The sequence below is a fragment of the Panthera pardus genome, unplaced genomic scaffold (assembly GCF_024362965.1).
Source record: "Panthera pardus isolate Hobbes unplaced genomic scaffold, ASM2436296v1 HiC_scaffold_2, whole genome shotgun sequence".
Classification (NCBI taxonomy): domain Eukaryota; kingdom Metazoa; phylum Chordata; class Mammalia; order Carnivora; family Felidae; genus Panthera; species Panthera pardus.
The window spans coordinates 102,330,365-102,399,528 of NW_026526765.1; the positions used below are offsets into that span (position 1 = coordinate 102,330,365).

The window sequence follows — 69,164 nt, forward strand, 5'->3', positions numbered from 1 at the left end:
TGTCTACAAAGACTAATAGATAAATAAAAATGGAGTCTCCACTTATCAAAGACTGGGCAAGCTGTAATACCTCAGACCAAAACTTGATCAGGGCCATATAGAGAAAACATCTTTGGCTGGAGGATGAAATGGGCTTCATTCTTCCTGGTCCTTCTTCCCTGAACCTCAGTTCCCTTCCCTGGCTTGCCCAGCTGGATGAAGTCCCAACAGAAAGAACTGGGAGGGTTGCCAGGGACTATGGATGGTAGGTGTAAGAAATTCATGTGGGCAGGAATGGAGTAGAGTTTGAAGACAGGAAAAGAAAGTTTTGGGTCTGAACCATGTTTTATGGCACAGGTATATATAGTCAGTTCAATGTCCCAATCAGATTGGCAGCAAAGGAAGATCATCTAAAGGAAAGGATGGGGGTTGACCCCAAGTATTCTCTCCACTTGTTGGAAGGAAGAGATGGAGTAGAAGTTTATTCCCCTGTGAGTGGAAGCCAAAATTTAAGGGGTCGGAAGAGAGGCGGGAGGAGGGAGGAAGAGAAACAGTGGGAGAGAGAGATTAGGAGAGAGACTGGGAAACAGATTGGGAGAGAATAAGAATGGTTTCCCTCCTAACAAAAAGTGGGTAATTTTTTTAAGGCCAATTTGTGTGATTCCCTTGTTCGGTCAAATTCCTTCTTGCACACCAAAGCATCAGACTGCTCCACTCTCCTTGCCACAGCCTCACCTGTGGTAGGCTGACCATTTGGAGACTTCTGGTACTGGCTCCATCAACACTCCAAGGGCTCTACATTTAGGTGTCCAAAGGAAGTAAATGAGATTGGTTCTTGTGTCTCCCACCTCTGTGTCTCCAGCACCTAATCTACAGAGTGTATATTAGATAATCAATAAAGTATGATCTGAATGAAGAACCAAGGGAAGAGAATTATTCTCATCTCAGCCTAGGAAAATTATGTTCTCTGGAGCTTGGACATTATTTTCCCTGTGGAAGATGTACCTTCTTTGCAGGTGACAGTTGGGCCAACTATATAAAAGTAGCCTGAGAATCGTGTCTCCTTGGGACCCTGCATGCCTGCCTTAACCCAGCCTTTGACACCAGGGTATTCATGAGCCTGGGAATGGCAGCAAGAGCAGAATCCCAACCTTTAATGCCATCCTATCCCTAGTCCAATGCCCTCCTCCTCCTTCTCTGAAGCCTTCTCTGACTCCTCCAGGGATCAGTGAACTTTGAACACCTGAAAATTTTCATCTGCTCTGACCATTTTATTTTACCTATGACCTGTTGATATTAGTAGGTTGTACCTATGTTTTGTTTTCATGTTTCCAGATTTTCTCTCTATATCTACAGTTAATACTTCTTGGTACCTACCAAAATGTATAATACATGGAAGATATTTAACAAATATTAGTTGAATAATAACAAGAAGAAGAATGGTAACTTTTGAGAGTTTACTGTGTACAGGCACAAGTACATTTGTTATATTACTTAATTCTGAAAACAAGGCAATTGCTACTACCCTCATTTTGGGTGAGAAAATGGAGTAAAATAATTTAGCTTGTCTAAATCCATACAGTCAGGATGAAAATAAGCATTAAAGCCACAGCTGTCTGACTCCAGAGCTTACACTCCTAACCATTCCACAAATAGAAAGAAAGATTTCCTGCTCGAGATATTCTTACGTGGTTTCCTCTAAGTACAGGTAGAAATCAGTTCTTTCAGTTTCGTAAGTCAGAGGGAGATGGGAAGCCCACACTGACTGGCAAATATGGAGAGAACCTCTGGTCTTAATTTGCCATAAACCTAATCCAGCATCCGGACAACTCAAAAATTGGCCTAAGCCATAACAACCCACATTTCCCAATCTAGCAGTCAAGGGAAATTATTTTTAAAGTCCCAAATCGTTATAATCAAATGAACTAGCATCTACTAGAAAGTATAAGACAAAATATTGTTGGAAAATATAAATATACACATATACCTTGTGCTATCACTGAGTTAACAAGTGCTTCTGCGTTCAAAAGAACCACAGTTTTGGGGCACTGGGGTGGCTCAGTCGGTTGAGCGTCCGACTTCGGCTCAGGTCATGATCTCACAGTTTGTGGGTTCGAGCCCCGCATCAGGCTCTGTGATGACTGCTTGCTCAGAGCCTGGAGCCTGCTTCAGATTCTGTCTCCTTCTCTCTCTGCCCCTCTCCCACTGACACTTTGTCTCAGTCTGTTTCTCAAAAATAAATAAATGTAAAAAAAAAAGAAAAAAAAAAAAGAACGATAGTTTTATCTCCCTTCACATCTATGGTTAGCCTGTTTCCTGCCCTGTCCTTCAGGTGGCCAACAGCCCCCAGAATTCACTGGCTGGGAGGCCAGAGACTGAAGCAGCTGCTGCCCACATCTCTGCTGCGGGGGCGAGCACACGCTCATGGTGATGGATCCGTGGATCCCCCACAGTGGGCAGGGAGGGCCAGCTCCCAGCTGCATTTCAGAAGAGTAATAAAATCCAGATGGGGAATAACAGTTTCCAGGTGAGCGAGCTGCCCGATCACTCCACAGCAGGAATGGGTGAAACAAATGACCTCACCCCTGGCCATCTCCGTGGGCCTGGTTACAGACAGTAAGGCGAGTCTGTGACAATGGAAGCCGGCCTCTTTCCCACTCTGGAGGCTCCTTCTGGGAGAAATGCAGACCCATATGTACCCTAAAATGAACATGTGCACTAAGACTCACGTTCACTTCGTATTCACCTCGTCCAAAATTGACCAGGCCCTTAACGATGTGTGATACCCTGCAGGTCACAGGAGGAGCTCCTTGATTCACACAGGCCTGCCTGTGACAGGCCTTCCAAACAGATCCCTAGCAAAATCAAATTAGCCTGATACACATCATACATATGGCTAGAAACATCTATTCAGAAAAATCTCAGCATAAAAATAAAATGGATTCTTTTTAAACAAGGCAATAGGGGAAAATTGTTTTGGTTTTCGGACAGTAATCTTTTTAAAGAGCAAAATCTTCATCTGTATACTAACATATAATGGACTCAACCAGTGTGGGCCTGATGACTCATCCAGTCCAGTGGGACAGGAGGCAGGACATGAAGTTCCCAATTCTACTTTAGAGGAAGTGAATTCTGATCTGCAGAAAAATTCAGTTGTGATTCCATCACCAAGCAAAACCTAATTAGAAGATTTTCATTATCTCCTTGCATGCCTGAAGCTGGGGAGAGTGCCAAGTTAATATATATTTTTTTCCTTTAGGTGTAGCTTTTGGTAGCATTTATGTCATTACAGCACCTTTCATTTCAGAACTCAAAAAGTTGCTCAATTTTTTACTAGTTACAGGAGAGCTGCTATTGATGATGACAGAGAATCAGAACCTTTGTAAAAAAGCAAAACAAAACAAAAAACCTAAAACCCAATTTCTCAAATACAAAACCTAGTACACAGTTTCAATGGCATACCTAAGTCATATGCCATGACTTCCTCACTGAAAACCCTGAGTGTTTCAGGTTCTCAAACTCCATTATGTCCAGAATGCTCTCTGTCCCCTCCCTCCTCACCTTCCACTGTAAGCGCCTTGTCACCCGGTTAACACTTATTCATTCTTCGGATCTCAATTTAAGTAGCTCCTTCCCACCTTCATACAAATGGGTACCTATTTTTCATAGCACTCCCGAAAATTTTTTAAAAACACATTGATTTTTGTGTTTATTTGACCAACATCTGTGTCCTGCATGGACGAGAAGCTCTTTGAGGGCTGGAACTGATCTGTTCTTGCCCATCACGGCATCCCAAATGCCCAGGAGAGCACCAGATGTAATGGGCTCATTTAGTAGTGGTGCACAGATGGATGGAGGCACAGACAGACGGATGGAGGCACAGACAGATCTGCTCGCCATGCACCATACAATTTGGCACAGCAGCACTAAAGATGCAGTGTGATGCTCCTCAAAACTTATGCACCATTTTCTCACCTTCATGCAAAAGTGAAAATAATGATTTCAAAATAAGAGTCAGAGTCATCTCCCTCAACACCTACTGGTGGCTCACCACTTTGTCACCACTGCCCTGAAAAAGCCCTTTGTAAAAGGGAAAGATCGTTTTTTCTCCAAACATGAACACGTGGTGTTTATACACATAGAATAACACTCCACTAGCAAATTATAGAAATTCATTGGCTAAGTTTTCAGTTCGTCAGCGATATCTACAACCATAAGCCTTGGCCACGGAGCAGCTGAGCCACACCAAGATATGACAGAATCACCCACAGGACTTCTCAAGTGAGGAAAAATCTCTGAGACTGCACTGTGCCTCAAGAATATTAAGTATGTCCTTACCTCTGATCTTAATGGCTTCAATATCCAAAGACCTCTAATGACAACAGCAATCAGCCAAGTAAGGAAGGTCGCTACAGAGAATTCCCAGGAAGGATTTGTAATAGAAGCATCAATGGGAAACATGTATGAGCTTCTGTCTTCCCCCTCTGAGGTAGACTTTCCTACGCCAGATACTGGGCCGGCCTCGTCCCTGACAACCAGGTAAAAGAAGTAAGGTGAAAAGAAAGTAAGAAGTAGGTAAAATTTGAGCTAGATCATCTCCCACCTCTTTCCAGCAACCCTCCCCTCTCACCTTTTTACATTCTCTGTATACCCTTCTGCGGGGAAATACGTTCTACTTGCATAAATGGTTAGAAAAAGCGTCCGATGTTAGCTAGCGAGATACTGCAATGGGATCACGAGTAACTTGTTAAATCACCTGCAGGAAATTACCCTCTGCCTGGCGCCAATGTGCCTTGATCGCAAACTCCTCTTGCCTCCCAAGCCCTTTGCTTCTTACACACACAAGTTAATGATTACTGTCTGATTGTTTTTCTCCACATTCACGTGTGTAAGATCTTGTTTTCCTCACATTCACCACATGGGTAATATCCTGTGAGCTCAATAAATATGGAGACGAAAGCTCTGTTTGGGGCTGCTCTTGCCTCCTCTGGGATATTAGTCCCCTTTTGTATTCAATTTGTGTCTGCTTTCTTGCTGGACAAGGGAGAACTCCAGACTCCTGGTCTGAGACACTCTCCCTCTCTGACCTTAGGGCTCAGTGACCCTGCCCCATGGTAAAAATCTCTTCCCACCCCATTCACCCTCCCACCTAACCTGCTCCCCTGGCCACTAACTAAAGCTTACTCTCCCCGTCTCCATCACTGTCCAGGCCCCTAGGCCTCATCCTCTTTTATCCTTTCCTGAAACACTCAAGTGGTCCCTAGGAAACCAAGCCTTGACCACATATTAAGAATTAGCAGCAGGTGAAGTGACACCCATAACTGTATTTTCATTATGAGCAATATCACCCCCAAAGGGTAATGTTGCTAATGCTGCCACATCAAGCGTCAGTTTGAGATAGTAATGTACCACCCTCAATTAGAATAAGCTGAGACCCAATTTTCCTATACTTAAGATGACTTCACCAATCCCAGAGATCATTCTCTCTGGTGTAACAAAGGACCCAAGAGGCTGGAATTACATCATTGTTTTACTTCTGAAGTTTCCAAGACTCTTTCTGAAGCTGTAGGATACCCTGAGAAGATCTACCACTGAAAAATAAAAACAAAAAACCTGCCCATGTCCTCAGCAACTCCCTCCATTCCCCCTGCCACTGAGATGGATCAGCTCCAACTGTTGAAGAGCATAACGGGGGCTTCTCATTTTTATCACCTTAATATACTTCTGAACTGAAAGGGTACAACACAGCAAAAAAGAGAATTGGCAGTCAGCATTATGCCTTCTGGAAAACAGAAGTCACTGATGCTATTTTGCGTGGGTGTGGTTCTTTCATCTGCTTCTGACATCTCTGAAGCTGAAGTCCATTTCAGACAACAGAGAAGAGGGTTCGTGCAAGGTCAGACGAATGGTTCCTCTCTGAGCCCGCCAGTGGTGATTAGACATTCATTCCCAACTGTATCGGTGAGAGAGACATCTGAGAGTACTTCATTCTTCTCCCCCTCCCTGTCTGCTGCCTGTCCAGACTCCATCCAGACTGTCATCTACAGTAACCTCCTGGCTGATGCCCTGCCACCAAGCTGGGGTCTCTCCCATCAATCCTACTCACTCATGACCAACATGATCTATCTAAATACAGCAAAGGCATCAACACGATGGAGGGTCTGAGTAGATGTCTATTTGTTGGATGAGAGAATAAATGTGAATGGATAAAATCTTATACCAAACCCTCAGTGCTTTGGTAATCTGGAGAACGTCTCTGTCGACCTGTTGGAAGAAGGAGTTAGCATTTTGAACCAGCATAACAGCACCATGTTTTTAATTACCAAAATAGTATGCAAAACAGATACTCCTCCAGGATAGGGTGACGTTCAGAGAAACCATGCAACAGGAATAGTGTCAGGCCTGAGGTAGGGGGTATGAGATGGGGTGAAGGCATCCGTTGTATATATTACATGGGCATTTTTTTAAATAATGTAAATAGGCAAGGAATTCTTCTGGTTCGACTGTTTTTCAAAAAATGAAAAAGGTCTACCTTGAAAAGTCCTCTCACCACCCCTGTCTTCTATCTGGCTGTTTCCTGCCATCCAGGTAGCTACTGTTCTTGTTTTCTTGTGAATTCCTAGAGTTTCTTTATGCAGATGCCAATAATATATATTATCCCCACCACAATGTTTTTAAGCAAAAAGTAGCATGCTATAAACACTGCACTGCTCGTCCATTTTTATTTTTGCACAGCATTTTGTTGTGTGGATAGCCTATGATTTACCAGTCCTCTACTGCTGAACATTTGTGTCGCTTCCAGTCCTTTGTTACCACAGACGGTGCTGCAGTGAATAAGCTTGTACAAAATTCATTTGGCATCTGTGCAAGTATATCTGCAGGATGAATTCACAGAAGTGGAATTACTGTGTCCTTTTTTTGAAGCTACAAGCTTAACCGTTTGCTTCATGATCATCAAAACATCCACGGGTCAAAATGACTACATCAAAAGAACCACACTGATGTTGATACAAGACTGGAAAACCATTTTCATGGCATTGGCCAATGTGGGAAAAGAAGCTGATCAACTTTCAGCTACTACCAATCCCTTTCTTAAATGTTACAGACGTCTATTGGTTTTTGACCACTTGGAATCAAAACCCTTAAAAATGACCTGAGTACTAAACTTTAATAGGGCACCTTCTATTTACATTTCCCAGAAATAGATACGACCTTAGGCAAAAAATCTACATTGAATCATAGCAAAGTGCTTCGTGATTCTTGTTGATTACCAGAGACCTGGCAAGAAGAAGATAAGTGATGTTTGGAGGAAAAAGTATACAGGTAAACACATCAGGCGTAGGCCCAGAGTATGAGACTATGTGTGTACCACATGCAAACATGCTCACAAACAGGCATTGGTGTTGGATGTGCTCTGTAATAACCAGCTTGTTTGTGTGTGTTAGAAAAATCAAGGCAAGTATATAAAAGGAATATCCAATAAATGGAGAGACAGATGTTATTAGATAAAAAGATAAAATAATGTAACCGGCAATTCAGCCCAATCTCACTCCTGACATCCTGATCCATAATATCCAACTTCCTACTCATCATCTTCATTTGAATGCCTCAAGTTTCCCGTGTCTAAAATTGAACTACCTGGGAATGCAAGCTGGTGCAGCCACTCTGGAAAACAGTATGGAGGTTCCTCAAAAAATTAAAAGTAGAACTACCCTACGACCCAGCAATTGCACTACTAGATATTGATCCAAGGAATACAGGTGTGCTGTTTCGAAGGGACACATGCACCCCCATGTTTATAGCATCACTATCAACAATAGCCAAAGTATGGAAAGAGCCCAAATGTCTGTCGATGGATGAATGGATAAAGAAGATGGGGTATATATACATACATGTACACACACACACACACACACACACACACACACACAATATGGAGTATTACTCAGAAATCAAAAAGAATGAAATCTTTCCATTTGCAACTACATGGGTGGAACTACAGGCTATTATGCTACATGAAGTTAGTCACTCAGAGAAAGACAAAAATCATATGACTTCACTCATATGAAGACTTTAAGAGACAAAACAGATGAACATAAAGGAAGGGAAACAAAAATATAAAAACAGGGAGGGGGACAAAACACAAGAGACTCATAAATATGGAAAACAAACCGTGTGTTACTGGAGGGGTTGTGGGAGGGGGGATGGGCTTAATGGGTAAGGGTTACTAAGGAATCTACTTCTGAAATCATTGTTGCACTATATGCTAATTTGGATGTAAATTTTAAAAAATAAAAAATAAAATTAAAAAGGGAAAAAATAAAATTAAAAGAAAATAAAATTAAAAGAAAAGAAAAGAAAAGAAAAGAAAAGAAAAGAAAATTGAACTACCGGTATGCCGCTCAAGAATCTCCTCTACCTATAGTAGTCCCCATCACAGTCAAAGGCAAAGCCATTCTTGCAACTGCTCAAGAGAAAACACTTGGAGCCACCTTTTAACTCTTCTTTTTCTTCTACAGCCAATATCTAGTACATCAAAAACCATGCTGGCTCAGAGATTACCCAGAATCCTAACATTTCTCACCATCCCTAGTGCTACCAGTCTGGTCCAAGCCATTACCATCTCCTCTCACCTGGATGGCTGTGTGAGCCCCCTACCTGGCCTCACTGGTTATACCCCTGCCCCCCACAGTCTATTTTTCACACAGAGAGTAATCCTTTGAAAATATAAAGCTAGGTTATCTGACACCCCCGATCAAACCCTTCCAGTGGCTCCCCATCTCACTCGTGACCTGGTCTCCATTATCTCTCTAATCTCACCATGAGCTCTTCTCTCCCTCACCCACGCTCTTCCAGGCACCGGGACCACTGCACAGGCCACTGCCTCTGCCTAAAACATCTTCCCCATCGATGTCCCAAAGACCTACTCCTTCACCTCCTGCAAATCTCTGTTCCACTGTCACTTCTCAGTGAGGCCTATCCCAACCACTCTTTCAAATTAGAAAGCTACCCCTGCCCCAGCCGCCATTCCCTCTCCTCCTCTCCCTCTCCTGTTTTTCCAATAGTACTTATCGCCTTCCAACTTACCAGTTGTGCACTGTGCTCAGTTGTTAAATTCACTATCTCTGTCTCCCCTGCTGGAGTGTGAGCTCTGCAAGGGAGCTCTTTTTGTCTGTTTCACTCACTGCTCTTTGCCAAGCACCTAAACCATGTCTGCCACATAGCAGATATTTCAAAAATATTTGTAGAACGCAGGATGCTTGGGTGGCTCCGTCAGTTGAGCGGCCGACTCTTGATTTCAGCTCAGGTCATGAACTCACAGTTTGTGGATTCAAGCCCCGCTATCAGCATAGAGCCTGCCTCGGATCCTCAGGCTCCCTCTCTCTGCCCCTCCCCCATTTGTGCTCTCTTTCTCTCTCAAAAACAAATAAATGTTTAAAAAAATATTTGTGGGGGCACCTGGGTGGCTCAGTCAGTTAAGCATCTGACTTCAGCTCTGGTCATGATCTTGCGGTCCATGAGTTCGAGCCCGGCATTGGGCTCTGTGCTGACAGATCCAAGCCTGGAGCCTGCTTCAGACTCTGTGTCTCCCGCTCTCTCTGTCCCTTCCCCACTCATGCTCTGTCTCTCTCTCTCTCTCTCAAAATAATAAATAGACATTAAAAAAATTAAAAAAATATATATTTGTAGAACAAATGAAGGAGTTTCTTCCATGTAAATTTCTTTAAATTAGACTGTACCATTTTAATAATTAAAAAGTTGGGGCAAATGTAGGATTCAGTATTTCTCGCACCAATCAACTCTTAAATAGAATTAAATAGAATTAATTCTTAATTGTACTTAAGAATTAAGAATTCTTAACTTAAATAGAATTAAGAATTAAATAGAATCTGAACTTAAATAGAATTAAATCCATGAGTCTCCTAACTTGATGTTACTACCCTTAAAGTTGATCTCCAGTTCCAGATTCACCAGCTATCCTGGTATCAAAAGTTGTTCAGCTGATTCTTTTCACCCACTGGTGACTTCTCTCCAGCACTAGCCACACGTATTCTCTTCACTCTAATACTGTTAGAGTGATAACAAAGACAGCCTTGTTTAGTCTTTCGAATTCTCCTGAACAAGATACCTGTGAGGTCTCCTCAAAACACTTCATATGTCTTACTTTGTGACAAATACGGAAAAATCGTTTTTTATAGACAGTGAGAATTCGTGCTTTCCTCTACCACCAGATTCCCTGCCAGCTAGATTTTACCTCTTACATAGACAGCACCTGTGCTATGAGCTAATTTCCAGGCAGTCGGATTCGGACATTTAAATTTTTTGTTTGCTTTCATCTCCAGTAGGTCCAGTGGGTTCTCAGTTCACAGACTGCTTTGGATTCATCCTGTTTTCAGTTATAGACAAAGCGTTTCAGAGTAAACACCTGCTGCTATGAACCTTCAGGCAAGCGGTTTGGGTGGAGGAACCATCCCAGACCCATGATCTCTGTCAGCCACCGTAAACAAGTATGTAATCTAAGTAACAGATAATATGATTGTAAATGAGAGGCAGGGTGGTGTAGTGCCAAACACACAGGTTTTGAAGTAAAACCACAATGACTTGAGTCCTTTTTATTTTTTTTCCAAGTAGGCTTCGTACCCAGCATGGAGCCCGACATGGGACTTGAACTCACAACTCTGAGATTGAGACCTGAGCTGAGATCAAGAGTCAGACACTTAACCGACTGAGCCACACAGGCACCCTGAGTCCTTTCTTTGCCACCTGCCTATGACCTTGGGCAAGTTACAGTGCCTCAAATGGAAGTCAGAATGGTCGGATTAAGAAGAGAATATCTGTCAGAGGATTGTTTTGAGGATTAAATGAATCATGCCCACGACAAAATAAATTTCTAATAAATGGCATTTTAAAGTACCACGCAGGGGCTCCTGGGTGGCACAGTCAGTGAAGTGTCCAGCTTCGGCTCAGGTCATGATCTCGCAGTTTGTGAGTTCGAGTCCTGTGTCAGGCTCTCTGTTGACAGCTCAGAACCTGGAGTCTGCTTTGGATTCTATGTCTCCCTCTCTCTCTCTGCCCCTCCCCTGCTTGTGCTCTGTCTCTCTCTCTCAAAAATGAATAAATGTTAAAAAAAAATTTTTAATGAAAAATAAAGTACCATGCAAGTTCTGCTACAGAACAAACTCCCTAGTTGTCCACCTTCGAACCAGATCAGTATTGCTGAGCCCCTTTCATTTAGAAAGTTTGGGAGAACCTCTAATTTGGGCAGGATTTGCCAAGCATTTCCTGGTCTCTTTGTCCATGTTACAAAATTACCTGCACACAGAGACACACTCTACCTGAATTCGTGAGCATTCAGTAGAGAACCAAATAACCAGAAAAGCACAGATCATTTTCCACTGAAGGAATACCCATTCTCTGGTCTGTGAACAATGGCAAAGTTAGCATTTTCAGCTGGAATCTGGGAGTGAGAAGAAATCAGACATCCTAGGATCGAAATTTCCATGCCCACCTCAGTCCCACATTTCTACAAACCCAAATATTATTTTCTTCACTGTTGATCCTTGATAAGACTCACCAGTCAAAGCATGCAAAGGCAATTAAGACTTGAGGCATATCCCATTTTCCATTTTAGTCAATGATATCAGTGCCAAGCAACGTCTTGAAAAGTCAGCGTTTCCAGTACTCTATGCCCAAATTTTCCAGACCGCGAGCTGGAAAGTGATGGGAACCCCATGCGATCCTAAAACCACACAATCTACTTGGATTACTAGCATTTAACCCAGTGATATCACCTGGATGGAAGAAAATCGTATTCGTTGCAAAACTGATTTATGTTCTAAATGAATTAAAAGAGAATTTGTTTCCTCTACCATTCTTGCCCTCCAAGAATGCATCTCAGTAAGATAAAGTGGATTGCAAGGCTGATGTTTTGAGCGCTCTGCCAAAATCCAAGAGCCTGGGAGGGGACCTACAGGCACAAAGAAGCAATTCTACTTAGAAATATCACACTGCGGGTTGCCAATTAAAAACCTTTGTCAAGATGCAGTCAGGCAAGGAAGATGTCATGTGTTATGAGAAGATTTAGAGGCACCTGTGCCCCTGTGGGTAGATTTCTTCCATCAGCTGGGGCATGGGGTGGTATCCAGGCATCTGCTTGTGAAGTGAGGGAGGGCATTCCTGCCAATAATTCTGGGACTCAAAGAGAGAGGGTGGAGAGGATGAAAAACCGCAGGATGAAAGTCAGATTATCATCCTACTACTAATTCTATTATGAAACTATCAGTTCTCTGGGCCTCAGTTTATCTTCTGCATAGGGATTTGAGCTGGAGGACCTCCCAGGTCTATAATCCCAGCCACAGGAAATGGAAGACTGCTCCCTTCCACAAAGGCTCTTTGTTGTGGAATTTTGAGACCCCATGCAAACACAATCTTTAGAAATTAGCATTTTATTGATTTTGACATATGCTGTCATTGACACTTCTGCTTTATGTGTTTTAATTAAATGCTATTATTTGCCACTGTGTCCTGAGGCCATGTGTTGGGAGTGGGTGAGATTTCATAAATCAGACCTGTAGTTCTGTGTTGGCAGTCCATTGACTCTTCTCCTGATATCATCGTAATTATTTCCCTTCGATCAATAGAAAAGCTTTGAGGTCCACTTTATAGCTGAGAGCAGGCTTCTTTCCATTTATCTCCCACCTTGTTCAAAATGCACAAAGCCCTCGTCCAGAAGTCACCCTCTCTGATACAAAAATGAACATTCTGCTTTGCTGTCAATGTTGCTGCTATCATTAGATGCCTCCATCTCACTCCGAGCCACCTCCACTTGGGGACTGTGAGCCCATTTTACTCTGTGCCATGTGGTCCTGATCTGGGGCTGTGGTTTCTGTCTTGTTCCTCTCTCTGCTTCCATTTTGGTTTCCCCTTTGGGAAAACCAAACCCTACACACTGTGCTCCAGGCTCTGGATCACCATTAATTTGAAAATTCTTCCAGATCCTTATGTCATCAGGGATGTCATCGTTTATCACCCTCTCCACACTCTGCATATCTACCTTGCACAAAGTTAGTGCTCAGTGCATGTCGCTTGAACTTAATCAAGAGAAGAGAGTAAGGAATTCACATTTCTCCCAAGTTGAGTCATCCTAGACCCAACTGAGATTCACTTCAGAGCCTGTACTTCATCTAGGACCTTGGCTTGAGGGGAAGAGGCTATGGGTTGTTTACTTTGAAGAGAATCACTGTTATGTGCTAAATCCAAACAAGATGAATGCTCTAAAAAATCCCATTATATATAGTGAATTCCTAGAATACTTTGGGGGATAGGTGATGGAGGGGTGGGGGAGAATGTCTGTCAATCATTTTCCTCATGCTCAAAAAACCGCTCTTGAATCTATATCTGCACAGCAATTAGGGACCAGAACAAATGCAAACTTTCCCTCCTACTCCCCTGTCTCCCTCAATCCAAACACAATCGAATCCAATCCAGGTTCCTCCAAGAAGCAGGGCCTTTCTTCACACTAACATTTTCCTTTGTCCAAATTTCTACAGTCACAGGGTTTTTGCTTGATTACACTTTTATGTATTTGACAGTTATTTGTAGAGTGCTCTGCCAGGCAGCATCCAAGCACACCACACCCATCAGCTCATTTAATCCTCATAACAATCACATGAGGTTGGCATTACTATTATTATCATTATTATTATTCAACCTACTGATGAGGAAACTGAGGCAGAAAAGAGCGAGATAATTTAGCCAAGGTCACACAGCCAGTGGGTATCAGAGTCAGGATGTAAACCCAGGCAGCTAAGCCCCAGGTCTATGTTTTTTAACCACTATTTTAAATATGGCTTCCCTGACTTTTGCCAGGGATTGAGCATCAAATGTTTCATGCCAGCCTGGACTTTCCAATGGTACTGGGAGCTTGCTGCTGGGTGACACCACGACTCCCATGACCTATCCCATCACTATCACATCCTCCCACCATATTCAATTAATAAATATTTATTAGTCACCTCCTCTGTGTTGGGAGTGTTCTAGGTTCTAGGAATACAGCAGTGAACCAGACTGTCAGGATCCCTATCTCATAGAGCTTACATTCTAATGAGAGAGAAAACATAATATCCAGGTAAACAAACCAGCTAATGAATTGAGAACACAGAGATCATCACAAGGGCAAGGAAGAGGATGAAAGAGAGTGATAGGATAAGAAAGACCTGAGGAGCCTTATCAGATCATGTGGCAAGAAAGCGCTGTCTAAGGAGGTCATATCTACACTGGACCCTGAGAAAAAACAGCCAGCCCTGTGAGGATTTGAGGGAAGAGAACTCCAGGCAGAAGATCAGCAGGTGCAAAGGCCCTGAGGTAGAAATGGGCTTAGCAAATTATGGAAAAAGAAAAGTACCTGAAGAGTGGCAATCAAGCAGGAGAGGGGAGGGAAGCAGAGCTCAGATTGTGCAGGTCTCAGAAGCTTGAATCCTGTGTCCCCGGATGCGAGAAACCATGTGATGTGGCTCAGTGCTGACTCCCACACCTCTATACCTGTGTGCTGCCAGCCCACTGAGCTCCCTGGAACCACTGAGCACTCCCTCCAGGGTGCCCAGTTATCCCCCACAGTCTCTGCCTCAGTGGGCACAGTGGTCCAACATGAGGACGTGGAATCATATTTCTGGATTTCAACCCCTGCTCTGCTGCTCACTAGTTGAGTGACTTTGGGCAGATTATAGAACCTAAGCTCCAATTTTCTGGCCTGAAGAATGTGATGATAAAGTATGTATTCCAGAAGATTATCACAAGGATTAAATGATACGATGAGTGCTTCGTGCTCAGCACCAGCAGTGGCATGCAGGAAGCAAGCCCATAAAGCAGTTTTTATGTTGTGGTGGTTATTTTTATTAATCTTGGTAGGAAATCAGCCCTGAAGTATAAACACTGCCTGGTAGAAAGTGCTGGAATCTCTTGCATCAGCTATATTGGCTTCTGAGCTAACTGCAGCAGATTTAGTGAAAAGGATCTAAAAAGGAAAAAAAAAAAAGGTATACTCCAAAACACCTACTCTTTTCCAAATAACACGATCTCTAGTATTTTTTTCATGCAACCTACTGGAAAGTTCTAATCTTATTCATTTAAAATCCCCAAGCTTGATTCTGTTTTTCGTTAGCAAATATTCCGAGACAACACCAGAAGCAGCAAGATCCAATGATGGAGATTCTCTAACTGAAAATGTAGGGCACCATGACAAGAAACTCAATTCTTTGCCAAATGAAAAGAGATGAGCATTTAACCCGAGGAATGCCAAGGCCAGGGTTTCTGTTCAGATTTCCTGAGAAAGAAAGGTTTTGTCAAAAGACAGACTACACCAAGCATTTTCTTTTCTTTGGTACGCCAAGGATTCATTAAGAACCAAGCCCTAGCGCCATCTCCTGGCAATCTCCAAAACTGAAAAACAGACGCCTACCACAAGGGACCCTTCCCCCTCCTCGACAGAAATTAAGTTCAGGAGATAAACTGGTAATTTCATAGTAACTTCTGTGTTTTCAACCTCCTGTTAAATATTTGAATTGAGATGAGCAGATGGTAACAGTCTCAGCTACTTACGGTCCCCACAAGGGACAGTCCCTGTTAGACCACCACTTCCTTTGTTTCTGTAAGAGCTTGTCAACCAACAAGGAACCCAGAGATCAGAGGCAGCGTATTTATTGTCAGTGGGCCAGTGCTTAGCCCTACAACCAATGCGCCCAATCTTAAAAGAGGATCGTCCTCTGCCCAAATTTACATTCTCCAATACTTCCGCTCGCTGTGGATACTTTACGCAAAGAAATCATGCGTGAAATTGACCCAAAGAGCTGGGCTCCCAGCTCACTTCAGAACTGCAAATCTAAGTTTGCCTCAGTACCCAGAATCTCACGGTAAGCCTCAGTTTGGCGTCTTGCTCTCCCTGGAGAAGGAACGGATGGCCACCCTTGACATCAGGGCCACTTTCACTCCCCAAAGATTTGGTGAGGACAGGTGGCTTCCTGGCCTGGGTCGCTTCAACAGTTTTCACCTAGCTCTGTACTCACCTCCAATCCAGGTAACTTGGTATCCGCAAGCACAGAGCCTGAAATGGCTAGGAAAAATAATTCTGCTGGGTTGCTGACTGAGGAGTGAACCAGTATCCCAAAGAATTGTGACTCGTTTCTTGGGGAAGTTGGGGGGCAGGGGGAGCTGGGGTAGAAATAAGCAGGATAGTTTGGGAGGACAGGAAAACTACTGGCTGGACTGGTTCCTCCCTTCTTTACTCAAGCACATGTATTTACTTATTTAAAATGCTTTGAGGGACCTGAGTGGCTCAGTCAGTTAAGGAACCCACTTCAGCTCAGGTCATGATCTCATGGTTCATGAGTTCAAGCACTGCATCAGGCTCAGAGCCTGGAGCCTGCTTAGGATTCTGCCTCTCTCTCTCTCTTTCTCTCTCTCCCTGCCCCACCCCCACTTGCACTCTGTCTCTCTCTGTCTCTCAAAAATAAGTAAATGTTACAAATTTTAATTAAACAAATCAAATGCTTTTAGGGGCGCCTGGGTGGCCCAGTTGGTTGAGTATCTAACTCATGATTTTGGCTCAGGTAATGATTTCACAGTCTGTGAGATCAAGCCCCACGTTGGGCTCTGTGGTGACAGCGTGGGGCCTCCTTGGGATGCTCTCTCTCTCCCTCTCTGCCTCTCCCCCACTTGCACAGGTGCTCTCTCTCTTTCTCTCTCTCTCTCTCTGTCTCTAAAAATAAACATTTAAAAAAATAAAAATAAAAAAATAAAGGGGCACCTGGGTGGCTCAGTCCGTTAAGCATCCGACTTCAGCTCAGGTCATGATCTCACAGTTCATGGGTTTGAGTCCCATGTCGGGCTCTGTGCTGACAGCTCAGAGCCTGGAGCCTGCTTCAGATTCTGTGTCTCCCACTCTCTCTGCCCCTACCCCACTCGCACTCTATCTCTCTCTCTAAAATAAATAATAAAAGCATTTTAAAAAATAAACATAAAAAAGTAAAATGCTTTGACCCCTTCCTGTTCGTCAGATAATGTGATAAGCACTTCACCTATAGCTCCTCACTTACACAACAACCCACGCGTTTGGTACCATTTTTTTATTTCCATTTAACAGAGAAGAAAACATGCTTAGAGAGAGCTTAAATAACTTGCCCAAGATCTTAGAGCAAGTAACTGGTAGAGGCAGGGTTCAAACACACATATCCTCTTAACCACTATAATGAAGTATCTTTCAGACCCAGGACTCAGGATTTTCTCAGGCACTGCTGAAAACACTCCTTATATTTGCAGGATGAATGAAATGGGATAATTCTGCCAGATAAAGAAGGTGCTGCTCAGAGCCCTCCTGAGTGACTGTGTACGTGGTGAGAAGAGGTGCATTAGCATCAGGCACCACCAAATCTTCCTCCTTCTTGAACAGCACGCACCCAGGGTAAACCCTTTGCCTTAGTCTTCACGCACTTGACGCAGTTACTGACCCGTAGTCCTCATTCCCAGCAAATTTTCAAGAGACTGACGGTAATTTTCTCACACCATCCATGCCTGACAATTGATTTCTCATGGTTATTTGCCAAAGCACCACTACAAATGCCATTAACTGGTAATAAAACTAGCCAGCCGTTTCTAAAACCCAGTGCTGGCGACAGCTCTGTGGTCCCTGGGGATCTTTGTTTTGCCGCATCTTGCTAAAGCAAACATTTCTTTTTGATGTTAAATGCCAAAAGAGGAAACGTATCTTTTGCTCTTCCCAAAATTTATAGAACTATGAGAGTCAGGAGTAAAGAGACAGCCTTTTAAAAATCACAGAAAGCATTCAGGATTCCTAACTCTAAAAAATGACCCATTAGCCTCAATATATAAATTGCATACATTTTCCAGATAACACTTCTTTTAAAAAAAAAAAAGTAAGAATTTAATAATCATTCATTAACCATCTTTTGGGTTCCTGACATGGTGCTACACACCGTAAATACAAGAAAAGGTCACTGTGCCTGCCTTCAAGGTGCTTATAATCTAGTTATGGAGACACGACCCACATATGAAGCAACTTAAGAATAAGACAAGGCAAGACACAGTCAGTTGTGAGATGGAAAGGTACAGAGAGTGGGCACTATCATGCTCAGAAATGGAAATGGTCAGCCTCATAGGAGCCATCGGAGAAGAAGCCCGCCAGTTCTCCCACTCACTAGCCCCTGGCCTTATATACATCCCTGGACTCGGTGCTCAGATCTGTAAAACGGCAGAGCTGAGCCACCCGTACAACAAATTTGTTTTGAGCACTCACTGTAAGCCAGGCACTATTTGCGGTTCTGGTGATACAGCGTTGAACAAGATAATGGCCCCACCCTAATGGATTTTATGGTCTGGTGGAGGGAAAGGGGAAGGCAGATAGATGAATGTATAAATACATGACATGGCAGGTAGTGATCAGGACTCTGAAGAAAATCAAGAAATCAAGAAAATCAAGATAAAGTGATAACGAGTGACAGGGGGCCACGTCAAGAAGGTAATTTGGGAAGGGGTCTCGCCCATCAAGTCACATTGGTGGGTGGACGTGGAAGATGTGAGGCGGCAACCCAAACTGGTATTAGGAGAGCGTTCCTGGAAGAACAAACAGCAAGACAAGGCCCTGAGAAAGGAATGACTCGAAACGTTTGAGGAACGGCGCGAACACCAGTGTGGCTGAATCACGACGGGGGCCTGGAGAATGGGAAATGAAGAGAAGCCAAGAGCCAGACCATGAAGAGCCATAAAAGCCAACGTAAGGAGTTCAGGTGAGAAGCCCGGGAAGGCTTAAGAATGTGTACCAGAGGATCCAAACCATCTCTGATCTGAAGGGGTGGGACCTAAGCAAGATGGTCCTGAATGAGTAGGATCTAGAATGAAGGAGTCCAAATGCCAAGTATTCACATTTCAGATGGTGTGGACCCCCGTGCAGATCAGGAGAGATTTAATTAAGGAAGTAACCAGGCTAAGGAGAAAAAATATCAGGGGAAGAAGTCTGGAGACCAAGAAGGGTCCCAGGTATTTCATGGGAAAACTGTAAAATATATGGTGCCTCTGACCATCATGAGGCAGCCAGTGCCCTGGTGCCATCCCTCTTCTGTCCAAAAACTCCCAATTTGGTGCCCTGTTAGGGCCTCACAGGGCCTCATTGCTCTAAACACCAACCGGCCATTCAAAATGCACTAGTCCTACGGTTCATGGCCAGTGTTAGCTCTACTATAGGTAACAGGTGGGTGCTAATGTTAAATAAATCCATGCTAATTGGTTAGTGCTTCTCAAATTTCTTCCTTTCCATCTACTATTTCTTCCGAAGGCAGGAGAGAGAAAACACGTGGCTCCAGAATGTCTGCAAGATATAAAGTGAAGCAGCCCATCACAAGCAAAACACTTCACTGAAGACTTGTACTTTATCTTCAAATTAGTGTGAATGTTCCTTCGATTCCAGATTTACTTATAAGAACCCAATAACAATGTGTTATATTGTCCAAGGAGCAGATATGACCCTGGAAGAATATATGCCACATCTGTCCTGTGCTTTGCCAAATGCCTCGCACATCATCCCATATCCCCAGGGCTGGGGAAACTCACCTTGAAAAACGTGAATCACTAAACCCAATTAAAACACTCTCCTCTCTTAGAAGGACCCCGCGTAGTTGCCAATATCTGGGGTTTCAAGGATCATCACTCATTATTAGAGGCAACATACGAGGTAGAGGGCTCCTAAAAGCAGATTTGGGTGTCTTCCTAAATGAAATCGCTAATGCCACCCTTATTCTACAGTTGTCCATCTTATAAGAGCACATTACTAACACAAGCTGGAAATACTCTGCATCCCAACTATCTCTGAATCTCAGCGGACATTAATGGGAATAGCATGTGCCATATAGCCATTCCATAGCCATTACAAAGACTGAGTAGTGCCACATGCTCTTAGGAAGTGACGCTCTCACAATGAGTAAGAAAGCATTCCCAAAGATACTGGCACCTCTCCTGTCACTTAAACGGTAGTTTACAGCATCTCGGTGGGGGAGGCGATGTTTCTCATATTGTGTTTGTTTAATATTTGACAATATCTTGGCTCATACTGTGGTGGGTTTGAGATAAAATGATTATTTGTATATACACAGTTGCCCACACAGATGGGAGAAAATGTTTATTTGGAGGGGGAGAAAAAGAAATTAGAAGGAAAAAAAAAACCCTCCATGATACATGCATCAATACTACTATGATTACACAATGCTATATTAACAATATTTTGAGGGAGTCCCTGTAAATAACCATCCTGCCTTCCAACTCAGAATCCACATAATTACAGCTTTCTGGCTACCAGATCAGGAAAGGATGCCATGTTGGATGCTGCCAGTGCTGGGGGGTTGAGCAGGCTGCTGCTGCCACCCAGTGGGGACTGCCGAAATGGCAACCGCAGGAAGCTTCAGCTACTTGCAACTAAACAGAAAATTTATTTACTTTCTCAGTAATTCCTATTTTCAATTCTCACATTCGCAGAAATTATAATAAATAACAAACATGGGATGATTTATGTAACTCTAGCTTCATTGAATAGTACAAAATGTACTGAAGATAAAATACATATAGAAACATTTCGTTTTGTCATTTTACCCACTCCTTAAATATCTAGTTTATGTTGTATTTACAGTATAGTTACTTTCTTTTTTTATTTTTTAATGTTTATTTATTTTTGAGGGGGGGGAGGGGCAGAGAGAGGGACACACAGAATCTGAAGTAGCCTCCAGGCTCTGAGCTGTCAGCACAAAGCCAGATGGGAGGCTCAAACTGACGAACTGCAAGATCATGACCTGAGCCGAAGTCAAATGCTTAACCGACCAAGCTACTTTCTTTTATTTATTTTTTTTTTAATTTTTTTTAACGTTTATTTATTTTTGAGACAGAGAGAGACAGCATGAACAGGGGAGGGGCAGAGAGAGAGGGAGACACAGAATCTGAAACAGGCTCCAGGCTCTGAGCTGTCAGCACAGAGCCCGAAGCGGGGCTCGAACTCATGGACCGTGAGATCATGACCTGAGCCGAAGTCGGACGCCTAACCTACTGAGCCACCCAGGTGCCCCAAGCTACTTTCTTTTAAATTGGGGTCTGATAAATGGTTTTTATTCTTAATAAAAATGAATATCCCAAATCCAAAGACATTAGTGTTTTTGCTTTATGGTGCAAAAACACATCAATCTGTGATGACAGTTTTTGTTCTTTTTTTTTTAACTTTATTTATTTTGAGAGAGAGAGAACACAAGTGGGAGAGGGGCAGCGAGCGAGAGGGAGAGAAAGAGAATCCCAAGAAGGCTCTGCACTGCCAGCGCAGAACCTGACATGGGTCTCGAACCCATGAACCATGAAATCATGACCTGAGCCAAAGTCAGAGGCCCAACTGCCTGAGCCACCCAGGTGCCCCTATTTTTTATTAAGCTAAGCGTTGATTTTAGGTAGAATTCTCCAACTTAAATATTTTAAGAATCCTTATAAGTTAGAGAAATCTTTGTTTAACATATAAATAAGTTTTCAAACTGGATATTATAAGAGTATCCTAATGATGGACTTCACAAATTAACAGAGGCAAATTCAAGGGTGGATTAGTTGGACAAGTTTCCGGGAAACCAATCAGGATAGTGCTTAAAAATACAACATTTAATGGGGAAAAAAACTGTTTTGGAACATTGCATGAAGGATACTACCATTCATATAAATGTCAAAAATGCACAGCATCATTCCATATTGTTTACAGATTCATAGAAGTATATACATATGGGCTCAATTCACAGCCAAATTCATGATAGCATTTCCTCTGGGGAGAGTGAGGGGAAATGGGCCTTCACCTTTATGTGTAATATTTTATCCTATTTAAAAGATACAGAGATGGAGCCCCTGGGTGGTACAGTCAGTTAAGCTTCTGACTCTTTATTTTGGCTCAGGTCATGATCTCATGGTTCATGGGATCGAGCCCCACGTCAGGCTCTGCACTGATGGCACAGAGTCTACTTGGGTTTCTCTCTCTCCCTCTCTCTCTCTTTCTGCCTCGCCTTCTCTCTCTCTCTCTCTCTCTCTCTCTCTCTCTCTGTCTCTCAAAATAAATAAATGAACTTTTTAAAACAAAGAAATAAAAAGAGAGAGAAGAAGATATGAAGCAAATATGACCAAATATTCAATTTTTTTTGTTTCATATGATGGTTCCACAAGTGTTTTTCATTATCTTTTCCTTATTCCATTAAAAAGCAAAAAGTAGTGCTCAAATTCATTGCAAGATCTTTGTTACACGGAGTATGGTATGGAAGTCTGGGATCAGAGCTAAAAAAACTAAACTAAACTAAAAACAGGGGTCTGAAGTGTCCTCCTTAGTCCACAGAGTGCTCAGCTTTTCCCCTAAATAAATTCAGGTCAAACACTTCAAGAATACTTGGTTTGAAGGTGCATCAGTTTCTACCCAAGGCACCGTCATGCCTCCTCCAACCCTTATATTAAAACATTCCTCTCAAAACTTAAGGGAGACATAATCATCAGCTTTTTTGGTCCAGAGTAGCCTGCTGGTATCCTGAAACTCCTAAGTTAGCAACTTAAATATTCCAATGATAAATTTTCAGAGGCCAAATGAAGAATAAAACAGAAGGGCAAGTGTTTTCCTCTAATACTTGTACTCCTGTCACTCCTAAACATAGCAGATTTATTAGGAACGGGAACTTGGCACACACTGATGGAGGAAATTTTTATTTAATTCACTACCATAAATTGCAAAAAAAAAAATATGTGTTCATGCATTTAGAAACCCCCTAGAGGGAGTATTTCTTCAGAAATAGAAAGAAAATAGGATTTAAGAGAAATGTGTTTTAGGTTATTATTTCTCTGTGTAAGAACCTAAGCCTTGCCCCAAAATAAATGTAGTCTAGACTGCAATCTAGTGAGAATCAAGACCGCAATCTACTTATTCCTTCTGCTTTCACAATAGAACCACTCACAGTTGTGATGAGAATCATCCCAAATTATAAGGCATAAAAACTGGCACTGCCTCACATATTATTAATCTATTTGCAGATGGCACCACATTTTACAACATGATCCTATTGCAAGAAATGCTGATTCTGCAAATGCTCTGCTTGCAAGCGAGAATGGGGCAGTTAGAAGTCACAGCAATGCTGTATTTTAAGCTTTCCAAAATGTACATTAAAGCAAAATTCCTTGAAGGTTGTAGAAAATAACTCCATCGTCTTCAAACCATTGCAAAACTTTTCAGATCAAACATGGACATAAACCAATAAATCTCTTTGTTGGTGCTCTAATCAGAAACAAGTACACATAATTATTTCATAGAGTAGGAACTTAAAATTTGCTAATATGTTGAACAATTAGCAAAACATAGCCTGCAAAACTTTAATTGAGATTCCTCTGGCATAAAATAAAAAAATACTGGCTATGGAGTTGCCAAACCCAAAAACAGGCAATCTTACTGACAACAGCAAGGCTGTTGGCAGATAATAGGAGATTCATCCTCAAAAAAGGAAAGATTCAAGAGTCCAGTCCTTAGAGGTTTCTTTTCTCACACCTTACACATATGAGCTGCACTAAGTCTACAAGTTTAACATGAAAGCCAAAGTGACCAGTCAATTCCTGATATTTATATTTAATGTTTAGACAGATGGAAAGCTATCATATTCGATTCAACATACAGCTACTGAGGACCTGCTGTTTGCACAATGTTTTTTGGTGAGAAATATATCTGGATTAATCTTACCAGAATTTCATTACCTCCTTCAGTAAGTCTCTCCAACTGTATGCTTCCATTTTGTCTGATTTTTTTAATTTAAGTTTATTTTATCAGTATTACATAATACATGCTCGTCACAACAAACATGGAAAATATAGGAAAAGAGAATAAGGGGGAAAGCCACTCACAGTCCCACCAGGTAGAGATAATTATCAAAATTCATGGATTCCCTCAGAATATTTTTTTTCTCATTCTGTAAAGATTTCTCATTTCCAAATCACAATGAAAGGAACTTGAGTACTTTATCAATTTTGTTTTCCATTATATGCCTTAGAGACATAAGATATAAATATAACCTCACTACAAACTGGTATCTGACACGACAGAATAACATTTGCAAAATGCAATGTTGTAGTGACAATAATGAGGCTGATTGCTACAGACATGTTAAACTCTGAGTGTTAAATGGTTACATCTTATTTATTCAGAACTTTGATCCAACAACAAAAATAGAGAACAGCAGCTGAAAACTTATCTCATTCAATGTTCTAAGATAAAAGAGCTAACCATTCATTCCATTATTTTCTGCAGATAAATCCTTTTTTCTTACTGAAATCTGATGGCAATTAAATTATGATATTTTCCCAGGCTACTGTATGAAGAAGAAGCTGAAGGCCATCACTATACAGCATACTGCAACATAAAGACTCTTCTGTTCACCAATTCTGGAGCATTTCCAAAATATACCCAACAATCCAGTTTTATTTCTGTCCAGGAGGCTGTGTGCCAAGGATGGGATATAAGCACAGGAATATATAAGCAAAAAGATTACAGTCAACCGACTCTGAAAATTAAAAATGGCAGACATAGTGAGGCCGGCAAAGCCCCAGTCACGTCCCCTTCAGAATATTTTGTTGAGAATTTCTTCATAATTTCCGTTATGTAATATATCCAAGATTGTACAAGCCAACTTTATAATGTATGACATCATAAAGCAACTAGACCTATCAGATCACTTTAAGAACACATTGCCCAGTATTGGCACAAAAACAGACACATAGACCAATGGAATAGAATAGAAACCCCAGAACTAGACCCACAAACGTATGGCCAACTCATCTTTGACACAGCAGGAAAGAACATCCAATGGAAAAAAGACAGTCTCTTTAACAAATGGTGCTGGGAGAATTGGACAGCAACATGCAGAAGGTTGAAACTAGACCACTTTCTCACACCATTCACAAAAATAAACTCAAAATGGATAAAGGACCTGAATGTGAGACAGGAAACCATCAAAACCTTAGAGGAGAAAGCAGGAAAAGACCTGACCTCAGCCGTAGCAATCTCTTACTCGGCACATCCCCAAAGGCAAGGGAATTAAAAGCAAAAGTGAATTACTGGGACCTTATGAAGATAAAAAGCTTCTGCACAGCAAAGGAAACAACCAACAAAACTAAAAGGCAACCAACGGAATGGGAAAAGATATTTGCAAATGACATATTGGACAAAGGGCTAGTATCCAAACTCTATAAAGAGCTCATCAAACTCCACATCTGAAAAACAAATAACCCAGCGAAGAAATGGGCAGAAAACATGAATAGACACTTCTCTAAAGAAGACATCCAGATGGCCAATAGGCACATGAAAAGATGTTCAACGTCGCTCCTTATCAGGGAAATACAAATCAAAACCACACTCAGATATCACCTCACGCCAATCAGAGTGGCCAAAATGAAGAAATCAGGAGACTATAGATGCTGGAGAGGATGTGGAGAAACGGGAACCCTCTTGCACTGTTGGTGGGAATGCAAATTGGTGCAGCCGCTCTGGAAAGCAGTGTGGAGGTTCCTCAGAAAATTAAAAATAGACCTACCCTATGACCCAGCAATAGCACTGCTAGGAATTTATCCAAGGGATACAGGAGTACTGATGCATAGGGGCACCTGTACCCCAATGTTTATAGCAGCACTCTCAACAATAGCCAAATTATGGAAAGAGCCTAAATGTCCATCAACTGATGAATGGATAAAGAAATTGTGGTTTATATACACAATGGAATACTACGTGGCAATGAGAAAAAATGAAATATGGCCTTTTGTAGCAACGTGGATGGATCTGGAGAGTGTGATGCTAAGTGAAATAAGCCATACAGAGAAAGACAGATACCATATGGTTTCACTCTTATGTGGATCCTGAGAAACGTAACAGAAACCCATGGGGGAGGGGAAGGAAAAAAAAAAAAAAAGAGGTTAGAGTGGGAGAGAGCCAAAGCATAAGAGACTGTTAAAAACTGAGAACAAACTGAGAGTTGATGGGGGGGTGGGAGGGAGGGCAGGGTGGGTGATGGGTATTGAGGAGGGCACCTTTTGGGATGAGCACTGGGTGTTGTATGGAAACCAATTTGACAGTAAATTTCATATATTAAAAAATAAAAAATAAGAAAAATAAAAAAAAAGAACACATTGCCCAAAAGTAGCAAACACACAATCTTCTCAAGTACACAGGGAACATTCTCCAGAATACACCATACGTTAAGCTGTAAAATGAGCCTCAATAAATCAACAAGATTGAAAATAGATTATGTTCTCCAACCATAGTGGAATGAAATAGAAATTGATGACACAAGGAAATTTGAAGAATTCGTAAGTGCAGAAATTAAATAACACACTCTTAAATAACCAATGGGTCAAAAAAGAAATCACCACAAAGGAAATTAGAAAATAACTTAAGATGAGTGAAAATAAAAACACAGCATATAAAAATTTGTGGAATGGAGATAAAGCAGTGCTCAGAGGAAAATTTATAGCAGTAAATACCAATATTTTTTTTAAAAAATTTAATTTCAGATAAATAACCTAATCTTCAATTGTAAGGAACTGAAAAAAGAAGAGCAAACTAAACCTAAAGCAAGAAGAAAGAGGAAATAATATTAGAGCAGAAGTTAGTGAAAGAGAATAGAAAGACAACAGAGAAAATCAATGAAACCAAAAGCTGCTTCTTTGAAAATATCAACAAATTGACAAACATTTAGCTAGACTGACCAAGAAAAAAGAGAGAACTCAAATTTCTAAAATCAGGAATGAAACATGAACTATAAATTGCCCAATTTAAAAAAATGAAACGAGTATAAAGAAATACAATGAATGATTGTATGAAACAAATTGTATAAAAGAAATGAAATAGACAAATTCCTAGAAACACTCTCACTACTGAAACTGACTCAAGAAAAAAAATACACAATCTGAGTACACCCATAACAAGTAAAGAGATTGAATTAGTATCAGAAACTACCCACAAAGCCCAAGACCAAATGGCTTCAATGTTGAATTCTATCCTATGTTTAAAGAAGAATTAGCATCAGTATTTCACAAACTCTTCCAAAAGTTTGCAGAGTAAAAAACCCTCCCCAACTAATCTTATGAGACCAGTCTTGTCCTGATACCAAAACCACAGTCATGGTACAAATACAAACAAAAACAAAGCTAAAGACCAACATCTCTTATGAATAGAAGTGCAAAAATCCAACAAAATACTAACAAACTGAATCCAGCAACATATAAAAGGGATTATGCAACATGACCAAGTGGGAGTCATTCCAAAAATGCAAGGTTGGTTTAATATCTGATAATCAACCAATGCCATACACTCTATTAACAGTAAAAACCTAAAACCACATGATTATGTCAATAGCTGCAGAAAAACATTTGACAAGGGGTGCCTGGGTGGCTCAGTCCGTTAAGCGTCCGACTTCCGCTGAAGTCATGATCTCACAGTCCCGTGAGTTCGAGCCCCGCGTCAGGCTCTGTGCTGACAGCTCGGAGCCTGGAGCCTGTTTCAGATTCTGTGTCTCCCTCTCTCTCTGACCCTCCCCCGTTCATGTTCTGTCTCTCTCTGTCTCAAAATAAAACGTTAAAAAAAATTTGACAATGAGGGTGATGGATATATTTACGGCATAGATTGTGATGATGTTTCCATGTGTGTATACTTATCTCCAAATACACCAGGCTGTATGCATTAAATATGTACAGCTTTTTGTTAGTCAACATTACCTCAAGAAATTGAAAGCCAATTTCTCTTTCATGACAAAAAAAAAGACACTCAAGAAATAAAGATGGAAGGGAACCTCTTCTACCTGAGAAAGAGCATCTTTTAAAAAGCTACACAAACATCACACTTAATAGTGAAAGACTGAATGCTTTCCCCTACAATTAAGGGAAAAAGAGATGTCCACTCTGACCACTTCTTTTTTTTAACGTTTATTTATTTGTTTTGAGAGATACAGTGTGTGCACGTGAGCGGGGTAGGGGCAGAGAGAAAGAGAGAGAGAATCCCAAGCAGACTTCGCTCTGCCAGCACAGAGCCCTACACAGGGCTCCACAGCATGAACTGTGAGATCATGACCTAAACAGAAATAAGTAGTTGGACACTTAACCAACTGAGCCACACAGGTGCCCCTGACTCTGACCACTTCTGTTCAGTGTTGTTCTAGAGGCAAATATATCTGGGCAACAGAAATTAACAGCATCAAGACTGTAAAGGAAGAAGTAGAACTATATTCAGAGATAACATGATCTCATATACAGAAATTCCTAAGGAACGCAAAAGAAACTCCAAGGTACAACTCCAAACATAATAAAAACCACAGAATCGCAGACGTTTATAGGGCAAATTTTATGGTATGTGAATTATTAAATTGAGAACATTTAGCATATAGTAATTTTTGAGCAGACTCAACAATGACACCATCACATAGATCAATGACACACAAAGGGATTTGATATCATATCTATCCCTGGATCATGTATTCATCTTTCTCAATTAAAAAATACTGAAGTCATTCAGGATGAATTATCTTTATTATTTACTCCACTGGATTTCTCTTTCAAACTGAAAGGGCAATATATACTTGTATTGCCTTTTATTATGCACCAAAAATTAAAAAATTCCTAGAAGTACCAAATAAAAACCCTATAGTATTCTTCTCACCTGTGACCCTCCCTCCTACCGCCACCACTCCTTGAACACAATGAATATTAATAGTTCAATGTCCACACTCTTCCCCATGTTCATCTCAATGCACACAAATGAAAATATTCACACAAATAAAAGGTTTTTTCCTCTGATTTTTCTACATACTTTTCTCTCCCACTTACTTCATGGTGGCCTTTCCTAATGGTCAGTGCCTATAAACCATAACTCCTCCTTGTTAAAGCCACACAACATTCCAGAAATATGGACATACCACAGTTAATCCAGGCACTCTCTGGTGACAGGATTCAAGTTCTTTCCTTTTTTTTTTTTTTTTTTTTTGGCATTCAATGTATTTCTTTACACATACACTTACAAATCAATTCTTTTACTTCTGTATGATAAAATTGTCCAATCCAGACTTTAAAGATGCAGAAAAACATGACTTTGCTTAGCAAAAAAGAAAAAAAAAGGTCATTATGTTTCACTAAACATCCTGCTTGGTGGAAAGGGGGAAACATTTATTTCTCAGTTCTGAGTCACAGCCCTGTGAATAGGTTAGATTTTGTTTGCAAATACATAAACAAAATACAAATTACAAGTGCTCACCAAACAAGGCGTCTTGTAATAGGGGCAAAGGGTGTGTCACAAGAAACACATTTCCTGGTGCAGGAAAATGAGCCGCAGAGGAAGGAAGCAGCCCAGGGAAACAGTGCTGGACCAAGCTTTATGCTTTGACTGCAAAACTCCCCTGACAACAACGAATCCAACAGGATTCCTGGGTTCAGGGTTCAGGTTAGGTTTGGGGTTAGGCTTAGGTTAGAACCTTGAGTCATTTCAGACCACGGTTCCCCTTATTTACTGCTCTACTTTGCGCCTTCTCTTGGTTGACTGGAACAGTTTTTTCAAGAAGGAAATGTGGATGCCTTGATCCCCCTGCCCTTAGCTATCTAAAAATAGTTTTCTATTGCCCTCCTCCACAAAAGACAACTTGACTTATTTTAAATGTCTGGGTCACAGCCTTTTCTTCTTCCAAATCCTGTACATACAGCAGCCTTAAAAGCCTTCCAGCTAACAGTGTTGCTGAAGACAACCTATTTTGGTTTCTTCGCTAGTGTCATTACAAGATATGAGAAATCCTCATATTTGTGTGAGCATGTACACAGAATATAAACACAGTAAACTGAAGAAGCACTCTCTGTCATTAAAATGCCAGCAGCTAAACTGTCTCATCTGATATATTCTCAGTTTACTGATGTGAGAAGACAAGGAATGAACTCCACATGAACTATGCCTACAGCAATATGACCATTACATCAGTAATTGTGAGTCTGGAAGGCACCAAACAGTAAGTCCACAGCAAATCAGCCCGAAGTGACAGCTTAGAGATTTGATTTGACTATTCTCTGGCTTTATGTCATTCAATGCCACCATCGGAAGGAGCCGTCCTACCCACAGTGTTCCAGAAGGCCTCATACCCTTTACTTTTGGGCATCAGTTACTCAGTTTGTGAGAGCACCACCTACTGGTGCATTAGAGAAGCATAATTTCTTCGTTCTCTTAAGCTGTGGATTATTGGGACCTGCCCAGTGAAAGGGGATATAAAAACCTTCTTCCTCATCCTGGCAGGTTCCCCCACCACCCCCAAACTCCTCTTCCCTTACGGTCCCTTGAAAAGTGCAGCAAAAGTGAAATTTATGGAAGGTATATAAGAAAACTCAAAATCTAAAGGGAGGTTCACCAAAAGACGTGAAAAGACAGAAGATAGAGCCACTCCTGAAATTTCAGTTTCAGGAACTGACAGAGGACTTCAAGGTACTGCAAGTGGTGTGAATGAGCAGAAGCAATTGTCTTCTGCCTTTGTGTTACTCTGTGAAAGTTCCAGTTCCAGAGAGACACTGCTGTATTCGTCTCAGGTCACATTCTCACCTCTTGGCAGGAAAGGATACTGGTTCTTGACTGACATTTTGCTGTGCTGACTCTTGTGGAGAGAAGACAATTCCTCCAAAGAGTATCAGAGTACTTTTAGCCAAAAAATGCTCACTGTGTCTCTCCAATTTGTAGTTAAATTGCCTTTTCCAAGAGGACGTTTTTAAGATGTTTTAAACTTGTGTAATTCAAAATTTTCTCTTTGGATAGATCTACATACAGATCTCTTCTGTTTTTATCTGAAATACAGGGAGCCCCCTTCAGCCCATGTACTTACATTTTATTCCGTCCTTTACTATTACTTTTAATCCTTAGTTATGCTATTCTCCCTAGGAATCCAAAGTAGTCGTATAGTAGACCTTTGCTCTCACTTCCATTTTCTGCTTCCTTTTGCTTGTGCTTTTTTCTGCATCCTAGAAGCACTTCTCAAATCTGTTCTCCACAATGTCCTATAATTTTCTTAGGGACCCTTTAGGCTCTTCAAAGATACAAAACTTCTATGAGATTCTAGGGGACTGTCCCTTATCCCTTTGTTCTACCGTAATTTTTATTTATTTGTTTAATGATTACTTATTTTTGAGAGGTGGGGAGGGGCAAAGAGGGAGACATAGAATGTGAAGCAGGCTCCAGGCTCTGAGCTGTAAGCACAGAGCCCGATGCAGGGCTCAAACTCGCCAAGTGTGAGATCATGACCTGAGCCAAAATCGGATGCTTAACCAACTGAGCCACCCAGGCACGCCTGCAGTAATTTTTAATGGACCCATGTTTTGTTTTGTTTTATGTTCATTCATTCTCAAATGAGGCAGTATCTTTCCAGATTCATTAGTAGCTAACAGGCAACCATTTGCTCTTGACCCCACTCTGTCTACTTAGGTATCAATCAAATAACTTACCTACATTTGTAACTGAAGGATAGACCAATATGCCCAGTTCAAAGCTGATTTCCCAGTCATTTTGAGCAACAGTCTGCTAGTGAGGTAGTATATTTTTCTACTGCCACTGCCCAGCTCTCTAATAAGTTTCAATGAAATATAAAATCATATTTCCCGGAAGTACCACCTAGTATCTGGGCCCTGTGTTTTAGAAAACCCCACACTGGCCCTCTTTCGATTATATCCTTCCCTGCCAGGAAGGGAATCTGTGAGACCAAGGGCATGTGCCCTCCTAGAGCCTTTCTAGACAAGGATTAGACATTCAGGATCCTAGAATTACCTACCTGAACAGCCTAAGCCTGTCCTACAGGCCTCATCCACAGGCCCACCCTCCTGATGGCAGACCATGCTACAAGTGTGTGCCCTTCCAGGCCCAACGAATGGCCAAGGGCAGCTATTTGCAGAGGCTCTGGACCTCCTGGCTGGGAGCCTCATGTGTTCAAGGCTGCTTGCAACGCAGGAGACAGTGGTAGGAAGAGAAGGGGGACAAGCTGGGGGCTAATGGACTTTGGGCAAACTTTCTCCAAATCACCAATATTTCAGCATGGGATCCAAGGAGTCTAAAAACTCTATATTTGAACCTGGAATTCCAGATTATTTTGAAGGTATATTTGTCAAGGTAAATAATAGAATTTACTTTATCTTTATTTACAATTTTGATTCAGACATATGGTACATAGACTTACATTTCTGTTCCTTTGGATCCTGCAGATATTAGGGATGGTCTAATAGCTGGCTTCCAAGCCTCTTCCTGCCTCTACTCCACCGTCCCAGAAGCAGCTCTATTTAGACACAGGTTAGTTCCAGAGGCTCTTTATAAGTCTGCCAGGAATCAAAAAGTAACCAAGAAGGATACAAGCCTGCAGCCCCTAGATGGATGACCATTAGCGTATGAGGTGGCCCTATGAAACTTTAAAATTGGATATACTCTCTGTGCTTTACCTACATCCCATCAGGCATCTGTGTCTAAAATTGAGTTGTACATTATATATCTACATTGAAAATCTGTACAGGCAGATTTCATTCCCCCTCCCCCTAAATTCCTTACTCCCTTAATACTTTTTCTTTACTTCCTGTTCATTATTGTCCATTGCACAGGCATAATGCTTTAAATATTCTGTATGATGTGTTCCTCATCCGTCGAAAACATTCTATTATTCAACAATCATCTCCTATTTACATGTACAGCTTGTCCTTTGCTCACCATTTTGAATTTGTGAAATTATCTTGATTTTCATTTCCATCATATTCCTATGCCTCTTCTCACCAGAAAGCTTAACGCTCTTTGCCTTTGCACTTTCAGACATGGCAGTGTTAAAAAAACTTTTATAAAACATCTCTACAATCAGCAAACACAGCCTGTAGGATGCTATACCACAGAAGGTTGAAACCAAAACACCTGCTCACAACTTTTTTTCTTCCACTGCTGACCAGCAAAACTGACATGGCTGTGTGTGTCTGTAGAAATTTATAATATAATGGAGTAGAGGTTAATTCATAGTGCAAATTGGATTTAATGGGGAAAAAAATCTGATTTATTTTTGTCTATGATGAATCTGGTCTTCCTACCATAATCTCCCATTACTGGTTAGCAGAGGGAAATTAACTAAATGTCCAATTGCAAGTTCATTTCAATCCATTAGATAGTGTCAGCCTCTTAAATAAAACAAGCAACTACTTGGTCTCTCAGAAGGCCTCCCCTTTCCTTGGTTCTCCGGGGAAAGGATGTTTTTATGCCTTTCTTTGCTTAATTGCTTACTCAAATATCTTTTCCAAAAAATGATCCAGATTTTCATGAAGCCCCAAAAATTTTTCTTTGGGAAATGGAAAAATGTGTATTTGAACACCCAGCTGGCATTATGCCACAACTCTACAAACAGCTACAGTGGGTATTAAAAGTAACAGAAGACCTAAGCACCTTCATCTACCGATGAGGAAGTGACATCCCAGTGACATAACAGTTTTTGCCTTTAAACAATTCCTAAGTCTTTTTTACCTCTCACTATGTGGCTCTGGCACACCAAACTCAGCCAGAAACTAGCACTCCTCCCCTTCTGTGTTTTTTAAGTTTTAATGTTTATTTTTGAGAGAGAGACAGAGTGTGAGCAGATAAGGGGCAGAGAGGGAGACACAGAATCCGAAGCAGGCTCCAGGCTCCGAGTTATCAGCACAGAGCCGGATGCGGGGCTCCAACTCACCAACTGTAAGATCATGACCCAAGCCAAAGTCAGACGCTCAACCGACTGAGCCACCCAGGTGCCCCTGGGCCTTTAAATAATAAATTTAAACCTCTAGTCCTTGTTTCATATACTGAGGATATATCTCTTGACACGTTACCAGGTAAAGTGAAGATATCAGCTGCCCTACCCTTCCCCTTCTCCTCTGTCCCTCTACCATTCCACTCCCTACCTATTGTCAACCATGTAGTTTGCTTTAAAAAAATTTTTTTTAATGTTTATTTTTTTTGAGAGAGAGACAGAGAGTGCGAGCAGGGGAGGAACAGGGAGAGAGGGAGACACCGAATCTGAAGCAGGTTCCGGGCTCTGAGCGGTCAGCACAAAGCCTGACCCGGGGCTCAGACTCACAAACCGTAAGTTCATGATCTGAGTCAAAGTCGTACACTTAACCGACTGAGCCACTCAGGTGCCCCAACCATGTGTTTTTCTTTCAGTGGTCAATTATACCCAAAATTCATATGATTTTTGATTGTGCATTTATATTTAAGGATAGACTAGGTAACCACCAAAAATTTGCCTACTGTTTTCAGTGTAGGTCTGCTCCCCTGTTGGGTCTCTCCCACCAATAGCACAATTGACAGTGTGTGTGTGTCAGTGGACCTTGACGACTGCTTGACTTCACTTTAGGGAGGAAAGCTGGGGCACTAAATATGGGCATCTCCAAATGCCATTTGGGATTTAGACTGTAAATACTTCAATTGCTGTGGTAAAAAAGCCCATGATGATATACAAGGTATCATGATGTCAGACCAGCACTGCTTGATACCCCACTTCCCAATGTCCTATAAAACAACCAGCAACAAGAAAAGTACTATATTGGTAATAATACTGGAATCATAAGAAAAAAAACATTCATGGAAGTACAGCTGCATCATCAATAGAGATCAACTGAGTAATAAAATCAACTGTGGGTTTCAGCAGACCCACAGTCTCTAACAGAAAGCAGAAGGCTCTGCCTTACTCTACTGTTAGGCATAGAAAGATTCCACTGACCAAAAAATAATGGACATCCCACTGCTACGCACAAACTGTCCTTTGAACTGGTGGGTGCCAGGTCCTTCCATTCCCTCTTCAGCCATGTACACTATTATACTCATTTATCAGTTGCAGCCACTACCAAGACTGAAGAAGGTGGGACGACTGGGTGGCTCAGTTGATTGAGGGTCCAACTCTTGATTTCGGCTCAGGTCATGATCTCATGGTTCATGATATCAAGCCCCACCTCGGGCTCCATGCTGACAGTGTGGAACCTGCTTGGGATTCTCTCCCTCTCTCTCTGTGCCTCCCCAACTCATGCTCTCTCTCTTTGTCTCTCAAAATAAATAAATAAACTAAAAAAAAAAAGTTTAAGGAAGGTAACACTTCTGCCTATGCTAAGCCAAGCCAGGTGATCAGCATCACCAAAACACATCCTACAACCCACATGCACTTGGATGGTCCCGAAACAACATCCCAAGTACACAGTCAGGGATGAAGCAGATGCGAGAGAGAGAGAGGGAGAGAAAGAGAGAGAGAGAGAGAGAGATTGATTCAGGTGTCATGGGCATGATACTTATTCAAGAGTCCTTAATGAAGTGACCGTTTTAGTCAGTTCAGTCTGGTCCAACAAACTACCACAGACTGGGTGGCTTACGCCCAACAGAAATTCAGGGTTCTCCCAGTTTCGGAAGCAAGTCTGAGATCAGGGTGCCAGCCTTCTTCCAGGTTGCAGGCTGATGCCTTCTAGTTACATCCTCACGAGGCAGAAGGGGCAAGAGAGCTCCTGCGACCTCCTTTCTAAGGGCCCTGTTCCTGTTCATAGGGGCTCTACCCTCACACCCTACTTACCTCCCAGAGGCCCCACTTCCTAATACCATCACATGGCATTATGATTTCAACATATGAATTTTGAGGGGACGCATTCAGTCTACTGCAGTAATCAGGCATTACATACAAAAGAGTTAGCATACCAGAACTAGAAAAGCAAAGAAGTTTCTTTTTTTTTTTTTTCATTTTTTCTAGTTTTATTTTATTTTATTAAATATAATTTATTGTTGGTTTTCATACAACACCCAGTGCTTATCCCAACAGGTGCCCCCCTGAATCACCCACTTTCCCTTCTCCCCCACCCCCATTAACCCTCAGTTTGTTCTCAGTATTTAAGAGTCTTTACGGTTTGCCTCCCTCGCTCTCTGTAACTTTTTCCCCCCTTTCCCTCCCCCATGGTCTTCTGTTACATTTCTCAGTATCCACATATGAGTGAAAACATATGGTATCTGTCTTTCTCTGCCTGACTTATGTCATTTAGCATAATACCCTCCAGTTCCATTCATGTTACTACAAATGGCCAGATTTCATTCTTTCTCATTGCCAAGTAGTATTCCATCGTATATATAAACCACATCTTCTTTTTTTTTTTTTATTTATTTTTTTTTTTTAATATATGAAATTTACTGTCAAATTGGTTTCCATACAACACCCAGTGCTCATCCCAAAAGGTGCCCTCCTCAATACCCATCACCCACCCTGCCCTCCCTCCCACCCCCCATCAACCCTCAGTTTGTTCTCAGTTTTTAACAGTCTCTTATGCTTTGGCTCTCTCCCACTCTAACCTCTTTTTTTTTTTTTTCCCTTCCCCTCCCCCATGGGTTTCTGTTATGTTTCTCAGGATCCACATAAGAGTGAAACCATATGGTATCTGTCTTTCTCTGTATGGCTTATTTCACTTAGCATCACACTCTCCAGTTCCATCCATGTTGCTACAAAAGGCCACATTTCATTTTTTCTCATTGCCACGTAGTATTCCATTGTGTATATAAACCACAATTTCTTTATCCATTCATCAGTTGATGGACATTTAGGCTCTTTCCATAATTTGGCTATTGTTGAGAGTGCCGCTATAAACATTGGGGTACAGGTGCCCCTATGCATCAGTACTCCTGTATCCCTTGGATAAATTCCTAGCAGTGCTATTGCTGGGTCATAGGGTAGGTCTATTTTTAATTTTCTGAGGAACCTCCACACTGCTTTCCAGAGCGGCTGCACCAATTTGCATTCCCACCAACAGTGCAAGAGGGTTCCTGTTTCTCCACATCCTCTCCAGCATCTATAGTCTCCTGATTTCTTCATTTTGGCCACTCTGACTGGCGTGAGGTGGTATCTGAGTGTGGTTTTGATTTGTATTTCCCTGATAAGGAGCGACGTTGAACATCTTTTCATGTGCCTGTTGGCCATCCGGATGTCTTCTTTAGAGAAGTGTCTATTCATGTTTTCTGCCCATTTCTTCACTGGGTTATTTGTTTTTCGGGTGTGGAGTTTGATGAGCTCTTTATAGATTTTGGATACTAGCCCTTTGTCCGATGTGTCATTTGCAAATATCTTTTCCCATTCCGTTGGTTGCCTTTTAGTTTTGTTGGTTGTTTCCTTTGCTGTGCAGAAGCTTTTTATCTTCATAAGGTCCCAGTAATTCACTTTTGCTTTTAATTCCCTTGCCTTTGGGGATGTGCCGAGTAAGAGATTGCTACGGCTGAGGTCAGAGAGGTCTTTTCCTGCTTTCTCCTCTAAGGTTTTGATGGTTTCCTGTCTCACATTCAGGTCCTTTATCCATTTTGAGTTTATTTTTGTGAATGGTGTGAGAAAGTGGTCTAGTTTCAACCTTCTGCATGTTGCTGTCCAGTTCTCCCAGCACCATTTGTTAAAGAGACTGTCTTTTTTCCATTGGATGTTCTTTCCTGCTTTGTCAAAGATGAGTTGGCCATACGTTTGTGGGTCTAGTTCTGGGGTTTCTATTCTATTCCATTGGTCTATGTGTCTGTTTTTATGCCAATACCATGCTGTCTTGATGATGACAGCTTTGTAGTAGAGGCTAAAGTCTGGGATTGTGATGCCTCCTGCTTTGGTCTTCTTCTTCAAAATTACTTTGGCTATTCGGGGCCTTTTGTGGTTCCATATGAATTTTAGGATTGCTTGTTCTAGTTTCGAGAAGAATGCTGGTGCAATTTTGATTGGGATTGCATTGAATGTGTAGATAGCTTTGGGTAGTATTGACATTTTGACAATATTTATTCTTCCAATCCATGAGCAGGGAATGTCTTTCCATTTCTTTATATCTTCTTCAATTACCTGCATAAGCTTTCTATAGTTTTCAGCATACAGATCTTTTACATCTTTGGTTAGATTTATTCCTAGGTATTTTATGCTTCTTGATGCAATTGTGAATGGGATCAGTTTCTTCATTTGTCTTTCTGTTGCTTCATTGTTAGTGTATAAGAATGCAACTGATTTCTGCACATTGATTTTGTATCCTGCAACTTTGCTGAATTCATGTATCAGTTCTAGCAGACTTTTGGTGGAGTCTATCGGATTTTCCATGTATAATATCATGTCATCTGCAAAAAGTGAAAGCTTGACTTCATCTTTGCCAATTTTGATGCCTTTGATTTCCTTTTGTCTGATTGCTGATGCTAGAACTTCCAGCACTATATTAAACAACAGCGGTGACAGTGGGCATCCCTGTCGTGTTCCTGATCTCAGGGAAAAAGCTCTCAGTTTTTCCCCGTTGAGGATGATGTTAGCTGTGGGCTTTTCATAAATGGCCTTTATGATCTTTAAGTATGTTCCTTCTATCCCGACTTTCTCAAGGGTTTTTATTAAGAAAGGGTGCTGGATTTTGTCAAAGGCCTTTTCTGCATCGATTGACAGGATCATATGGTTCTTCTCTTTTTTTTTGTTAATGTGATGTATCACGTTGATCGATTTGCGAATGTTGAACCAGCCCTGCATCCCAGGAATGAATCCCACTTGATCATGGTGAATAATTCTTTTTATATGCTGTTGAATTCGATTTGCTAGTATCTTATTAAGAATTTTTGCATCCATATTCATCAGGGATATTGGCCTGTAGTTCTCTTTTTTTACTGGGTCTCTGTCTGGTTTAGGAATCAAAGTAATACTGGCTTCATAGAATGAGTCTGGAAGTTTTCCTTCCCTTTCTATTTCTTGGAATAGCTTGAGAAGGATAGGTATTATCTCTGCTTTAAATGTCTGGTAGAACTCCCCTGGGAAGCCATCTGGTCCTGGACTCTTATTTGTTGGGAGATTTTTGATAACCGATTCAATTTCTTCGCTGGTTATGGGTCTGTTCAAGCTTTCTATTTCCTCCTGATTGAGTTTTGGAAGAGTGTGGGTGTTTAGAAATTTGTCCATTTCTTCCAGGTTGTCCAATTTGCTGGCATATAATTTTTCATAGTATTCCCTGATAATTGTTTGTATCTCTGAGGGATTGGTTGTAATCATTCCATTTTCATTCATGATTTTATCTATTTGGGTCATCTCCCTTTTCTTTTTGAGAAGCCTGGCTAGAGGTTTGTCAATTTTGTTTATTTTTTCAAAAAACCAACTCTTGGTTTCGTTGATCTGCTCTACAGTTTTTTTAGATTCTATATTGTTTATTTCTGCTCTGATCTTTATTATTTCTCTTCTTCTGCTGGGTTTAGGCTGCCTTTGCTGTTCTGCTTCTATTTCCTTTAGGTGTGCTGTTAGATTTTGTATTTGGGATTTTTCTTGTTTCTTGAGATAGGCCTGGATTGCAATGTATTTTCCTCTCAGGACTGCCTTCGCTGCATCCCAAAGCGTTTGGATTGTTGTATTTTCATTTTCGTTTGTTTCCATATATATTTTAATTTCTTCTCTAATTGCCTGGTTGACCCACTCATTCGTTAGTAGGGTGTTCTTTAACCTCCATGCTTTTGGAGGTTTTCCAGACTTTTTCCTGTGGTTGATTTCAAGCTTCACAGCATTGTGGTCTGAAAGTATGCATGGTATAATTTCAATTCTTGTAAACTTATGAAGGGCTGTTTTGTGACCCAGTATATGATCTATCTTGGAGAATGTTCCATGTGCACTCGAGAAGAAAGTATATTCTGTTGCTTTGGGATGCAGAGTTCTAAATATATCTGTCAAGTCCATCTGATCCAATGTATCATTCAGGGCCCTTGTTTCTTTATTGACTGTGTGTCTAGATGATCTATCCATTTCTGTAAGTGGGGTGTTAAAGTCCCCTGCAATGACCACATTCTTATCAATAAGGTTGCTTATGTTTATGAGTAATTGTTTTATATATCTGGGGGCTCGGGTATTTGGTGCATAGACATTTATAATAGTTAGCTCTTCCTGGTGGATAGACCCTGTGATTATTATATAATGCCCTTCTTCATCTCTTGTTACAGCCTTTAATTTAAAGTCTAGTTTGTCTGATATAAGTATGGCTACTCCAGCTTTCTTTTGGCTTCCAGGAGCATGATAGATAGTTCTCCATCCCCTCACTCTCAATCTAAAGGTGTCCTCAGATCTAAAATGAGTCTCTTGTAGACAGCAAATAGATGGGTCTTGTTTTTTTATCCATTCTGATACCCTATGTCTTTTAGTTGGCGCATTTAATCCATTTACATTCAGTGTTATTATAGAAAGATATGGGTTTAGAGTCATTGTGATGTCTGTATGTTTTATGCTTGTAGTGATGTCTCTGGTACTTTGTCTCACAGGATCCCCCTTAGGATCTCTTGTAGGGCTGGTTTCGTGGTGACAAATTCCTTCAGTTTTTGTTTGTTTGGGAAGACCTTTATCTCTCCTTCTATTCTAAATGACAGACTTGCTGGATAAAGGATTCTCGGCTGCATATTTTTTCTGTTTAGCACACTGTAGATATCGTGCCAAGCCTTTCTGGCCTGCCAAGTTTCAAAGGAGAGATCAGTCACGAGTCTTATAGGTCTCCCTTTATATGTGAGGGCACGTTTATCCCTTGCTGCTTTCAGAATTTTCTCTTTATCCTTGTATTTTGCCAGTTTCACTATGATATGTCGTGCAGAAGATCGATTCAAGTTACGTCTGAAGGGAGTTCTCTGTGCCTCTTGGATTTCAATGCCTTTTTCCTTCCCCAGTTCAGGGAAGTTCTCAGCTATAATTTGTTCAAGTACCCCTTCAGCACCTTTCCCTCTCTCTTCCTCCTCTGGGATACCAATTATGCGTATATTATTTTTTTTTAGTGTATCACTTAGTTCTCTAATTTTCCCCTCATACTCCTGGATTTTTTTATCTCTCTTTCTTTCAGCTTCCTCTTTCTCCATAACTTTATCTTCTAGTTCACCTATTCTCTCCTCTGCCTCTTCAAGCCGAGCTATCGCGGTTTCCATTTTATTTTGCATTTCGTTTAAAGCGTTTTTCAGCTCCTCGTGACTGGTCCTTAGTCCCTCGATCTTTGTGGCAAGAGATTCTCTGCTGTCCTGTATACTGTTTTCAAGCCCAGCGATTAATTTTATGACTATTATTCTAAATTCACTTTCTGTTATATTATTTAAATCCTTTTTGATCAGTTCATTAGCTGTTGTTATTTCCTGGAGATTCTTCTGAGGGGAATTCTTCCGTTTGGTCATTTTGGAGAGTCCCTGGCGTGGTGAGGACCTGCAGGGCACTTCCCCTGTGCTGTGGTGTATAACTGGAGTTAGTGGGCGGGGCCGCAGTCCGACCCGATGTCTGCCCCCAGCCCACTGCTGGGGCCACAGTCAGACTGGTGTGTGCCTTCTCTTCCCCTCCCCTAGGCGCGGGATTCACTGTGGGGTGGCGTGTCCCGTCTGGGCTACTTGCACACTGCCAGGCTTGTGTTGCTGGGGATCTGGCGTATTAGCTGGGGTGGGTAGGCAAGGTGCACGGGGGCTGGAGGGGCAGGCTTAGCTCGCTTCTCCTTAGGTGATCCACTTCAGGAGGAGCCCTGTGGCAGCGGGAGGGAGTCAGATCCACTGCCGGAGGTTTGGCTCCGCAGAAGCACAGAGTTGGGTGTTTGCGCGGAGCGAGCAAGTTCCCTGGCAGGAACTGGTTCCCTTTGGGATTTTGGCTGGGGGATGGGCGGGGGAGATGACGCTGGCGCCTTTGTTCCCCGCCAAGCTGAGCTCTGCCGTCCGGGGGCTCAGCAGCTCTCCCTCCCTTTGTCCTCCAGCCTTCCCGCTTTCCGAGCAGAGCTGTTAACTTCTGACCTCCCAGACGCTAAGTCGCGCTTGCTGTCGGAACACAGTCCGTCCGGCCCCTCCGCTTTTGCCAGCCAGACTCGGGGCTCTGCTTGGCCGGCGAGCCGCCCCTCCGCCCCGGCTCCCTCCTGCCAGTCCGTGGAGCGCGCACCGCCTCGCCGCCCTTCCTACCCTCTTCTGTGGGCCTCTAGTCTGCGCTTGACTCCGGAGACTCCCTTCTGCTAATCCTCTGGCGGTTTTCTGGGTTCTTTAGGCAGGTGTAGGTGGAATCTAAGTGATCGGCAGGACGCGCTGTGAGCCCCGCGTCCTCCTACGCCGCCATCTTCCGGAATCCCCCCGCAAAGAAGTTTCAAATAACAAAAATCACCAGCTGAAACATCTATAGGAGATGTTAAAACCCACCAAAGCCCCTTGGCTTCAGTAGATCTCTCCTCGGAACAGTTGTTGCCTAGAAAAGATAAGCAAGCCCCCAGACAACATGCAGTGTCCTCTTTCTGTTGCAAGAGGGCAGAGAAGGACCAGTCTCTTCAGTGCCAGCTACAGGACTTTAAGAGAATAAGACGACTCAAACCACACCAGTGTTTCAAGACCACTGTTCAAAGTGATGACTCTCTTCACAGCAGATTTACGGTGAGGTTAAAAACTTCTATGAACCCAAAGACTGGGCCTGTTTTCCTGCTCTCCCTATGTGAGTCAGACTTTAATGAGCAAGAATTGGTGAAATAAACATAATCAAGGCCTGCCAAGATCTGTAATTCTGGAAGTGGTGAATCTTAAGGCTCTTGGGCTTGGGGTGGGAGGGACTTGTTGGAAAAGATATGAGGGGAAGATTTCCTGCTTCCTGGCTGTGGTACAATCTTCACATCTGAGTGTGATAACTTTACTCCCTTCTTACACACATAAGATTTTAGCTATAGTCCCTTTCCTTAGAATATCTCTGAAGGGGTTCAGAGAATGCCAGTCCAAAATATGCCACTCTGGTATAAGGATTATTTTGAGCTTGAAGGCAGTGGAGAAGAAACAAACACAATAACAACTCTCTGCACACCCCATATCTACCAGGAAGGGCAGGACGATACTTACTCACCAGAGACAACTCTAGACTCATCAATCCAGAGATGGCATCAAAGGGATCTACATAATAAACCTTGCTAAAAACAACCTTATCTTCCATTATTTTCCCCTATATATTTACCTTCCCACAATTTGCCTTCTCTAGAAGCTCAAAGTCCTTTTGAGCTTGTCACTTCTCTACAAATTCATCGCTCTTTTGCTAAGAAGCCGTATTAGCCCAAGTTCTTACCATCCTTTTGAGGTATTCATCATGGAGTCCTCCCATGTGTAGGCTCAGATGGACGCATTAATAAACTTCTGACTATTTTTCTCCTTTAATCTCTCTTTTGTTGGTCTCAGTTGCAGAACCCCAGTCAATGAACCTAGGATGGGTAGAGAAAATTTTTTCCTTCCCTACATCTCCCTCCCAACTATCATATCCCTCATGCTAAACAGAGTTGATCATTATCATTTCCTCACTAAATCTCCAGCCCAGAACTTGCAGCCCTGTGCCCACGGCAAGAACATGGCTTCTGAACAGCCCTACATAGTGTCAGTGGCAGGGTTCTTGGGCACCCAGGTCATCTACATGAAGCTATCTGCACGTGCAGAATCCAGAGTACAGACCACAGTACTGCTAATTTCTTAATGTTGAATTTTTAAAATCCATCTCTTTAATTTTATTTCTTTTTCTTTGAAAAATTATTATTTACTTTTAATTACACAAGTGAGCACAAATACATGCCCACAGTAAATATATTAAATGTTACATGTAGTCGCCTCTTTCCCAGAACCCCCAATCCCAGTCTCTCTGCAGAGGAAACCACCATTACCAGTTAGGCCTGAATCCTTCTAGCCATGTTTGCATGCACAGATACTCATAGTCATACTTATGAAAATACATAGGTTCCTTTTTGTTGTCGTTAATTATTACCCTATAGAAATGACATCAACCGATCTGTGACTTTCCTTTTGTTCACTCAACGGTAGGTTTCAGATACTGTTCATGCAACTTTATAGACCTGTAGACCTACCTCATACTCTGCACCTGTTGTATAACAGCACTGTATGTTCACATTGTTTATCACAAGCATTCCCCTACTGAAGGCTATTTAGGTTATTTCTAATTTTTTTATTATTATAAACAATGGAATAGAATATATATGTATTGATGAGTATTTTGCTACAATAAATTCTAAAAAGTAATATTTCTGGGCAAAAGATATACACATTCAAAAGTTTTTTATGGTTTTAATATGGTTTTAAACCTCTCTCAGACTGGCTTTGGGAATGATGAGGAAGGGGCAGTTGACATGGAGAAAGGTCTAAGAAGCCCAGCTACAACAGGTGAAAGACAACTCAGACTCCCATGATAGGCAGAGCCTGCCCCCTTGAGCATAATTGAGAGGGGCTACACCACGGATTTTTTTAAAACGCTCCGTGGACAAAGGCTACTCAAAGCTGATTTGATTGAGTTGGGCACGGCCATGGAGGTCATCAGGAATGATGCTGCTGGCAGCAACAAACTTACCTCCGCTCTGGGATCCATTCCAGCCTGCAACCGCAGCTCCTTCTCTGAGTGATAAAGGTAATCCTGGGGGAATAGATGTGGACACCACCTGAGTCCTGAAGAAGAGGAAACAAGGGTTTTCTCTGTGTTTCACTCAAGAAGTAGCTGAGTCATGGACAACATGCAATGATCCAAGTGAAGTGAATACAGCAGCTAACCTCCTAGAGACACTAGATGAGAGTATACAGACCTCATGCACACAGCCTGATGCAGCTCATCTAATCAATGTCCAGTGCTTGACTGCACTCTTATGGGTAATGAAACATGCCATTGTAACACTAATTAAACTATCAAAATACTAAGTAAATACTAGTCAAAATACTAATTAACACCAATTAAAGTGTCAAAAGGATGCATAAGCAATCAGCTGCACACTCAATGGGATGGTATTTCGTCTCACATTATGACTCAAAAGTGGACATTTGTAGCCAGGATGGGAAGGGCTCCTTACCTGTAACTATTTTTTCCAAATGCATGCCCTCCACAGCTCTTGCTGTGTTCCAATCATGGAAGTATAACAAGCACAAACCAGTAAGGGAACAAATTGTGGACTGGTATCCTACCCACATAAAGGCTCATGATTTGGACAAAAGGCAAGTTTTCATACAAGCTCAACAGTAGCTTTTATCCAAGATCAATGAGATGATAGATGTGGAAGTTTAAGCATAACTGAAAGTCCACCATTAACATAAAGAACATTCTGGGCCATCTCTGCCTCTTGATGTTAGCTGGTCATACGATAAAGCTTACAGATTGGACTCAAGGATGTCCTCCCACTCACCAGCATGAAGAGAAGAATACACAAAAGCTTCTTGGCTCATCTACATCTACTTGGCATACAATCATATTGTTTTTGAATTCTTGCAAGTGAAACTAGAAAGGATTCCAGCTGCACAGATTGAACACGTACAAACCCAGAAAGTTAACACTCATCCCATGAAGATATTCCATTCCTTCCTGTTTAGTTGCGCCATCTGAAAGGTGGCTCAAAGTTCAGAGAGTTCTTTTTTTGTTTTGTTTCAGTTCAGATACTTCTGAAGAAGACTGTGGCTTGGAATTCCTCAGGTAGAATCCTACAGCTTAATTCCACCTGTCTTCATACTAGCTTATTAATAAAAGAGAGATAGCTTCTTTGGTATCCTGTCTGTGGTTTGCAGAGTTCCTTGGAAATGTAGATCCTTGGCATATGCATTAGAGCCTGGGGTCCACAATAACCAGAATCATCTGCTTGCATTGTTGGTTGCCATACGAAAAAAAATCTAGAAGTCTCTTCCAACTGTGTCTGGTATTTTCACCATTACCATCCATAACCATAACTACTATCTTTGCTGTAAGCATTTTTGCCACAAACATTTTCACTGCAAAACTAATTGGCCATAAGGTAATTTTTCCATAAAAGATAAGTGGTTCACAGTTTGGTTTCATTTCCCCATTGACAGAGTTCCAATTTTTATATTATATAAACCGTAGCCAGCCTTCATAATTGTCTATACCATGACAAGTGATGTGATAGTCTTAAAATAGTGATAACAACTACATATATATGGACTTGGTAGAAAACATGATGATAAGACACACTGGAAGTGTGGAATAAGAGAGTACAAACCAGATCACATACTATCTAGAAAGTAACCTACCAGCTGCAGTGGTAACAAGTTCAGTTACAAATGAATTACAACATTTAACACTTTCCCATAGAACTTTGGAATGTCTAACAACAGACAAGTAACAATAAACCAAAACGGAACAAGTATGGAAGGCTTTGACACACAATACAGAGCTCAGTTACAAATGTGCGTGCCAGTGTTTGAAAAATTGATACCTCTCTTAACGAAAGAAGTTAATAATTAAGATTTTTAACTTTTTTCATGTTTCATTGTGTCCTCTTTAACGTGCCTCTCTTATTTTTCATTCTTATATCTTCTACGGGAAAACTGCCTTATAGCCAATTAGTTACCGCAAAGAAGCCTGTGGCTAAGATTTTTACAGCAAAACTAACCTGGAACCTATCATAACAACCAAAAACGTAACATTAATTTGGTTGGGCAAGGCAAACTCTGCACTTGGTCAGGACAAGGAAGCTGCATAAACTATTGAAATAAAGGGAACTCTCACTCTTTTCACTCTTCCTTCACTCTAACATACGAATGTAGTGGCAAGAAGCTAGTTTTTTTCCCAATGGGTAAGGATACACCACCTTTCAGTTCAACTGACTAGCTCTCTCTCTCTTCAGAACTTAGCCAGTGGCTTTAAATGAGGCTACTGGTGCTGGACATAACTGGCTACTTTCAGGACGATTCTGACTATGGATACCTTGGGGTATCCATATTATATAATATATCCATATTATGTTCTAATGTTGGAATATTAGATCATAACTACTATCCTGATGCTAACAAGCCAGCTATTTGGCTGCCAGATCCAGGACATGCATCAGACCATATGGATGGGCTACCCCAGGTGACCACCATCGGCTGTCTTGGTCTGATGCTGACCTCTGAAGTATCCATAGGAGTGACAATACAAAAGATTTGGGGCCTAACCGCAGGGGGGAAAAATGCACAAGAATGGATCATAGGAAGGATTATTAAAACCCTAGCCTTTAACAAAATAATAATTTTTAAATATTGACAATGGACCTGACTTTGCTTGCATTGAAGTGGTTTTTAATTTTTGTTTGGAAAACAATGGTTAGTTTTTAAGATATAGTTACTTAATATAGTTACGGCATGTTAGATAACATAAAATAGTGCTGCAGCAATTTCTAATTTCTAAGAAACAAGTGATAACGTAACACAGAGTTTGGCAAACTAAGGCCTGCAGGCCAAATCCAGCCCGTTGCCTGTTTTGTACAGTCCTTGAACAAAGAATGGCTTTTATATATTTTTTAAATTTTTTTAACGTTTATTTATTTTTGACAGAGAGAGACAGAGCACAAGCGGGGGAGGCAGAGAGAGAGGGAGACACAGAATCCGAAGCAGGCTCCAGGCTCTGTGCTGTCAGCACAGAGCCCGACGTGGGACTTGAACTCACAGACCGAGAGATCCTGACCTGAGCCGAAGTCAGACGCTCAACCTACTGAGCCACCCAGGTGCCCCGGCTTTTATATTTTTTAATGCTTGGGAGGAACAATCAAAAGAAGAATGATAATATTATGACCGTGAAGTTTTTATGAAATTCAATTTTTAGTGTCCATAAATAAGGTTCTACCAGAGCACCACCTCACTCATTAGCTGATATATTACCTATGGCTGCTTTCTTGCTACCACTGCAAAGTTTAGTGACAAGAACTCCGTGTTCCACAAAGCCTAAAATGTTTACTGTCTGGCCTTTTACAGGAAAAGTTTGTTCATCCCTATTGTAGAACATCAATGTAGAACATTGTATAGGCCCTTTATATAAAACAGACAAGCCAAAATGTGCCAATTGGTTGCCTTTTTTAATAAGCTTAAAATAAGCAAGAGGCTCTATTTCATGGTTTTGGCCAACAATTGTCTAGAATATGTCCAAGTAAGGGTTAATAAGAGATGTTACTTAGAATCCTGCACTGGACCACTTAACAGTTGCCTGCAGTCTCAAAGTTGCTCTAGTCTGCTCTGACAAGATGTTTCAGGACAAAATGAAGTTATAAAAATAGTTCTGAATCAAAGTAAACTTTTAAATTGACAAAATTTTAACATACACTGACCAAATTTTTAGTATAAGTTGATAAAGTCGCCCTCCAGAATATAATACAATTTATAACCCCATGTGTGACATATGATAGCTGTCTCTGTATATATCCATTTCCCCACACCTTGCAGCATAGCAATGTTTACTAATATGATTGGTGAAAAACAGTATCTTTAAATCTGTAGTTCCCCCAGTCTCTCTTCTCCACGGCGGTAGCTCTTCTTCTAGTCCTTTTGCTTAACTTGCAGTACCCGAATTGACTGCCATGTCTTCTGAAGAAGGGAAGCTTTTCATGGGAGGGCTCAATTTCAACACCGATGAGCAGGCTCTGGAAGACCACTTCAGCAGCTTCGGTCCTATTTCTGAAGTGGTCGTTGTCAAAGACGGGGAGACGCAGGGATCCTGGGGTTTTGGTTTCATCACCTTCACCAACCCAGAGCATGCCTCAGATGCCATGAGAGCAATGAATGGAGAGGTGGTGGGGACCAGGGCTATGGGAGTGGTAGATACGACAGTCGTCCTGGAGGATATGGGTATGGATATGGATATGGATATGGAAGGTCCAGAGACTATGGTGGCAGCCAGGGCGGTTATGACCGCTACTCAGGAGGAAATTACAGAGATAATTATGACAACTGAGATGAAGCTTGTGCACCTAATGTAAATACACAAGGAATAAAACTTCTGATCCAGGATCATCCTTCCAAATGGCTGTATTTATAAAGATTTTTGGAGCTGCACTGAAAAATCTGTTTAGTACATCAACTTCTATTTTTGAATTGAGCTCCCAAGGTAGCTTGTTACAAAGACCTTGTAGAAAGTTCCATATGTCTTTTAAAGTTTTTTCTCCCATTTAAAGACAAGTCCTGGGACATTTGTAGAGTCTGGGTATTTTTCTTTTTACCAGTTTTTTAGTTTGGGCTCTCAGGATTACGGGCTATGGCAAAAAATGTTTGGTCACTTTTTTTTTCAAATGATGTGCATTTAGGGACATTTTAAAAACCTGTATACAATGTTTATCATGATTAGAAAGCAATTTCTAAATGCAGCTGCAAGAACATGATTAGAGGTGGTTTGGGTTTTGTTTTGTTTTGTTTTTTATTCAAGGTCACCACCCTGATACACAGAAGTTTCTTAGAACTTGCAAATGTCTTTTCTTTAATAAGGGAAGAAAAAATATTCTGTTGTGTTTCACTTAGCATTTAGGATGTCTTTCATGGAGCTGATTAAAAAGTTGAAATGTGAAAACAAAAATCAATCAATCAATCAATCAATCAATAAATAAATCTGTAGTTCCCTTGAGGGTTGCTGAAGGGAAGGTGGATGGGGGATGGGATTGATGGCTGATGGGCACCAAGGAGGTCACTTGGGATGAGCACTGGGTGTTAGACATAAGTGATGAATCCCTGGGTTCTACTCCTGAAACCAATACTACACTGCATGTTAACTAACTTGAATTTAAATAAATAAATTTTTAAAAATACACACATAGGGGCACCTCGGGTAGGTCAGTCGGTTAAGCTGCCCACTTCAGCTCAGGTCATGATCTCACAGTTCGTGGCTTCAAGCCCCATGTCGGGCTCTGTGCTGACAGCTCAGAGACTGGAGCCTGCTTCGGATTCAGTCTCCCTCACTCTCTGCCCCTCCCCCACTTATGCTGTGTCTCTCTCTCTATCTCTCAAAAATAAACAAACGTTAAAAAAACTACACATGTAAAAAAATGCAGTTTCCTGGGTACTGTGACAAGGAGCATCTTCTCACATTTACTGGTCATGTTTATTTCTTCTTCTGTTAATTGTCCATTGATATCTCTGGCTTACTGAAAAATGGATATTATCTTTTAATTCGTATTGCCCTAATTAATAGAGGAGTTCAGCATTCTTTAATGCTTATTAGTCAGTTTTTATCTCAGTATTTCATACTGCCTGTTATATCTTTTGCCAGTTTTTCTAACGTGTTGGGTATCTTGTTCTTATTAATATTGAATTCTTAAGATTTACTATTGTTTAGGGGTCTCAAAGTGCAGTCAGTTTTCAGAGAGCAAACACAATCTGATGCAAAAATCTAAATTAAAGTCGTGTCCAGGCCAGTCCTGGGGTTAGCACATTGCCCCTTGTCTGTGTTGTATACCCACAATAAAGCACAGAAAACTGCCAGATGATAAATTAGGTATCTCCTCCAGCAAATGCCACATGCCTCTTCTTTCCTCTTCTAAATAAGCTGTTCAAAGAAAGAAGGAAATTGATCATTAAAAACAGCTGCTGGTTTTATCAGCAGCACTCAGTAATAGCCAAAATCAGTTTGGGGCTCAGACAGCAACAGCATGTATTAAACATCCTCTGTGTGTGCAGTAATGCTGGTGTTTCCTTAAGAATATAGCAAAGAACTTTCTAGACCCTCCTAAGGGTGGGTTGGAGGGGGTTACTGATGCTAAGCAAGACCAGATCCTAGAAGGGGTCCAAGTTGAAGCTTTTAGAGACTTTCACGGTCAATCCAGGAAATAGGATACAGGTGATGAGCCCAAAAGGCAGGAACAGGGTCAGAGGTAGGAGCTAGGCTAAGGTTTAGGACATGGATGGACCTGGAAAGAAAGGAGAAGCAAGATAAGCTCCAGAAGCTTCCTGTTCCAGAGAAGAAGGTCCCCAACCAACTGTAAGAGCCACGAGACACCTGCCACGAGTCCTCAGATGGAGTGGCTTATAGCCGTTAAGCTTTAACTCTCCCTATGCAACCCAGGGAAGCCTGGGCCCCTTGCCTGGAGACAGATTCATTGGCCCAGGGTGGAGGCCAGGCACCAGTATCTCTTAAAACCTCTCATATTAACCTAGAGCCAGGTTTGAGAATCATAGGCTTAAAGAGTTAAACCACTGGAGTCAAAGGAAGAGAAGTGGCCCCAATCTTGTATACGTTATTAACTCCTGTGCTCAGAAGCCCAGCCTGGATGGAGAGTGGTTCTGGGCCACCCATGAACAGGCCTGAGAGGGATATCAAACTCAAACACCAGGAGAGAAGAGTCTTTCACCTAGAATGATGGTACCATTAATTAATCTATGAAGTACAACACAAGTGACTGGTTTGAGCAGAAGATAATGTGTTCTGTGTGAGACCCCCATGAGTATGTAGGCTAATTACATGTCAGCTTACTTCAGTTAGAAATAGAGACGAATTGCTCAGGAGAAAACTCTGGGCTAGGAATGTGCATTAGGAAATGACCAAGAGCTGCTGTGAACTGAATTGCGTCCCCCCAGAATTCATATTTTGAAACCCACAATGTGATTGTATTTGGAGATGGGGACTTGGGAGATCATCAGGTTGAGATGGAGTAACAAGGTGAAGCACTCATGAGGGTATCATGTTCCTAGAAGGAGAGACACCAGTCAGCATGCTCTCCCACCCCTATGTGAGGACACTGTAAGAAAGCAGCTGTCGATAAGCCAGGAAGAAAGTTCTCAACAGAAACCAAGCATGCTGGCACCTCAATCCTGGACTTCTAGCCTCCAGAAGTATGAGAATATACATTTCTACCGCTTAAACCAATGTTTTGTTATAGTGTTTGTCACAGCAGCCCAAAGTGATTATCACAAGAGCCAAGGGAATGGAACCAGATTACACAGAAGGAGGTCAGAGAGTGAGAGAGAAATGCTTCTACAGTAGAACCTCAGGGAATCCTACATGTAAGAGATCCAGAGAAAGTACAAACAAGTCACCAGAGAGACAGAAAGAAAACTAGAGATGTGCCAAGAGAGAAGAGATTTGAAGAAGACAGGATGCCATGTAGAATAACTGGAGGGAAGCCCTTCCAATCTGCAGTGAAGTCACTGGTAACCTCAGAGAGACAATTTCAGGCCAGGGAGAGAAGCATACAAAAGATTTCAGAAGAAGCTTTCTTTTTTCTTCTTATAGGGCTCCCTGCCTGGACTTGATCAGCCGAGCTATGGCGCTAAGCCTTTTGGACTGGAATGTACATTAGAAGCTCCATCTGCACAAGCTGGTCTATCATAATAGAATGGTCTGATGCTTGTGTTTGGAGTCCACAGAAGAAGCAAACAGTACTTACCTCATTCCCAAAACTACATGGGGATGGCCTTTTGCTCATGTCCTATGTTATGAGATGTTACCCCCATTGAGGCTGGAGGCCACCTTCCTACTCCATCCTAACGAAATGGGAGCCTGGACTCCTTTGACTCTCTCCTGCTCCCTTTCTTGGGACTAGTTCTTCCTCCCTATACTAGCTTAGGTAAACCTCTGGTTTATACCTTGGACATTCCGACGCAACCAAGAGTGATAGCTATCTCTTGGAAGCCCTGATTTCATGCTATCTTAGGCTGGCAGCAAGATCAGAAATATCAATATGCCCCCTTGCACTGAGGATTTGGGGCCACCATCCCATTGGTCCTCATTGGTCCCCTTCCCTATCCCACTGTCCCAGGCCAGTTTACTCTTTCCCTGTCCTGCTTTTCTTCTACTGTGGCAGCCCCAAACATACCAGGGAGTTGAGGTCATGGCACTGTTAACACACGCACTCACACTTTGCTCCAAGGTGCTGTCCTAACTGGCCTTTCTGGGTGCTTGATGCCTATGCCAATATAAGAACACTTTCATCACTTTCTTTTTTAATAATGTGAACAGACATATCAACCCATTTTTCTCAATAACAAGTCAACAGAAAATATTCAAACACTTAACAGAGTCAATATGAGAGCTGTCTCCCGGCAGCAATAATCTTGCTGGAACAGAGACATAACAAACCTATCATCTCCCTCCCACCACATCCTCCCACAGAGCCAATCGCCTGTCACTCCTGGACCTCAATGATCCCACCAATGAATAAACAATTAGACTTGAAGTAAGTTTCCGGACCAAGCTGAGCCCACGCTGCCTGTGGCCTGATCTGTGATGAATGATCAGGGAGCTTAGCAAATGCTGTGCGTCATATATCAGGGAACAATTTGTTGGTGTCAATTTTTTTTAAAGTGATTTGCAAGAGGGCTTGAAAAAAAAAAGCCCACAAGGAGACATCACCACACTCCTTCAGTTTTATAGAATCCTTTGATATGCTCAGATGAAAGAAACAGAGCTATGTAATTAAGCCTGTGGACAATCCCCTGAGGTCAGATGGGTATTGAACCTTCCTTAGTGGATGCAGGGGAGGAGTTTATGGTATCTCAGCCCTGTTTGCAGCCAACTCCAAGGATAGTTAGATGAGCCCTGTGTCTCTTGCCACCTGTCCCCCACAAATAGGGCAGAAATGAAATCCAAACCAGGGCCTTGCTGATAACCTGAACACCAAGAAAGGATATGATCATCTCTGGCTCTGGCAAAACTATTAACCTGCCTCAGTTTCTCCACTGGGATTAAGAATGAATGCAGCTTGGAGTAGAGGCAACATATTTCTGTACTGATGCCATTCTATGCAGATGTGCACCTGTTCCTAACACTCCATTCCAAGAGAATAGCCACGAATGGTTAACCCATTGATCGAAATGTAAGTATCTTCAAGAAATGACAATGGGCCTCCTTTCTCAAAATCTGGATGCTTCTAACTACCTCCATTAGTCAGATTATACTTTTTTCTTCAGGTCCTGGGTATTGATCTTTTATTGTCACATCTATTTTTCTTGACCTATTCCATAATCCTTAGGTAGGTAAAAGATACAATAGTATACACAGATATAGATAACATGGCCCAGGTAGTCTGCCTTACTAAACCATACTAAACTATACGCACAAACCATCTATTCTTACCATCTCAGGAAGTTCAGCATGGGGACCAAAGACTTGCCAATTACTTTTTGAGTTGCCTGAGCCAGAGCCTCATTAGTGGAAAAAGTGATTTGAGTGATGGCAGAGAACATGCCGCTCACTGCCCACAGGTAACTGCTTCCAAGAGTCAGAAAGAGCCAGTAAAAGACAGTGAGAACACGGAGTCCCAATCCTGATTTTGTCCCAGGTTCACTCTGACACTTTGTTCTCTCTCTACCTCATCTTCCTCCTCTGTGGAATGAGAACACTGGCTGCCTCCCAGGGAGGGACAGGTTCTGGAGACCCTAATGAGGGATTTGGTAGCAGTTGGCAGCTGCCCTGTGTGGAATATATATGTTTGTTAGCCCACATCATCCGCCTCCCCCCTGGAGACATCACTGGGCAGCTCCAAGGATAGAGACACCTACAGACCCTCCAGTTCTGTAAGAACCCCTGCATGATCTGGGGGCCACTCATTGTATTATCACTGTTCAAAACAAATAATGTGTGTGCTTCTATTTCCTTTAATGGTAATTGACTTACTTAGGATATTTAATAAAATCCAGACATCATTGCCTCATTACTGGCTCACCAAACACAGTGAAATTCATTCTATTAATACTGCTAAGGTTTTGTGTGGAGTTATATTTTGATTCAGGGTGGGGTAAAGACAGGCATAAGGCCAGTGGAAGTAAGTGGGGGTGATCGGTAGTGGGAAATGTTCAGCTCTTAGGCCAGTCTTTTAACTTGGTTGTCTACACTAGTCATATTGCTTTAGTCACTTAAAAGAAATTGTCTCACTTGGGTGAAATTCCACCTACCTTGGTTCACAAAACAATGTTCTTGGAATCACCTATGGAACCTGCATCAAGTATCCAGTAATGGATTGCATCCTGATTATAAGAACCTCACCTCTGATAGCTCACCATGTCTCTCCTCTTTTCCTTCCCTATTCCTTCTTCAGAAGCAGCAGCAGAAGATAGTCAGTGCTGGGAATTATAACTGCATGATGAGTTCTTACTTCATAGTGATTACTAGGAGGAAGGGTGAGGTTGTTTTCACTATATTCATGGTCATGATCAGAAACCCAGGAATGACAATCCTGCCCTGCAATCACATCTTCTCTCTAACAGCAAGATTTTAAGAAGGTAAACACAACACGCAGTAGCAGAATGAAAATAAAAAACCAATTAATTAATAGTGTTCAAATGCCTGACATTCTGAAAAGAGGTCTGTTAAAAATATTGAGTTAGATGGGGCGCCTGGGTGGCTCAGTCGGTTAAGCATCTGACTTCAACTCAGGTCATGATCTCTCAGCTCATGAGTTAAAGCCTCGTGTTGGGTGCTGTGCTGACAGCTCGGAGCCTGGAGCCTGCTTCAATTCTGTGTCTCCCTCTCTCTCTGCCCCTACCCTGCTCGTGCTCTCTGTCTCTCATAAATGAATAAATGTTTAAAAAATTTTAATAAAAAAGATACATTGAGTTAGAACAGGTAGATTCTGGAGGCACCTGAGTGGCTCAGTTGGTTAAGCATCCGACTCCTGATCTCGGCTCATGTCATGATCTCACAGTTAGTGAGATCAAGACCCACATTGGGCTCTGCACTGACAGCACGGTGCCTGCTTGGGATTCTCTCTCTTCCTCCTCTCTGCCCCTCCCCCACTCACACTCTCTCTCTCAAAATTAATAAATAAACTTTCTAAAAAAAGAAAGAACAGATAGATTCTGCTTGAGACCTTAACAGGACTTAATACCCCCTCTCTAAATTTGAATTTAGGGAGTAACAACCTCAGATGTGCTTACTGAGAGGGATAAAGAGATGAATAACATTCAGGACCCCCAGGGTTCAACTATCCAACTTCTTAGTTGAAAGAGAAAGAAGTGACAGTTTACCAATCTACAAATTAAGGTGAATGGCAAAGAACAAGAGAGAGGTGAGGGACCCAAAGATGGCACCTTTCAAGGCACATTGCCCCACCCACCAGTATTTGGGACTCTGTTCCATCATCAGATCAGCAAGCCTTCAGCCCTCGAGGAGGTAGACAGAGGCCAGTGCTCTTGAGTGGGGTAAAGAGGGAGCAGTGTCCCTTCCCCTTCAACTAACATCATTACTGTTGTTTTCATCAAGCCTAGACAAACATTCCCACATCTATGCAGCCATTCCAGGAAACTAGTGCTTATTTACTGGGCTTCTCCTATGTTCTAGGCATAATGCAACACCCTCTACAACCCAAATAGAGCTCTCTTCAGTGGCTATAGCTTAAGACAAGCTATTAACTTAGACAATACGTTCAGGATGGAAGTGGGATTGGAAGGGTTCACTGAAACTGGTTGGAGAAGTCCCAAAAGCCTTGGGAATAGAGCTTCATACACTGTAGAACAGACACTCAGCTTCAGGTTATGGGAGAAACTCTAGCTAAGAAACTTATTCTGGTACTTAAAGGGTGAGTAGCCTAATGTTCCAAGACAGCTGCTTGACCTCTTGCCTTGGCATCTGCATTAAGGAGAGTTACGTGATCAGATTTGCCATGTTTGACAATTGCTATACCTGCAATATGAAGAGGGATTTGGAGGAGATTATGACTGTGCCTTTCAGTCAGCCATTGAAATAAGTCAGACAAAAGATAATTGTGATCTGAGCTATGTCAAGCTGCGACCAGCATAGCTCAGGTTGTAAGTTGCTTTTGCCAGAATTACTTCAACAGAGGAAAATACCAATGACATATTAAGTGACAACATGGAATATAAAACTAAATATAGAATTAAGCTGCTACATTCACCTACTTGGTAGATTAACATTCTAAGAACATTCCAATTGAAGAACAACTAGATCCCAGATTGAATGACATTCTTATGTTGTTATGAAAAGAAATACATAAGGTCTCCAAGGATCCATACATGCACACAAAAACAAACATAAATATGAGATCTGTGTGCAAATGGTTAGCAGTGGCTACCCAGGAAGAGAAGGGTATTGCCTATAGCAGGTGGCCACAAAGATACAGAGGCTTGGGCTAAGATTAAGGTGGGGAAATGGAGCCTCAGACTCCCTTCTATTGAGCCCAGACACCTGACGAAGTGAAAAGTTATGCCAACTGTGATATTAAGCCAACTGTGAGGTCAGAGGACACACAGTGTGCACACAAGACTGCCCTCATTTCTGATACCAGTGGTAAATACTCAGGGTTTCCCAAAACACTCTCAATTTCAATAATTCTCCAGAAGGACTCACAGAGTTTACTGAAAACTGTTATATTCACAGTTATGTTTTATTACAGGAAGAGGATACCAATTAAAATAAACCAAGGGAAGAAGCACATACAGGAAAAGTACCAAAGGAGGAGCTTCCATGATCCTCTCCCCATTGGAGTCATGGATGCATTACTTTCCTGGCATCAGCGTGTAACAATGCCTATGGAGTACTGCTGTCCAGGAAAGTCCACAGAAGCTTTTCATATCTAGAGCTTTTATTTAGGCTCAATCACATAGCCCATGTGGCTACCTTTAGTCTCAATTGCCTCTCTGAGGTTTACTCTCTAATCCCTTCAAGAGGCAAAACTGATACCACATGGCCCAAAGCTTCCATTATAAATCACATTGTTAGACTATCTGCTAGCCAAGGCCCCTAGACAAATAAACACACTCCTATCAAGCAGGACATTACAAAGCTCTAGAGATCACCCTCAAGTAGCTGAAAGAAAAGGCCAGATGTCTCTTTAGGTTAATTCTTCACTACACAGGAAGGTTAAAGCAGCCCCATGTCACTGGTACCCCTTAGCCCCCAGCATCTTCAATTTAGGCCAGCAGAATTAAGGTCAAGCAATAAGCTCACAAAGTAAACCAAGCACTTGAGAAATTAAGCCACCATGCATGAGAGCCAATAGAAACAAATAATAGCTTTAGGTCAGTAAAGCCTGCAGATATTCAAACTGTCAGAATAAGAATAGATACATAGAAAATATTTAAATTAGAAAAACAAATGAATAAATCCAAAATATAAATAAGAAATGAGATACTAAATGAGCATATAAAAATATGAATGACAAGAAAAGAGCTATGCAGGATACACCAAGAAGATCTAAGTGTTCTAAAATAGGCCTGGGATTTGTTTGAATCAAGTAGGGTAAGCAATGCAGGCACAGAAATGACTGTCATGAAGGAAAAAGTTGTTATTCTCACAGATCCCTAGAAACAGGAGGCACAGCACACCGTTCAGTGCCCAGGGTTGGTCAGGAAGTAGGGGGAGCAAGGGGAAAACATGGGCAAGAGTGTTTATTGTAGTTACCATGGAAATGAATGGGCAAGGCAGGGTAGGCAGGCTTAGGACTGGCCATTTTGAATAATAGCATTGGGTTCTAGAGTGTAGGGGCTGACTCTAGTTGTCTGGTACCTGACACTGGCATGATTAGGGCAGGGGGATATTGGCCCTGAGTATGAGGTGGTAAAGGGTGTGGGCTCTGGATTGGTTAGTTTGCTCACGAAATGACTCCAAGAGAGAGTCATTTACTATCTCTAAGATTTGGCTGAGCCCTCTCTAAGTTCAGTATCAGCAAGGCGCCAAGATGTCGAAGTATCAGCAAATTAAAAAAAAAATTTTAAATGATCAATACACTAATTAGACACTAGTGTCTAATACGAGTATGAAGAAAAAGAATAAAGAAGATTGAAAAGAGATAGTATTTGAAGAAATAACGACTGAAAAATGTCCAGTACTAGTGATAATTGTGACTCCACAAATCCAGACAACACAACATAACCCCCAAAAGGGCAGAGAAAAAAAAGATATCCACACCTAAATACATTGTGGTGAAAAAGAAGCAGAAAGACAAGACAAGACACTGAAAAGTAGCCAGAGAACTGACAAATTACTTTCAAAGTGATGGTGGTCTGAGAGCAAATTTTTCAATAGCAATGATGAGTAGTTAGCAGGGAGAAAAATAACTACCAACTTAGAACTGTACTCCCAACTTAAAAAAAAATTTAAAAACAAAAGTGGGGGGGCACCTGGGTGGCTCAGTCGGTTAAGTGGCCGACTTCAGCTCAGGCCATGATCTCGCGGTCCATGAGTTCTAGCCCCACGTCGGGCTCTGTGCTGACAGCTCAGAGTCTGGAGCCTGCTTCAGATTCTGTGTCTCTCTCTCTCTGACCCTCCCCTGTTCATGCTCTGTCTCTCCCTGTCTCAAAAATAAATAAATGTTAAAAAAAAATTAAAAAAAAAAAAAAAAAAGAACTGTACTCCCAACAAAACCATCCTTCCAGAATGAGAGTAGGGTCCTGGTTCCAGACAAGATGGAATAAACACATTTGATTCGGTCTCTCTCACCAAATGCAGCTCTCGACCATGGACAGCATGCATGCAGCAGTGCTCAGAGAAATCTGAATTATAACTGATTGCTAACAGGAAGCCTGGGTAAAGAGGTCAAAATTTTAAGAACCAAATGGTAGTGATTTTCCCACTTTTCTTCTTTCCAACAGCACCTGGCCTGGACTCAAAAGCAGCCCAAAGTTGGCTAAGGAGTAGAAAAAAAGCTAAGAGAAACCCTCTCTTTCTGGTCTGAGGAGTAGGAAAAGGGAACTCAAATAGAGTAGAGGAAGCCATGATCTTTTATTCCTTTTTCCATTCTTTCTCATTCCAGCCCTCAGGGTGGTATGTACATTTATAACCAGAACCTTACCATTTCACTCCATGAGGATTTGGACCTGGGGAACCAGTACCATGAAGATATTCCAGATGCTTTTGCTGTAAATAGTAAACAGTGTTTGTGTCTAACCCAGGAATTGCGTGTTTCCTATCAGAGTGTGTGTGTGTTTGTGTGTGTGTGTGTGTGTGTGTGTGTGTGTGTGTATCACACTCCTCACAGCTTCTTACTTAGCAATAACCTTTAGTGTTTACATTAGAAAATAAAAAAAGCTAAAAATTTATGAGCTAAGCATTCAACATAAGAAAGTTGAAAAGAATGGCAAAATGAATCCAAGTAGAATGAAGGAGATTTCACTTAATCTAAGAAGCTACTGATATATGCATTGTTGTTTTATATACCAGTTAGAAACAAAAAAATTAGGCGCACCTGGGTGGCTCAGTCAGTTAAGTGTCTGACTTTTGATTTCAGGTCAGGTCACGATCTCACAGTTGGTAAGATTCAGCCCTGCATAGGGCTCTGTACTGACAGCGTGGAGCCTGCTTGAGATTCTCTCTCTTTCTCTCTGCCCCCAACCTCAAAATAAATAAATAAACTTAAAAAAAAAGAACGAAAAAATTATCCTTAGAATTACTTAGTCACAGTTTTTCCCATATATCATTCAATTTTTTTTCAACTTCCTGTTGTTAATGTTTGTGATTTTCCCACATGGTATTGTGTTGATGCAGCATTCCTTTAAATTTTTTTAATCTTCATTCATTTTTGAAGAGAGACAGAGACAGAGACAGAGTGCAAGTGGGAAGGGGCAGAGAGAGAGGGAGACACAGAATCCGAAACAGGTTCCAGGCTCTGAGCTGTCAGCACAGTGCCCGATGTGGGGCTCAAATCCACAAGCTGTGAGATCATGACCTGAGACAAGGTTGGACGCTCAACCAACTGAGCCACCCAGGTGCCCCTCAGTGCAGCATTTCTTAAGTGAAGGTACCACTATTGCCTTAGGGATACTGTTCCACTCTACAAGTCTGATGCACAGGCAGAAGAATGACAAGTATGTTATAACTGCTACCTATCCAACAACAATTAAAAGCCTCGTCCACATTTCAGTTATATGAAAATAAGAAAAACTGTATATGTCAGGATCAACAAAATATAGAAGATAAGGTCAGAAGTTAGTGAGCTAGAAAAAAACAATAGACAACACTAACAAGGCCAAAAATTACTTCTTTGAAAAGACTGCTTCGTTTCTCTGGAGAAATTAATCTGGACTAAAATTAAAGTTCTGGGACGCCTGGGTGACTTAGTTGGTTGAGCATCTGACTCTAGGTCTTAGCTTAGGTCATGATGTTGCAGTTTGTGGGATCAAGCCCCACATTGGGCTCTAGACACTGACAGTGCAGAGCCTGCCTGGGATCCTCTCTCCATCTCTCTCTGTCCCTCCCCTGCGCACACTCTCTCAAAATAAATAAATTAAAAAATAATAAATTAAAGCTCTATATTGGTAATGAAAAGTGAATATAACTGCATCTATAGCAGAGATTGAAGAGATAATACTATGAATAACTTTATGACAATATAACTTTTAGATGAAGTAGACAACTCATAAAAAAAGAAAACTACTAACATTGAATCAACAAGAAATTTAAACCCTTAATATTTCCATAAATATTAAAGCATTGTTTAATGTTTATTTATTTTTGAGAAAGAGAGAGAGAGAGAGAGAGGAAGGGGCAGAGAGAGAGCGAGACAGAGGACTCAAGCAGGCTCTGCAATGTCAGCGCAGAGCCTGATGTGGGACTCAAACTCACAAACCATGAGATCATGACCTGAGCTGAGCTGAACTGAGCCACCCAGGTGTCCCAATATTAAAGCTTTTAAATTAGTAATTTAAAAACTGCCTACAAAGAAATCCCCAAACCCAGGTAGTTTATAGGAAAGTTCTATCAAATTTCTAGGAAACATTGCAAACTCTTCCAGGTAATAGAAAAAGAGAGAACACTCCTCAATTTAAATTGGCAGGCATAGTTTCAATATCAGAATAAGATGTTAAGAACCAAATAAGATATAAGAACCAGATGAGAATGGTATAAGAAAGAAAACCTAGGGGCGCCTGGTTGGCTCAGTCAGTTAAGCGTCCCACTTCGGCTCAGGTTATGATCTCATGGTTAGTGAGTTCGAGCCCCGCATTGAACTCTGTGCTGGCAGCTCAGAGCCTGGAGTCTGTTTTGGATTCTGTGTCTCCCTCTCTCTCTGCCCCTCTCCACTTGCACTCTGTCTCTGTCTCTTTCAAAAATAAATAAACATAAGGAAGGAAGGAAGGAAGGAAGGAAGGAAGGAAGGAAGGAAGGAAGGAAAGCTATAAGCCAAACACCTTCATGAACATAGGTATAAAAAATGTCAAACAAAATATTAGCAAATGAAATTTAGAATTTAAAAAGATAAAACATCAAACCTAAGTTGTACATATGCCAGGAATGCAAGGGTGTATTAATGCTAAGATCTAAAAATATGATTCATTTTTACCAGATTTTTTGATGACAGTATGATTTCAATACAGTGTTTTATTGGTTTCAAATGTACAGGAAAATCTTCCAATAATTCTATACATTAGTAAGCGCTCACCATGATAAGTGTACTTGTAATCCCCTTCACTCATTTCACCCATCCCCACACCCACCTCCCCTTTGGCAACCATCAGTTTGTTCTCTATATAGTTAAGTTTGGTTTTTTGTTTGTCTTTTTATTTGTTTTGTTTCTTAAATTCCACATATGAGTGAAATAATGTGGTATTTATCTTTCTCTGACTTATTTCACAAAGTATTATACCACCTAAATCCATCCATGTTGTTACAAATGGCAGGATTTCATTCCTTTTAATGGCTGAGTAATAGTCCAAGTCCATTCATCTCCAGATGGACACTGGGTTCCTTCCATACCTTAGTTATTCTAAATAATGCTGTGATAAACTTAGGGATGTATATATCTTTTTGAATTAATGTTTTTGTTTTCTTTGGGTAAATACCCAGTAGTACAATTACTGGATCATATGGTAATTCTATTTTTAATTTTTTGAGGAACATCCATACTATTTTCCACAGTGGCTGCACCAGTTTGCATTCCCACCAACAGTAGATCCTTTTTATTTTAGCCATTATGACAGGTGTGAGGTGATATTATATTATGGTCTTGATTGGCATTTGCCTGATGATTAGTAATGTTGGCCACCTTTTCATGTGTCTGTTGGCCAACTGTGTGTCTTCCTTGGGAAAATGTCTATTCTGTCCATTTTTTAATTGAATTATTTGGGGTTTTTGTTGTTGATTTGTATAAGTTCTTTACATATTTTGGATATTAACCCCTTATTGGACATATCATTTGCAAATATCTTCTCCAATTCAGGAGGTTGTCTTTTAGTTTTGTTGATGGTTTTCCTTTGCTCTGCAGAAGCTATTTATTGAGATGTAGTCTCAATAGCTGAATTATGCTTTTGTTTCCCTTGCCAAAGGAGCCATATCTACAAAAATGTTTAAACAGATGATGTCAAAGAGATTACTGTCTGTTTTCTTTTGGGAATTTTATGGTTTCAGGTCTCATATTTAGGTCTTTAATCCATTTTGAGCTTATTTTTGTGTATGGTGTAGAAACTGATCTAGTTTCATTCTTTTGCATGTAGCTGTCCAAATTTCCTAATACCATATATTGAAGACTCTCTTTTTCCTACTACATATTCTTACCTTCTATGGTCATAAATTAATTGACCATATATTCGTGGGTTTATTTCTGAACTCTCTATTCTGTCCCACTGATCCATGTGCTTATTTACCAGTGCCTATGTACCAGTACCATACTGTTTTAATTACTATAGCTTTGTAGAAGATCTTGAAATCTGGGATTGTGATACCTTCAGTTTTGTTCTTCTTTTTCAATATTGCTTTGGCTATATGGGGTCTTTTGTGATTCCATACAAATTTTAGGGTTATTTGTTCAAGGTCTGTGAAAAACGCTGTTGGTATTCTGATAGGGATAGCGTTAAATCTATAGATGCTGTGGGTAGTATGCACTTTTTAATAATATTAGCCCTCCCAATCCATGAGCATGGAATATCTTTCCATTTGTTTGTATCATCTTCAATTTCTTTCATTAATGTTTTCAGCATACAAGTCTTTTATCTTCTTGGTTAAGTTTATTCCTAAGTGTTTTATTATTTTGGGTACAACTGTAAATGACATTGTTTTCTTAATTTCTCTCTCTGCTACTTCTCATTAATCTTATTAACAGATTAAATTAGAAAGAAATCATTGCAATAGGTTCAGAAAAAGCATTTGATAAAATTCGGTATGTATTTACAATCTTTTAAAAAATCTCCTAGCAAATTAGGAATAAAAGAGAACTTTTTAAATCTACTAAAAGATATCTTCCTAAATGCTACTGTATTACTTTAATGAAGCATCACCTTTATGAAAAGGAACAAGATAAGAATTTTGATTACTGTCATTTTCTTTCTTTGTAAATTTTTTAAATTTTTTTTAATGTTTATTTATTTTTGACAGAGACAGAGACTGAATGCGAGTAGGTTAGGGGCAGAGAGAGAGGGAGACACAGAAGCAGAAACAGGCTCCAGGCTCCAAGCTGTCAGCACAGAGCCTGATGCGGGGCTCAAACTCACGAGCTGTGAGATCATGACCTGAGCCGAAGTCAGTGCTCAACCGACTGAGCCACCCAGGTGCCCCTGTAAATTTTTTAAATGTTCATTTATTTTGAGAGAGAGAGAGCAGGAACAGGAGAGAGAGAGAGAGAGAGAGAGAGAGAGAGAATCCCAAGTAGGCTCCTCACTGTTAGCACAGAGCCTGACACAGGGCTTGATCCCATAAACCATGAAACTATGACCTGAGCCAAAATCAAGAGTGGGTCACATAAGTGACTGAACCACCCAGACGCCCCTCATTAGTGTCATTTTCATTCAGCATTATGCAGCACTGTCTAACCAACAGTTAGACCAAGAATAAATGAGTGAATGAATGAATGAATAAATGTAAGATATTAGAAAGAATAAATTTAAACTGTCATTATTTAGGATAAGATAATTACCTATCTAGAAACTCAAAAACTCAACAGAAAAAATATTAGACATAATAAAAGAATTTAGCAAGAAGCCTGGCCAAAAGATGACTATACAAAAATTACTTACATTTCTTTACACCAGCAACCAAAATCTAGAAAACATGACTTTTTTTAAGTTTACTTATTTATTGTGAGAGAGCACACAAGTGAGGGAAGAGCAGAGAGAGAGAGAGAGAGAATTCCAATGAGGTCCCAATCTCATAAGCTGTGGGATCATGACCTGAGCCGAAACCAAGACTTGGACACTCAACCAAATGCACCACCCAGGCACCCCAAAACATGACTTCTAAAAAGATTCTAAATGCACGGGTTACAAAAAACAAAAGATACTTAGAAATAAATCTGAAAATATTAGGTGCAACCTATATGGAGAAAATATTTAAATTTCATTGGAAAATACTAAAGAAAGCCTGAAGAATTTGTGAGATACATCATGTTTATTAATAAGAAAACAATGTCATAAAGATGTCAGTTTACTCCAGATTAATTTATAGATTCAATATAATTGATCAAAATCCCAACAGATTTTCTTTTTTTTTTTTAATTAAGAGAACTCAAAAAGCCAATGCTAAAATTTACTGATGAAAACAAAGATTCAAGAATAACCAAGACACTTTGGAAGACAGTAAGATTAGGGAGAACTGATCCAGTAGATAGTAAGATTTACTATAAAGCTTTAGTTATTAAGACATGTTTGACATCAGCACAGAAACAGATAACCGATAAAATAAAACAGAGACCCCAGAAACAGATCTATGCACATGTGGAATCTTGAGTATGTTACAAAGATGGCGCTGTAAGTCATGAGAAATGGATTCCTTTTGTCTAAATGAGAGTGGAACAATTGCTTAGCCATGGGGTCGGGGAGTAGGGATGAAACAGCATTTCTGCTTCTCGAATCCATCAATTCCACACAGATAAAGGGCTGGAACCTGAAAGACCAAACCTCAAAACTATTAGGAAAAAAAAGGCAGGAATATATCTTTCTGACCTTGAGATATGAAAAACTTTCTCAAACAAGACATAAAAAGCAGTAACAAAGAAAACAGAAACAGATTTGTCTACATTAAAATTAAGAGTTTGTCTTCATCGGAAGACACACACACACACACACACACACACACACACACAGTGAAAAGACAGGCCATAAATGAGGAGAGGATATTTTCAACACATACTATGCAGCAAAGATTAGTATTCAGGATATACGTTTTTTAATTTCTTCAAATCAATTTTTAAAAAAGACAAAAATCCAATAAAACTGGAGAAATAGCACAAATAGGAATTTCACAAAAAATACAAATGGACATATGAAAAACACTCTAATTAATAACTAAAGCAATGCAGATTAAAACCACAATGAGAGAGCATTTTACACCTAGTGGATTGGCAAAAATTATGAAGTTTAACAACTCTCAGTGTTAGAAGAGGAATATAAATTCATGAGAATTCTCCTACACTGATACTGGAAGTGTAAATTGATGCAACCACTCTGAAAAACATTTTGACATTATCTTATATGTCAGTATTTAAATTTTCTAGTAGCCATGTTTAAAAGGTAAAAATAAATGGGCACCAGGCGTTGCTCAGTCACTAGAGCAGGTAACCCTTGATTTCAAGGTTGTGAGCTCAAGCCACATATTGGGTGTACAGCATACTTTTTAAAAAAGGAAGGGGTGCCTGGGTGGCTCTGTCAGTTAAGCATCTGGCTCTTGATTTCAGCTCAGGTCATGATTTCATGGTACTTGAGTTAGGGCCCCACATTGGGCTCCACACTGACAGTGCAGAGCCTGCTTGGGATTCTGTCTCTCTCTCTCTTTCTGCCCATCCCTCACTCACTTGCTCTCTCTCTCTCAAAATAAATAAATAAACTTTAAAAAAAGGTAAAAAGAAACAAATGAAATTAATTTTAATAATATATTGTATTTTACTCACTATATCGAAAACATTATCATTTCAACATGGAATCAACATAAAAGAGTTATTAATGAAATATATTCTTTTTCATAATGAAGGAGGTCTGAATATACCACTCTAGGGTCATCTGCCTGGCTCAGTCAATAGAGCGTGCAACTCTTAATCTCAGGATTATGAGTTTGAGCCCCACGTTGGGTGTAGAGATTACTTTTTAAAAATTTTTTTAAATCCTTAAAATGTATATATACCACTCTAAAACACGCCACTTTGGCATAAGAATTATTTTGAGCTAAAGGCAAGTAAGAAACAGCAGACGAATGAAGAGCTCTCTTCCCTCCCCTTTTCTGCTTAAAAGTAGGGCACAAATATCCCTTGGTAAAGGTTACATAAATTTCTGTTTGTAAAGGAGCCTACCTCCCCATCTCCTGCACCACAAAGAGAAGAACCATTCTTATCTCAGGAGACAACTTGAGACTGAACAACAAATCTTACTAACCAACCCTTATCTAGGATATATTTTCTAGTCTTCTTCCCACAATTTACCGCTCCTTGTAGTCCAAACTCCTTTTATCTTTGTCTAGTCATTTCACCATAATTTACCACCCTTTCTTAAAAAGGTTTACAAGACCCTGGCTCTAACCATCACTTTGGGTTTTGATTCTTTCCGGTGAAATGCCCATGCATGTAAAAATATTAGCATCGAGGGCAGGGTGGGTGATGGGTATTGAGGAGGGCACCTTTTGGGATGAGCACTGGGTGTTGTATGGAAACCAATTTGACAGTAAATTTCATATATTAAAAAATTAAAAAAAAATAAAAAAAAATAAAAATATTAGCATCAAAAAATATGTATGCCTTTTGTTAATCTGTCTTCTGTGAATTTAATTTATAGGTGTTTAATCATACAACCTAAGTGGTAGAGGAAAAGTATTTTCACCCCCCTACAAAATCCTCTATGTATTGTACACTTATATAGCACATTTCAACCCAGAAGCTAAACTTGGAAATGCTTGATCTCTATTTAAATTTTATAAAATTAATAGTTGAAAAAGTTTTCCAATAACTGCATCAGTTTTCAGTGTCTAAATTAAAATTAAATATTTTAGTTCTTCTTTCATGCTAGCTGCATTTCAAGTGCTCAGTTCCTACATGTGGCCACCTTATTGAACAATCATAGTCTTTTATTTTTTGTGTGTGTGATCAGAAATCATTTTTTTAATTTTTTTATTTTTTTTAATTTTTTTTCAATATATGAAATTTCTTGTCAAATTGGTTTCCATACAACACCCAGTGCTCATCCCAAAAGGTGCCCTCCTCCATACCCATCACCCACCCTCCCCTCCCTCCCACCCCCCTGAACAATATAGTCTTACAGAACATTCATATGCCCTTTGAACCAGTAAGTCCGCTCCTAAACAAACTTCCTACAACAGGGGTTCTCAAACTGCAAGCCTCAGAATACTTGAAGGGATGGTTAAAACACAGGACCCATCCTAGAGTTTCTGATAACCGGTGAGAACTGACACCACCGTGTGTGGTATATACAGGAAAGTCTCCTGCAACTCTGTCATAGCAAAAACTAGAAATAACCTACATGTCTATCAACACAAGAATGGGTTTCTGTAAACTATGGTATAAGCCCACGATAGAATACTCACAAAACTGAAAATGATGTGTTGTTCTAAAATGAAACAATATGGATCAAACTATATCCATTTTGAAAACAGAATGTTGAGGGGTGCCTGGTGGCTCAGTTGGTTAAGCATCCAACTTAGCTCTGAGCTGTCAGCACAGAGCCGGGAGCCTGCTTTGGATTCTGTGTCTCCCTCTCTTTCCACTTGCACTGTGTGTGTGTGTCTCTCTCTCAAAAATAAATAAACATTAAAAAAGAAAATGGAATGTTGATCTTTTTAATAAAGCAATTCCAAGAAGACTATAGACAGTGTAAATGCTCTTTTTATAGGACTTAAAAACAAACATTATATTATTGGGACATAATTAATGAAACAATTTTTATTTTAAAAGCAAGGAAAATTTGAGATAGTGGTTCCCTCAGGGGCTAGAGAGGAGGGATAAGAGAGGATAGTCATAGGTGTTCATATTATTACGCTTTATAAATTACATACATATCCTATTATATCATTTTTACATATCACAAATATGTAAAACATTATAAAGAAAATAAAATGTAAATAATACTGTAAATCACATAATCCCAAAAATGTTTAAAAATAAATGTATTTATAGATGCACAGAAAAAAAAGTCTGGAAGAAAAAATATCAGAATGTTAATAATGGTTATTTCTGGGTTGTGGAGTTTGGATATATTTTTTTCTTTTTGTATAATTGTATGTTCTCTACTATAAATATGCAATGCTTTATAATTAAACAAGTTTGCTTCTTTTTATCTTCAACACATAAGGAATTCAACTTGTTGTACTCAGTTAGTCTCCAAACCCTCTGTTCATTTCTGTATCACCACAGTACAAACCTTAAAAAAGACCCATTTCTGGGGCACCTGGGTGGCTCAGTCGGTTGGGCGTCTGACCTTGGCTCAGGTCATGAACACGCAGTTCATGGGTTCGAGCCCCGCGTTGGGCTCTGTGCTGACAGCTCAGAGCCTGGAGCCTGCTTTGCATTCTCTGTCTCCCTCTCTC

At 40.9% G+C, this 69,164-nt stretch overlaps 1 protein-coding gene and 1 pseudogene across 1 annotated transcript; one reads left to right on the plus strand and one right to left on the minus strand.

Annotated features, from left to right (window-relative positions):
* Positions 1-24,347: 24,347 nt before the first annotated feature.
* LOC109275095 (protein kish-A-like) lies at positions 24,348-24,628 on the minus strand. The gene has a single exon (XM_053907649.1). The coding sequence runs from the start codon at positions 24,600-24,602 to the stop codon at positions 24,384-24,386; it is 219 nt and encodes a 72-aa protein (XP_053763624.1). The 5' UTR covers positions 24,603-24,628; the 3' UTR covers positions 24,348-24,383.
* Positions 24,629-48,285: 23,657 nt separating this feature from the next.
* Positions 48,286-48,755, plus strand: LOC109275031 (RNA-binding protein 3-like; annotated as a pseudogene).
* The last annotated feature ends 20,409 nt before the right edge of the window (positions 48,756-69,164 follow it).

Coding starts and splice junctions, on each gene's coding strand:
- LOC109275095 (XM_053907649.1), bottom strand. CDS start 24,602: ATGTCTGCCATTTTTAATTTTCAGAGTCGGTTGACTGTAATCTTTTTG.